Source organism: Oncorhynchus keta, chromosome 26 (genome assembly GCF_023373465.1).
Source record: "Oncorhynchus keta strain PuntledgeMale-10-30-2019 chromosome 26, Oket_V2, whole genome shotgun sequence".
NCBI classification, from domain to species: Eukaryota; Metazoa; Chordata; class Actinopteri; order Salmoniformes; family Salmonidae; genus Oncorhynchus; species Oncorhynchus keta.
This window is the reverse complement of record NC_068446.1, coordinates 9577288-9649376: the sequence shown is the minus strand read 5'-3', so window position 1 is coordinate 9649376 and position 72089 is coordinate 9577288. Positions and strand designations below refer to the sequence as shown.

Genomic DNA, 72089 nt, shown 5'->3' with positions numbered 1-72089 from the left:
TGTGAAGTGGAAACGTCTCTGAGCAAAAATGGCTCAGCCACAATGTGGTAGGCCACACAAGCTCACAGAATCGGACCGCCGAGTGCTGAAGCGTGTAGCGTGAAACAATTGTCTGTCCTTGGTTGCAACAATGACTACTGAGTTCCAAACCGTCTCTGGAAGCAAAGTCAGCATAAGAACTGTTCGTCGGGAGCTTCATGAAATGGTTTTCCATGGTCGATGAAATGGTTTTGTATTGTCGAGCAGCCGCACACAAGCCTAAGATCACCATGCGCAATGCCAAGCGTCGGCTGGAGTTGTATAAAGCTCGCAGCCATTGGACTCTGGACATTGGAAACGCGTTCTCTGGAGTGATGAATCACGCTTCACCATCTGGCAGTCCGATGGACAAATCTGTGTTTGGCGGTTGCCAGAAAAATGCTACTTCCTGAATACATAGGGAGAACTGTAAAGTTTGGTGGAGGAGGAAGAATGGTCTATGGCTGTTTTTCATGGTTTGGGCTAGGCTTCTTCGTTCCAGTGAAGGGAAATATTAATTATACAGCGTACAATTACATTTTAGACGATTCTGTGCTTCCAACTTTATATCAACAGTTTGAAGTCCCTTTCTTGTTTCAGCATGACAATGCCACCGGGCACAAAGTGATGTCAATACAGAGATGGTTTGTCGAGATCGGTGTGGAGGAATATGACTGGCTTGCACAGAGCCCTGACCTCAATCCCATCAAACACCTTTGATATGAATTGGAACGCTGACTATGAGCCAGGCCTTATCGCCCAACATCTGTGCCCGACCTTACTAATGATCTTGTGGCTGAATGGAAGCAAGTACCCGCAGAAATGTGTTAACATCTCGTGGAAAGCCTCCCCAGAGTGGAGGCTGTTATTGGAACAAAGGGGGGACCAGCTTCATATTAATGCCCATGATTTTGGAATGAGATGATCGACGAGCAGGTGTCCACAAACTCATGTAGTGTACCTCCCATTATATTCAGGCTCCAGGGGGATGGAGATCACTGTACAGATCACTGTATATACAGTACGGTACAGTGGCTGTATGTAAAGGGCCTGGGCTGCCTGGGAGGCTGGAGACAAGGGTCTCTAGGGGAGAGGGATACAGAACAAAGCAGTTTAAAATGTAACGGGGAGAATTCTCCACGCCCATCTCTTTCGATAACCAATCAATATGGGGGAATCAATCTGAAAAGTATAATCCCACCACTTCCTTCATACATGCCTGTAGGACTTCCTCTACCCCTACCAAACCCCCTCTTCTCCCTTCATCAAGTTCTTTCTTCCCTTTCCTTTTCTATCCATCCCTCCTTTATCTTCTTTATACGTTATCCATCTCTATTACAAACACCTGCTCTGGAACATATGAAAAGAGCTATCTCGTTGCCAAACCACAGTATTCCTATGTTCCCAAGGAATGTGATTCCAGTATTTGGGAATGGTGTATCCCAGGGGGAATGGTGTGGGATTTCTGAATTGGATTAGTGCTTATCCTGGTTAGCAGCTGCAGACATCCTGCTGTGCCTCGGGACGCGTTTCAGGCAAAGGGGAGAATTCTCCATTTATTTTTACTGAACTGCATGCACTGCGCACTCAATACAAATCCCATGGCCTGGTCTGGTCTTATACTCACAGCTGTTACAGCTCTGTACTGCCCTCTGGTGGCCACATTGGTACACTGCATCCACACATAGAGATAGAAATGGGGCTTATTCAAGAGTGCAATGAGTGTTGAGTGGAGTTGGAATAGAAATATGTACTTTGGACAGCAGAAATTATTTTCTATCATGTAAATTAGAATAAGTAACAGATCGATTTGTGCTATTTGCAAGACAATATGTGTACGGGTGTGTGGGGGCTCTAGAATCTGCATGCTATTAACCGTGACTAAATCGTCCCATGGTTCCTGGCTCCTGAATGAAACACATTCAGCCCAGAGGTCAGTTCAGGTCAGCACTGTAAATATAGTTTATGAGACCAACTATGACCAAGGCAGTTCTAAGATTAGACAGACAGATCGTCAAATTTAGATAGTATCAAACATTAAGACAGGCTCATGAGGTCAGGACCTTGAGTTGACAATAATGTGGTCGAGTTATTGAGAAAAATGGCAAAATGGTAACAACACAGTAATAACATCTATATTACATGCTTGCTGCTTTGGGATTCATTATAACAAGCACCACTAGGATTTGGAACCAGATAGTTACCAATGATGTTGACTCTAGTGAAACCTGCACATACCCGAAAGTATCCAATGTTACTTACTACATAATCTCAGCTAACCCATAACTCAAATGTTGCATAATTTATGTTCACGTAATCTGTCCACAATAGAGTACTTGCTACATAATTACCATATACAAAATGAAAGAACCTGAAAATAAATAATGACCTACTTTCCTCACTAGACAGCAGAAAGGAGGGGAGGGCAATTCTTCAGTTAAAAAATTGTTTTCTATGAAGATTATTTCATTAATTCATTGGATTTCAAATCACTTCCTGAATTGACTGAATTGAAAATGGAAATGTCCCAATCCTGGTGTCTGTGGCAGTGTTTTTGGCAGTGTCTCAGTGGAGAAAGTCACCCAGAGATGATGATGTAAGGCGGGATGGATAGTGAGCTAAGAGCCTCCTCCTCCACAGTAAAAGGCTCTCTGGTTCTAATAACGCTGAGATAGAGTGGCATTGTTTTCACTATGCCTTCCCCTCCTCTCTGCTCTCCGACACAAGACTGCCTCATTGTCTCTATAGGTTACGGTGTGTGTGTGTGTATGTCTGTGCATGCGTGTGTGTTTGCCTGCCTGAGGGTGTACAGTGCCAGGACGTTACGAAAACGGGTGAATAGCGCACTCTGTGGATGTGACCTAAGCGTTAAGCACTAAGAGACAGACACAGATCTTTATCTGTCCAGAGCTGAAAACATTTACCAAGCAGGGCATGGAATGCAAAACTCCTACAGTACTGACTACTCTATCACATCCCAAACAGCACAACTGGCTTGATAGATTTGTAGCATAGGCGCACACCACTAGTTTCACAGTCAAGTTTAGAGATAATCCAAATAGCAACCATGATCCCTCAGAATGTCATTACCAACGTTAGTGGTTTGCTTTGTCTGATTCATTCAAATAACCACAGTTATGGGATTGTTGTTCCAATGGCTGGCTTCGTAATGTTGACATCAATGATTTATCTAATTGTCAGCCCTGCAACCACTTTGACTACTAAATGAGTGCGGTGTAGTCTGTGTCAGAGCGAATGCCCACGCAATTAAATACAGTGCATTCTGAAATTATTCAAACCCCTTGACGTTTTCCACATTTTGTTACGTTACAGCCTTATTCTAAAATTGATTTTCTTTTTAAAGCAATAAAAAAACATACCTTTACACACAATACCCCATGATTACAAAGACAAAACAGGTTATAGACATTTTTGCAAATGTATATATATATAAAAAAGAAGGAAATATCTTATTTACTTAAGTATTCAGACCCTTTACTCAGTACTTTGTTGAAGTACCTTATAGCCTTGAGTCTTATTGGGTATGGTGCTACAAGCTTGGCACGCCTGTATTTGGGAAGATTCTCACATTCTTCTCTACAGATCCTATCAAGCTCTGTCAGGTTGGATGGGGAGCGTCGCTGCACAGCTATTTTCAGGTCTCTCCAGAGATGTTGGATCGGGTTCAAGTCCAGGCCCTGGCTGGGCCACTCAAGGACATTCAGAAACTTGTTCCAAAGCCTAGAAGGCCAGCATCCCAGAGTCACCTCTTCACTATTTATGTTGAGACTGGTGTTTTGCGGGTACTATTTAATGAAGCTGCCAATTGAGGACTTGTGAGGCGTCTGTTTCTCAAACTACACTCTAATGTACTCATCCTCTTGCTCAGTTGTGCACCAGGGCCTCCCACTCCTCATTATATTCTGGTTAGAGGCAGTTTGCACTGTTCTGTGAAGGGAGTAGTATACAGCGTTGTACGAGATCTTCAGTTTCTTGGCAACTTCTCGCATTGGAATAGCCATCATTTCTCAGAACAAAAATAGACTGACGAGTTTCAGAAGAAAGTTATTTGCTTCTGGCCATTTTGAGCCTGAAATCGAACCCACAACCCACAAATGCTAATGCTGATGCTCCAGACACTCAACTAGTCTAAAGAAGACCAGTATTATTGCTTCTTTAAACAGCATAACAGTCTTCAGCTGTGCTAACATAATTGCAAAATGGTTTTCTAATGATCAATTAGCCTTTTAAAATGTTGAACTTGGATTAGAGACTCTTACCTCCCTCACTAGCTTTAAGCACCAGCTGTCAGAGCAGCTCACAGATCACTGCACCTGTACATAGCTCATCTGTAAATAGCCCATCCAATCTACCTCATCCCCATACTGTATTTATTTATTTATCTTGCTCCTTTGCACCCCAACATCTCTAGTTGCACATTCATCTTCTGTACACCCCTCCATTCCAGTGTTTAATTCCAATATTGTAATTACTTTGCCACCATGGCCTATTTATTGCCTTGCCTCTCTTATCCTACCTCATTTGCACATGCTGTATATAGATTTTTCTACTGTATTATTGATTGTATGTTTATTTATTCCATGTGTAACTATGTGTTGAACTTCTTTGCATTATCTTGGGCAGGTCGCAGTTGCAAATGAGAACTTGTTCTCAACTAGCCTAGGTGGTTAAATAAAGGTGAAATAAATAAATAAAAAATTTGCTAACACAACATGCCATTGGAACACAGGAGTGATGGTTGCTGATAATGGGCCTCTGTACGCCTATGTAGATATTCCATTAAAAATCATCCGTTTCCAGCTACAATAGTCATTTACAAGATTAACAATGTTTACATTGTATTTCTGATCAATTTGATGTTATTTTAATGGCCATAAAAATGTGCTTTTCCTTCAAAAACAAGGTCATTTCTAAGTGACCCCAAACTTTTGAACCGTTGTGTATATTTTATCAATTTTAGAATAAGGCTGTAACGTAACAAAATGTGGAAAAAGGGAAGGGGGTCTGAATACTTTCCGAATGCACTGTATGAGTGAAAACACTGTTTGTTGCCTATGAGCCCAAGACATTGAGAAGACGTAGTTGTAGTCAGCTAATCTCTGTCCACAGTATGTATGAGACGCTAGCTAACCCACACCAGATCAGGAAGGAGTGGTCTTGGCCTGTTGCTTCAGTAGGGGAGTTTTAGGGTTGGAAGAACTGGTGCTTAGGTAGGGGAGGGTTAGGGTTGGAAGACCTGGTGCTTAGGTAGGGGAGGGTTAGGGTTGGTATATATATAAACTACATGGGGCAGTAAGTATATATAGAACACATTATTTGTCTGTTTACAGTGTGTAGTGTGTGATGTGTAGGTCAAAAATATAATACCGGAGCTGTGGAGTGTGCAAAGTATTTCATGTTTAGAACACATTGCTAGAAATAACTGAACATGTAATGTATGCATTGATATGGCAAATCCTGCTCTCTATACAATAGATTTCTATGTGACCACTATGCAATGTTGTTTCAATCTGAAACAAAGAGTGGAGACCATTCTAAAACTCTTCTCTCTTCCTAAAGTACTGCAACATAGCATCATTTAGCTACCCTGTACTTATTGTGGATTCATAATGCTGCTGTGGGCCCCAGAGAGAGAGAGAGAGAGAGAGAGAGCGAGAGAGAGGGAATGCCTAACTAAGACCAGTCTGAACATGTAGTCCTGTGGTTCAACAACAGTAGGCGGTGGTGATGTCATGTTTAATGTCTGGGACTAGAGTACACACTCAATAATGCCTTTGTGTAGGAGCTGCTGCTCACATACAAGGTATGTACACAGAGTTTACAAAACATTAGGAACACCTGCTCTTTCCATGACAGATTGACCAGGGTAATACAAGTGAAAGCTATGATCCCTTGATGATTATTTAAGGCTTGAGACAATTCTGACATGGATTGTGTATTTGTGCCTTTCAGAGGGTGAATGGGCAAGACAATGGGGCATGGTAGTAGGTGCCATGAGCACCGGTTTGAGTGTGTCAAGAATTGCAAAGCTGCTGGGGTTTTCACACACAACATTTACCTGTGTGTATTAAGAATGGTCCACCACCCAAAGGAAATCCAGCCAACTTGACACAATTGTAGGAAGCATTGGAGTCAACATAGGCCAACATCCCTGTGGAACACCTTTGACACCTTATAGTCCATGTCCTAACAAATTGAGGTTGTTCTGAATGCAAAAGGGATGCAACTCAATATTAAGAAGGTGTTCCTAATGTTTTGTACACTCGGTGTATATAGGTATATACCTACAGGCTACTATATACCTCCATACAACAGACAGATTGTAATGAGCTCTTTCCTCAGGTATATTCCGTGTCAACACTTTAGCCCTCAGAGGAACACAAGGACAGGTCTAACGTGCTTTCATCACACCATCCTTCCATTCCTCTGAACCAAAGAGAAAGAAAGAGACGGTAGGAAAAGACAGAAAAAGAGAGGGATCCCAGGTCCACCAAATTGCTGATCTGATTGGTCACTCTGCCCATCACTCAAACAAATAGCCAGTAGATTCACTGAGACCTTCACTACTGACATCAGACAGAACCACAAAAGGCCAGGGTGGATGGTCCAGATGTGTGTTTGTGTGTTTTCTTTGGCTGGTGTGGCCTGTAGAAAGGGCAGCGTGACTCTAGTTCTGAGGTAATCAGAGCAAGGGTCACTGGGAGAGAGAGAGACAGAGGTCTCTGTTTACTCTCTAGAATCAAAACATACATTTTTCCTAAAATCACAGAATTCTTTTGGGCACTGTAATTTAATTACCTCCTGCCTTAGGTAGACCCCTCCAGTTTTCAGAGATGAGTGAGTGTGTGGATGCAGGAGGTGGTTTGTAAACAAAGTTATCTAATAAATATGGCCACGGTAGGTGTGAATTAAGCTGAACCAGAGTGGCCCTTACAGAACTAGAAGGCTGGGTTTATTCTAGGTGTTCCAGACTGCTGCTGGAGGCTAGAGCTGTGAACCTGGTCCTCTGGGGGCCTCAGGTGGAGAAAAGAAGAGCTGGGAGAGCCACCATCACTGGCTATCTCACATCACACCAGCTGATAACTTCCTTCACAGTTATTGTATATTATTACTGATAAACACACTCAACTATGCTGCACTTAAAATACACGTGCACTTTTGTATGGGACAACAAAAAAAAACAAAAAAAAGAGTGCTTCCATCATAAGACATTCCTTCCCAGTGACTATCATCTATTTCACTGTGAACACCTTCAGTCTTTGCCTTTAAAACAAATTGAATGTATGTGAGAACTACTTTTTAAAAAAGCCAGAGTTATGATGCAGAATGTATGTATTATTTACTGACAACTCTAACTGTAAAAGGCATGGAACATTTCTGAAATATTAATCAATAATAAACTATCATAAGGAGTATGACGAGAGATATTAACTGTATAGTATTATATATCAGCCGAGGTGTATTTACATTGCCTTCAGAAAGTATTCACACCCCTTTACTTTTTCCACATTTTGTTGTGTTACAAAGTGTGACAAAAAATGGATTTTGTTTCTATTTTCTGTCAAAATTCCATACAAAATACGCTGGATTGTCAAAGTGGAAGAACAATTCTAACATAAAATAATTAGAAAAAATAAAACATTACTATATCTTGATTAGATAAGTATTCAACCCCCTGAGTCAACACATGTTAGAATCCCCTGTGAGTCTTTCTGGGTAAGTCTCTAAGAGCTTTGCACACCTGGACTGTACAATATTTGCACATGATTTATTTTTTAATTCTTCAAGTCCTGTCAAGTTGGATGTTGATCATGGCAATTCTTGCCATAGACAGGCAACTAGGCAACCCAGGAACATTTGATGTTGTCTTGGTAAGCATCTCCAGTGTATATTTTAGCTTGTGTTTTAGGTTCTAGCCCTGCTGAAAGGTGAATTTGTCTCCAAGTGACTGTTGGAAAGCAGACTGATCAAGGTTTCCCTATAGGATTTAGCCTGTGCTTAGCTCTATTCTGTTTCTTTATACACTGCTCAAAAAAAATAAAACACCAAAATAACACATCCTAGATCTGAATGAATGAAATATTCTTATTAAATACTTTTTCCTTAACATAGTTGAATGTGCTGACAACTAAATTGCACACAAATGATCAATGGAAATCAAATGTATCAACCCCTGGAGGTCTGGATTTGGAGTCACACTCAAAATTAAAGTGGAAAACCACACTACAGGCTGATCCAACTTTGAAGTAATGTCCTTAAAACAAGTCAAACTGAGGCTCAGTAGTGTGTGTGGTCTCCACGTGCCTGTATGACCTCCCTACAACGCCTGGGCATGCTCCTGATGAGGTGGCGGGTGGTCTCCTGAGGGATCTCCTCCCAGACCTGGACTAAAGCATCCGCCAACTCCTGGACAGTCTGTGGTGTTTGCAGCAAACACCTGCATTGCTTGCTGTTTGGGGTTTTAGGCTGGGTTTCTGTACAGCACTTTGAGATATCAGCTGATGTACGAAGGGCTATATAAATACATTTGATTTGATTTGGTGCAATGTGGCGTTGGTGGATGAAGCGAGACATGATGTCCCAGATGGGGAACAGGCGGGCCAGTCCATAGCATCAATGCCTTCCTCTTGCAGGAACTGCTGACACACTCCAGCCACATGAGGTCTAGCATTGTCTTGCATTAGGAGGAACCCAGGGCCAACCGCACCAGCATATGGTCTCACAAGGGGTCTGAGGATCTCATCTCGGTACCTAATGGCAGTCAGGCTACCTCTGGCGAGCACATGGAGGGCTGTGCGGCCCCCCAAAGAAATGCCACCCCACACCATGACTGACCCACCGCCAAACCGGTCATGCTGGAGGATGTTGCATGCAGCAGAATGTTCTCCATGGCGTCTCCAGACTCTGTCACGTCTGTCACGTGCTCAGTTTGAACCTGCTTTCATCTGTGAAGAGCACAGGGCGCCAGTGGCGAATTTGCCAATCTTGGTGTTCTCTGGCAAATGCCAAATGTCCTGCACGGTGTTGGTCTGTAAGCACAACCCTCACCTGAGGACGTTGGGCTCTCATACCACCCTCATGGAGTCTGTTTCTGACCGTTTGAGCAGACACATGCACATTTGTGGCCTGCTGGGGGTCATTTTGCGGGGCTCCGGCAGTGCTCCTCCTGCTCCTCCTTGCACAAAGGCGAAGGTAGCGGTCCTGCTGCTGGGTTGTTGCCCTCCTACGGCCTCCTCCATGTCTCCTGATGTACTGGCCTGTCTCCTGGTAGCGCCTCCATGCTCTGGACACTACGCTGACAGACACAGCAAACCTTCTTGTCACAGCTCGCATTGATGTACCATCCTGGATGAGCTGCACTACCTGAGCCACTTGTGTGGGTTGTAGACTGCGTCTCACGCTACCACTAGAGTGAAAGCACTGCCAGGATTCAAAAGTGACCAAAACATCAACCAGGAAGCATAGGAACTGAGAAGTGGTCTGTGGTCACCACCTGCAGAACCACTCCTTTATTGGGGGTGTCTTGCTAATTGCCTATAATTTCCACCTGTTGTCAATTCCATTTGCACAACAGCATGTGAAATTTATTGTCAATCAGTGTTGCCTCCTAAGTGGACAGTTTGATTTCACAGAAGTGTGATTGACTTGGAGTTACATTGTGTTATTTAAGTGTTCCCTTTATTTTTTTGAGCAGTGTATATCCTAAAAAAAACTCCCTAGTCCTTGCCGATGACAGGCATACCCATATCATGATGCCACCACCAAAAGTGGTCCTCAGTGATGTGTTGCATTGGATTTGCCCCAAACATAACTCTTTGTATTCAGGACATAAAGTACATTTCTTCGTCACATTTTTTGCAGTTTTATTTTAGTGCCTTGTTGCAAACAGGATGCACGTTTTGGAATATTTGTATTCTTGTAACAGGCTTCCTTCTTTTCACTCTGTCAATTAGGTTAGTATTGTGGAGTAAGTACAATGTTGTTGATCCATCCTCAGTTTTCTTCTATAACAGCCATTAAACTATGTAACTGTTTTAAAGTCACCATTGGCCTCATGGTGAAATCCCTGAGCGGTTTCCTTCCCCTCAGGCAACGAAGTTAGGAAGGATGCCTGTATCTTTGTAGTGACTTAATAACCATGCTCAAAGGGATATTTAATGTCTGCATTTTATTTTTACCCATCTACTGTACCAATAGGTGCCCTTCTTTACAGGGCATTGGAAAACCTCCCAGATCTTTGTGGTTGAATCTGTGTTTGAAATTCACTGCTCGACTGAGGAACCGTACAGATAATTGTATATTTGGGGTACAGAGATGAGGTAGTCATTAAAACATCTTGTTAAACACTGTTATTGCACACAGAGTCCATGCAACTTAATATGTGACTTCTTAAAGCAAATATTTACTCGTGAACTTTATTTAGGCTTGATATAACATAAATTTGTACTTTGACATTATGGTATTGGGGATTATGGGTAGGCCAGTGACCAAAAAAATCTCAATTTAATCAATTTTAAATTCAGGCTTTAACACAACAAAATGTCGAAAAAGTCAAGGGGTGTGAATACTTTCTGAAGGCACTGTAAATATTGACGTTCATCCTAAAAAAAGATGGGGCTCCCGAGTGGCACAGTGGTCTAAGGCACTGCATCTCAGTGCTAGAGACATCATTACAGACCCTGATTCGATTCCCGGCTGAATCACAACCAGCCGTGATTGGGAGTCCCGGGGTAGGCCGTCATTGTAAAAAATAATTTGTTCTTAACTGACTTGCCTAGTTAAAAAAAAATGTTTAAAGGTATGGACCCCGGGAGGGGAGAGGTCAGTCCCTACTGGGTTGTGGCTTAATACTGTGTGTGTGTGTGTGTGTGTGTGTGTGTGTGTGTGTGTGTGTGTGTGTGTGTGTGTGTGTGTGTGTGTGTGTGTGTGTGTGTGTGTGTGTGTGTGTGTGTGTGTGTGTGTGTGTGTGATCAGATGTCTCCTGAGCTGTGTCATATGTGGGTATGATGTAAAATACTTGAAAGTACTACTTAAGTTGTTTTTTGGGGGTATCTGTACTTTACTTATTCTATTTTTTCCTCTGATCTGGCGGACTCACTAAACACAAATGCTTAGTTTGTAAATGATCTAGTCTGAGTGCTATAGTGTGCTATAGCGTGTAAATCAAAAAATGCAAGAAGATTGTCCCATCTGGTTTGCTTAATATAAACACAGCCTTATTTGAAGAATATTTGAGCAATTACATTTCTTTTTTATATTTAAGTATATTTAAAAACAAATACTTTTTAACTTTTACTCAGGTAATATTTTACAGGGTGACTTTCACTTTTACTTGAGTCATTTTATATTAAGGTATCTTCACTTTTACTCAAGTATGAAAATTGGGTCGTTTTTCCAGCACTTGAGACACTTTAATCTGTCACTCTCTCTCCCTCTTTCTTAATCTATCTCCCCCTATCCCACCCCTCTCCCTGGAGAAGTATAACAGATTGGGCCCCTGCTCTAAAACACAGTCAAATAAAGTGTTTGTCTTTACTCACTTAATAAAGACTCCTGAGACCAAAACTGAGTAGCCTATATTTCCCAATGTCATTCCATTGGCTGCTTTCCAACAGTGACCAATGAGCATTTTTGTCGTTTGAGTTCTTTGTTTGTGCAACTGCAAGGTATCATGAACTCCTGTGAAAACAGACGAAACAGCAGGTGTGAAGGTTATTTGTCATGCTAGATTCTTCCTTAGTTGTTTACTGCCATCTTGTGTTGAACAGTGATGCTGTCTGCTGTTAGAGCTGGGTGAACCTAACCTCACCTCTCTAGAAATAGGTTACAGAGCCGAAAACCTTCCTTTCGGTCAAATCTATGTGTTGGATTATTTCAAATAAATAGTTTCAATATTAGATCATTTTGCTTCATTCAATTTAACTTTAAAAAAAATAAAAAAACAGAAATGTAAACAGATGTTATATACTGTTAGTATAATAATCTACAGTTATCAAGTTACCAATCCCTAGTGCAAAAACAGTACCAGAAACCCTCCCATTCAAACTGGTTTGAATCATATTGCTTTCTCGTTTAATGATAAGGCATTTTAGAATCGAGGTGTGTCCTTAGGTGACCCCTCCCCTGAGCTGACCTTGAACTCCTCATGACTGTTTGCTTTGCTGAAGGGGAATGAGGTGGAATGGGACTCACAGTTTAACAGTAGGCTCGGTTTACAGTAGACAAAAAAAAACTAAGCTGCACGAGGCCAAAAATATATAGGTAAGAAATTAAATGTTGCTATAATTCTTCTATAATTAAGAAAATATGAGAATTGATTGATTATGAATGTGAATATCAAGACCTATAAAGAATAATAACTTTATTTGTATTTAATGTAACTCCCACAGTATGGGTTTTCCTTGGCTCCTGTGGGAGTTACAGTGAACACAAATAAAGCCTAATCCTTGTGTGTCGACACAGTTGAAGAAAATCAAGGATTTGTGGAGATTAGGAAACGTGTGCTCAAAATGACCATGCAGTCAGATTTTGTCTGTTCCAATAGGAAACTTCCTAAGTTTCCTGCCCCTTAACCCACAGAGTGATGGAGTACTTTTCCATTTCGCCTGTTTCAAGTGACAGCCTGTATAAATAAATGTTTTCTCATTGAGGAAGCCATTCAAGTTTAACCGTCTATAATGTACACTGAGTGTAAAAAACATTAAGGACAACTGCTCTTTCCATGACAGGCTGACCAAGTGAAAGCTATGATTGCTTATTGATGTGACTTGTAAAATCCAATTCAATCAGTGTAGATGAAGGGGAGGAGACAGGTTAAAGAATGATTTTTAAGCCTTGAGACAATTGAGACATGGATTGTGTATGTGTGCCATTCAGAGGGTGAAAGATTTAAGTGCCTTTGAATGGGGCATGGTAGTAGGTTTGTGTCAAGAACTGCAATGCTGCTCGGTTTTTCACACTCAGCAGCGTGTATCAAGAATGGTCCACCACCCAAAGGAAATCCAGCCAACATGACACAACTGTGGGAAACATTGGAGACAACATGGGCCAGCATCCCTGTGGAGGGGGGGCATGGTAGTTTTGATTTTGACTTGATTTCCTGGAATATTCCTATTTCAAGAGGACCTTGAACTGAATGTTTTGATCTGTAGCCCGCAGTCAGTTATCCTTGAACCATTGCCAAATGACAGGATGCTGAACCTCAAGACAGCTGCTCAGTTCACCCCATGGACTCCTTGCTCATACAACTGTGACTGTTCACTCTTGAACTTTGACAGTGGAACAACCAACCAGCATCCCTAAAGAGCTGTTGAGGTGTGGAATTATATTTCTTCATATTCATTCATTTTTAATTTAGTCAGCATAGCCCACTCAGTAGCCTAACAATTGCCACTGCTTCCCTTGGAGTCCTTTTAATCCATCAATATCCACATATACGCTATGCACATCACCTTCTTTTACATTGAGTGGAGAATAGATATCATAGGTGAGGCTACTGATGTCACAACTGAACTCCCAGACCATACACTGTAAAACGTTCCCCTGTACATTCACAGCATTATACTGGTAGCAGTATACTGTACTCTGACTCTTACTGTAATCTTTTTTGGTATTGTAATGAATGAATAAATGGCTGAATAAATTACATTAATTGAGAAGAGGCAGGGTATGTGTTTTACAGTATTTTACTGTGAAAGCAGGTTAGCAGCTAGGTAATCACTGTCAGATTTCAATACTGTCCAATGTCATAACGCGGTTGTCTTCTTTCAAATGAGCCATTTGTCATATTTTTGCAATATCCTACCTCAAGAAATGTGTACGGTCCACCACATTTCTCCATTTGTCTGCTTCTTCAGTCCAGGGTGCATTGCATGGTGCTGTTCCATGGCAGTTGCCGATGTCTATGCAAGGCACCTTCCATCTGCAGGTGGAATATGGTGGGATTGTAGACTCCTAAATTGAGAGTGCATTTTTTTTTTTTTTACAGCTAACTAGCAATGTCACATGCTTTGGTATTATTGTGTGTAGCTACGTTTCCTTGCTTGCTAACTAGCAAGCTACCTAGCTAGCAAGCCAACTAGCCCATAGAGAGAGCATTACATTGTGGGATTTGTAGTCAGATTTGTAACAGAAATCCACAACGATTTTCACATTGCTACCAACCCTTATTAAAACAATAAAATTCAACATTTGTTCACAAACAATACTATTCTCACATATTTGGTGTTATTTAACACTGTAAATGATAGGAATTAGTGCTTTGGCTGGATGTTTCCTTAAATAACAGTATTTTTCAGTATTTTACCCAAACAGTACTTTCCATATTTTACCCATAGTGCAATGCAATCTACAGCATGAATTATGCAAAACACATTTCAGGTATTTTACTGTGCATTCAACAATGTTTTACTGTTAAAATTACTTTACTTTCTTTATTTATAGTGAGTAGAGAATAGAGATCATATCAAAGGCGAGGCTGCTAATGTTACAACTCCCAGACCACATCAGACAACAGTTGGGTTTATTTCATCCATCAGTAGGCCTATGGGTGCAATAAAGACAGCTACTGTCTGTGTTATGGCCCACAACTCTCTCCCACACTAGCCGGGCTGTTTATGTTTTTTCTGGGAAGACCTCTGCAGTGTGCTGAACCCCGACTGTCTTTGTCCTGAAGGCCTTCCACTGTGTTTTGAACCGTTACGCACAGCTAGGCTATTTAAGGGAGAATGGCCGGTAGGTAGGACATTTACATTTTTACATTTAAGTCATTTAGCAGACGCTCTTATCCAGAGCGACTTACAAATTGGTGCATACACCTTATGACATCCAGTGGAACAGCCACTTTACAATAGTGCATCTAAATCTTTTTAGGGGGGGGGGGGTGAGAAGGATTACTTACCCTATCCTAGGTATTAGGACTAGGACTAGGCTAGATTAACTGTAGGCTAACTAGCCTATCTTTAATCAGCGACAGACTCAGAGGCGATGTGTCAGAGGCAGAGCCCCACCAATATCCAGGAGATTTTCATGCAACAATATGTGACAGACCTGCTCGTTTCGGTCTTATGTAGCAAAATTTGAAAGGGTGTTTTTTCTATTGGATAAAAGTAGACTCAGACCTAGAAAATGGTATATCATATACTACAGCTGAGAAACAATGGGAATCTAATTCTGATTTGAAAGTTGATAGACTTGTAACCTAACTTTTGATAAAATGGCCTTTGAATGTTTTTGGTACACCTACTGGAGAGCTTTTCTTTGTCTACACCCATTCAGCATCGTTCACACCCTCTTAAGCTTTAGCTCCATTCGTCTCTTTAAGGATTCGCATGTGAGGACATATTGGGACCCGTTTCAGGAAACCAGGCATATGTCGCATGTCACGAATTCACAAGAGAGCATTTTAAAGTTTTCTTTAATGTGCTTTTTATCAAAATGCAGAAATGACTTCTGGAACATCTGAACTTTCATGTGCCTTAATAACAAACTTGTATGCCATCTGTAAATATGAATACAATTGTTTAATTACAAGTCTTGTTGGATAAGCCACAGAAAAAGTGAGCAACCTTCCCACTAGCCATGATTGGCTGAGATAATGAGTGGGCTGGACATACCATTCAGATTGGTCTGCCATATAGAGAGGGCTTCTGTCTATTTGAGCTGGTCAGTCTGTGTTGGTAATCCTGTTGAACACAGCTTTTTATGTATTGTGTAGTGGAGCTGCATAGCTAAGTGTTGCTCTCCACATTCTGGAGGATCACATTTGAAATCAGTGGAACTAGACTATAATAGCTAAAGAGATGGAGAAAACAGCTGTCTCTGGATTACATCTTCAAACTAAGGGCAACAGTGGCATGGCATCCATGACAGGGAGACGCGTCCATCGTGCATGATGATATACAGGTAAGATAGTCTAGCATTAGCTAGCTACATTTTCAGATATTGCACATTTCTAATTTTGACAGAAAGTGGTTTCATTTCAAGCTAAAGTGTACTGTTAGCTAGCTAACGTTAGCCGGCTGGGGCCCTAGCTCACATTATTATTCGTATCCCAGAGATGTTTGCTTTGCTAGTTAGAGCCTAATGTTAGCTAGCTAACATTGAACCTGGTTGGTTAGCTCCCAGCATATTCATTCAGTGTCTTAACGACATGATTTGGCACTATGTTCGTTGTTGTTTAACTAGCTAACGTTAGTTTGCTGGCTCATTAGCTAATGTTACTTGACGTGTGTGATCTTACATGTTGTTTACCTTGCTAGGTTCATTGTTTACCTAGCTAGCTTGCTACATGTCTTAAGGTAAAGTATACAACATGCGTTAAATATGGCCGGTGTTAGTAAACGTTCGCAAAAAAAGTGTCATGAAATGGTCAGTTTTCATGTTATCCATAGGTAAACAAATCATCGGCCAGAGCGTCAAGTGTGCGCGTTCCGAAGGTGAAACAAGATGGGTGGAGCTAAAGCTTAAGAGGGTGTGAAAGATGCTGAATGGGTGTCGACAAAGAAGAGCTCTTCACTAGATAATAAAACATTCAAAGCCATTTTCTCAAAAGTGATTTTACAAGTTTATCAACTTTCAAAGCAGAATTACTTTCCTATTGTTCCTCAACAATGAGGTGTGTGATTTACCATTTTGTAGCTCTGAAACTCTACTTTTATCCAAAGTAAAAAACACAATTTCAAAATTTGCTACATAAGAATCCAGGTGGTGAGTCACATGTACTAAACAACCAAACATTTCAAGACTAAAGGCTGGTTTACACTACGGCTGTGTTCGTAAACTTAATATGGAGTGATATAGTGTGCTTAAGGGCGTTCGTGAACTCAGAGTGTTGTCAGATTGTCCATTGTTCGTCAATTCAGAGCGTTTCGCTCTCCTCGGACCGTTCAGAAAGCACACTGGACGCTCTGGCCAAGGAGTAGGGTTGATCCGAGTGTTCTAACCTAACAGCAGTCAAGCACCCAAGCTAACTGGCAAACGTTGGATAGCTTGTTAGCTACTTTCAGACACAAATGAGAGAACAGATCACTCTGACAATTTAACACACCCTAGCAGAGCTGGTTAGGCTGTATGTTAACTTGCAACTGTGCTGCTGGCAACAATTTAATTACGTTTTTTTGCCGATGTTTACTGACACCGGCCATACTCAACGGGTGTTGAGCGTTCATAAATTCATCAGTTATTCTGCGCTCTAGTACACTGAGACAAGAGTACTCTGAAATAGGAGTAGATAGCCAGAGCGAATTTACCAGCTACGTCTATCAACAGTTGTCGCAGGGATATCATGAAAATTCCATTGAAATGGTGACTTGCATAGTGGAGTCTTTTGTTAAGACGTGTAGCTATGAAGCTAGCTAGCTAACCATAATCCCAACTCATGAACTCTTGCTAACAGTACACTTTAACCTGAAAATAAAAATGAGTTTCTGACGAAATTAGAAACGTGTAATATCTGACAATGTATAATTACTGTAGCTAACGCACTTTTGTACATTGCGCTGTAACATACAATTTACCTTATTTTAGTGTCCAAAAGACGTAATACTTCCAGGTCAACTGTAATAGGAATACCATTGTAAAGCACAATTTCTCCCCTTTCTGTCACGCCTTGGTCTTAGTATTTTGTGTTTTCTTTAATTATTTGTTCAGGCCAAGTGATGGAGAGAATGGGGGAAAAGATGGGAGAGGAGTGGTCTCCTCTCTCCCACCTTCGGCACCCACGGTCCGGACTCCCCATCTACTCCAGCAGGGTGTGACATGGGTTTATTGTATAGTCGTATTGGGGGTTTTGTAGGCATTGAGATTGTGGTTGATTAGGGGTGTGTCTAGTATAGGCTTGGCTGCCTGAGGCGGTTCTCAATCAGAGTCAGGTGATTCTTGTTGTCTCTGATGGGGAACCGTATTTAGGTAGCCTGGGTTTCACTTTGTATTTCATGGGTGATTGTTCCTGTCTCTGTGTAGTTTCACCAGATAGGCTGTAATTAGGTTTCACGTTCCGTTTGTTGTTTTTGTATCTATTTAGTTATTTCATGTATCGTCATTTTCTTCATTAAAGACATGAGTAACCACCACGCTGCATTTCGGTCCGACTCTCTTTCAACAAAAGAAGAACGCCGTTACAGAATCACCCACCTCACACGGACCGAGTGGCGTGGTAACAGGCAGCAGGAGCTGCGAAGGGAGGACGTTATGGACAGCAGAAGCTTGGAGTATACGACGTGGGAAGAAATAGACAGGTGGGCGGTCGACCCAGAGAGAGTGCCGGAGCCCGCCTGGGATTCGCTGGAAGAGGGCTATAGGAGAATGGAGTCGAAGAGAAAGACACGGCGGCGCAGAAAGAAACCCAGGAGCGCGTATAGTCTGGTGCGTATATTCGGAAAGTCACCCCCAAAAATGTATTGGGGGAGGGCTCAGGGAAGGAGTGGCAGAGTCAGGAGTCAGACCTGAGCCAACTCTTCCTGTTAATCATGAGGAGCAGCGATCAAAGGACTTCTGGACTTGGGAGGAGATATTAGACGGAAAAGGACCCTGGGTTCAGCCTGGAGAATATCGCCGTCCCAAGGAAGAACTGGAGGCGGCTAAAGCGGAGAGGCGCTGGTATGAGGAGGCAGCACGGCGATGCGGATGGAAGCCCGAAAAGCAGCCCAAAAAAATTATTGGGGGGGGCTTACAGGGAGTATGGCTACGCCAGGTAGGAGACCTGCGCAAACTGCATCCAGTTTGCTGAGTAGAGTGTTGGAGGCTATTTTGTAAATTACATTGCCGAAGTGGAGGATCGGTAGGATAGTCAATTTGGGTCTAGAGTGTCACCCCCTTTGAAGAGGGGGATGACCGCGGCAGCTTTCCAATCTTTAGGGATCTCGGAAAATACGAAAGAGAGTTTGAACAGACGGTAATAGAGATTACAACAATAGCGGCGGACAATTTTAGAAAGAGAGGGTCCAGATTGTCTAGCCCAGCTGATTTGTAGGTGTCCAGTTTTTGCAGCACTTTCAGAACATCTGCTATCTGGATTAGGGTGAAGGAGAAGCTGGGGGGGTTGCGGAGCTGTTGGCCGGTGTTGGGGTAGCCAGAAGGAAAGCATGGCCAGCCGTAGAGAAATGCTTATTGAAATTCTCAATTATCGTGGATTTATCGGTGGTGACAGTGTTTCCTAGCCTCAGTGCAGTGGGAAGCTGGGAGGAGGTGCTCTTATTCTCCATGGACTTTACAGTGTCCCAAAACATTTTAGGAGTTAGAGCTACAGGATGCAAATTTCTGCTTGAAAAAGCTAGTCTTTGCTTTCCTAACTGACTGCGTGTATTGGTTCCTGACTTCCCTGAAAAGTCGCGGGGGCTATTCGATGCTAGTGCAGTCTGCAACAAAATGTTTTTGTGCTGGTCGAGGGCAGTCAGGTCTGGAGTGAACCAAGGGCTATATCTGTTCTTAGTTCTACATTTTTTGAAATGGGCATGCTTATTTAAGATGGTGAGGAAATTACTTTTAAAGAATGACCAGGCATCCTCTACTGATGGGATGAGGTCAATATCCTTCCAGGATACCCAGTCCCAGGTCGATTAGAAAGGCCTGCTCGCAGAAGTGTTTTAGGGAGCGTTTGACAGTGGCGAGGGGTGGTCGTTTGACAGCGGACCCATAGCGGATGCAGGCAATGAGGCAGTGATCGCTGAGATCCTGAATGAAAACAGCAGAGGTGTATTTGGAGGGCAAGTTGGTCAGGATAATATCTATGAGGGTGCCCATGTTTACGGATTTAGGCAACAGTGAGAGACTTATTTCTGGAGAGATACATTTTTTAAATTAGAATCTCGAACTGTTTGGGCATAGAAAGTATTACAGAACTTTGCAGGCTATCTCTGCAGTAGATTGCAACTCCTCCCCCTTTGGCAGTTCTATCTTGATGGAAAATGTTGTTGTTGGGGATGGAAATCTCCAAATTTCTGGTGGCCTTCCTAAGCCAGGATTCAGACACGGCAAGGACATTAGGGTTGGCGGAGCTGCTAAAGCAGTGAGTAAAACAAACTGAGGGGGGAGGCTTCTGATGTTAACATGCATTGTCTTTGACAATTTTTAGGGTCTTTCTCTGACACCGCCTGGTATAGAGGTCCTGGATTGCAGAAAGCTTGGCCCCAGTGATGTACTGGGCCATTCGCACTACCCTCTGTAGTGCCTTGCGGTCGGAGGTCGAGCAGGTCGAGCAGTTGCCATACCAGGTAGTGATGCAACCATGCTGTCGATGGTGCAGCTGTAGAGCCTTTTGAGGATCTAAGTACCCATGCCAAATCTTTTCAGTCTCCTGAGGGGGAATAGGTTTTGTCATGCCCTCTTCAAGACTGTCTTGGTGTGCTTGGACCATGTTAGTTTATTGGTGATGTGGACACCAAGGATCTTGAAGCTCCCAACCTGCTTCACTGCAGCCCCGTCCATGAGAATGGGGGCGTGGTGCTCCGTCCTCTTTTTCCTGCCGTCCACAATCATCTCCTTTGTCTTGATCACGTTGAGGGAGAGGTTGTTGTCCTGGCACCACACGGTCACGTCTCTGACCTCCTCCCTATAGGCTGTCTCATTGTTGTCGGTGATCAGGCCTACCACTGTTGTGTCATCGGGGGCGGCAGGGTAGCCTAGTGGTTAGAGAGTTGGACTAGGAACCGGAAGGTTGCAAGTTCAAACCCCCGAGCTGACATGGTACTAATCTGTCGTTCTGCCCCTGAACAGGTAGTTAACCCACTGTTCCTAGGCCGTCATTGAAAATAAGAATTTGTTCTTAACTGACTTGCCTGGTTAAATAAAGGTCAAATAAAAAAATTAAAATAAAAATCGGCAAACTTAATGATGGTGTTGGAGTTGTGCCTGACCATGCAGTCATGAGTAAACAGGGAGTACAGGAGGGGACTGAGCACACACCCCTGAGGGTGTGTTGAGAATCAGCGTGGCGGGTGTGTTGCTACCTACCCTCACCACCTGGGGGCAGCCTGTCAGGAAGTCCAGGATCCAGTTGCAGAGGGAGGTGTTTAGTCCCAGGGTAAGTTCAATCTCTCACAAGGACCCTGGGACATGCTTTATGAAGTATGCCCTTCCCAGGCGTATTAATAGTCCTGCTAAGTAAAACTATCAAGGTGCTACAGTTGTGTTAAAAATACTCTATGCACTGTCAGGGGTTGAAACCCCATCAGTAGTCATGACAAAGGTGACCTTTACAACTTTATCAACTCTACTGAACAAGAAGGGCAGCTGTTTCACTTGCACACTTACACAAAGAATGTTACAGTTCAGCCTAAAAACCCAGTACTGGGCAGAGAAAGAGATAGACAGAGAGAGAAAGGGAGGGAGATGAAGAGAGAGAGAGAGAGAGAGAGGTAGACAGAGAAAGAGAGAGAGAGAGTGTGTGAGTGACAGAAAGAAAGCGAGAGGGAGTGGGGTGGGAGTGAGAGGAATATGTGCTGTAGTTTCACTCATGTCCAAACAAGTCTTGTTTTCCTGATAAGAGTAAAACCATGACACTGCTGATTTCCTGTGAAAATGAGCTTACTCTAACATAGAGCGGGGAGAAAGAAGGCTTTCTAAATGGAGAACTGTGCCTTATCGACCCGGGGACCGGACAGGGCACAATGAAAGAAAGCATGTGTGTATGTGTGTAGGTTTACTGTATTGTTATGTGATGGTAGCCTATTGTTTACTCACTTCAGCACAGTTGGTCAACAATAGTTTTATAGTAAGGTAACCCTATTCAACTGAATGCATCCTACTGTACACACATGTATAGACATTGTTGTGATGTGACGTGAATCTCACGAGGACAGATGTAGCTTGTCTATCTCTGTCTCTCATCTACAGTACACTCCTTCATCTTTTGCCTTCCTCACTCCTCCTTTGAGTAAATACTTGTTCTAAAGTTAATTTGGTCACAGGGGCCTACTCCGATACAGCTAGCCTTCTTTTCCTCCCCTCCTCCTCCCATCCAGCCTGTATAAGTACTTGACCATACATGGGCCTTTTTTGAGAGAGAGAGAGAGAGAGAGAGAGAGAGAGAGAGAAGAAACTCCACGAGGAAGTGAGAAGGAGAGAGAGAGAGAGAGAGAGAGAGAGAGAGAGAGAGAGAGGAAACTCCACAAGGAAGTGAGAATGAGAGAGAGAGAGAGAGAGAGAGAGAGAGAGAGAGAGAGAGAGAGAGGGGGAGAGAGAGAGAGAGAGAGAGAGAGAGAGAGAGAGAGAGAATAGGAAGGAAGGAAAGAGATTGGAGAGAGGGAGGGACTGGGAGACAGATAGGGCTTCTCAGGGTGAGGCCTGTAGGACTGTGTCACCAACACAGAAATTCAGTTTTGTCACAGAGAGAGAAAGTGTCGGGAAAAGCTTTTTTGTGAGCAGTAAGGAAAGGGCTGCACAAACCCAAGACGGATGAATAAGTCATTATTGCACTGTACTATAGCAATAAGAAGTAGACTTCCTGATAATGGCTCAGCTCAGCAATAAAGTGCCAATATCTACTAAATTACACTGTGGCAACACCTGTAGTGAAACAATGACAGATAACAACTGAGGAAAATTGGTGGGAAAAGGTTATTTGTGGGAGGGCTCTGCAGCTATACCAATTTTCTAAATGTTCCAATGTGAAAGGTTGAACACTGAACAATAGATTGTGACAGCAACCGTTTGTTGCTAAAGACTCTCTAAATCTGTAAGTGGTTTAAGGTTTAGGGAAATCATACAGTGCATCTAGCCTTAACTTCCTTTTGTAAATAAAAGAAAAGGTCTTTGACCTATGCAGTCATTTTTCACACCCATCCTTCATTGTTTTCATCAATTGAATGGAGATAATACAAAACATCAACACTTGTTTTTCCTTTGCAATATGACAGACATTGAGGCCATTTTTGTATTTTGCTACCTGCTGTATGCCTCCATTGTGATGGACACATGCTCAAAGTTTATCCACATGGACTGTTTGTAAAGCAAAACAACATAGTTGGGTAAAGGTGACATCAAAGGTTATTTTATTTTCCAACTATATTTTCTCAGGCAGCTGATTAGCTGATGAATCATGTTTGTTTCCACCACCCTGTAAAGATAAAACCTCAGGAGATAAACGTAACTGACATTTACAAATGGGGTGTAGGGGAGAGGCAAGTACGGTTGAGCCAAAGGGGTAAGTTGAGCCAGCCTTGTTTCTAGGAAACCATAGACATAGTGTATGATTGTAATATATATTTAATACGAGTCTGTGAAGAAACCACATGGAAAAAAGTGGTAAGCAAGTCAGGTAAAGAAACAAACAGATCAAGTCAAATACATTTATTTTGTTAGAAGTTTCATGATTCTTGTATTAAAACCAAAGTAGATCATTTTAAGATTGTTATATACATCAGTTGTGGTCTCTATACACTGTAAGCTTTTATTGAGGTCCTAAACCTAGCATGAAACTGCGTCCTCGTAGCTGTATGGGCTAATATGGTCTAAATGTTTTTTGGGGGGGTAAGTTGAGCTAATTGCCATGGGGTAAAGTTCGGTCAATGGTTGAGCCATTGACAAGAGCAAATTGAAGTGTTTTCTTCCCAGGCGTACTTGGATATGAGGTAAAAGTGATTGTGTTGAGTTGTGTTTGGGAAATAAAGATAAACATGGTTTGAAAAAAGTAGTGGTCATATTTCAGTCAGTACAGAAATGTGTAGGCTGCTTAACTTACCCTATCCCGCGGCTCAATTTATTTTAAGTTATGCCAAGAGACCACTTGTTTTTGGACAAGCTATCTTTTCAAAACTGTATTGTTTACATCAATTCCGATTATCTCCAGGGATACATAACATTCTGAAATATACAGTGTGTATCTTTGTTAGAAAAAAATATATTATATTTCCCTTGACGGAGCGATGCTGAATGTAAAAAATGGCTCGACTTACCCCATTCTCCTCTAAAATTAAAACATACAAAACAATTTTACAATTAACAGTTTAAAATGTATATTACTTGATGCCCCAATTTTCTTTTTTTTTGTTGGGCCATTTAATATCACTCAAATGGTAATGAAGGGAGTAAAGCTATTGGAGCAGCACACATAGGGCTGCACAGTACAATTAAAGAGGAATGTCAAGGTCTTTCAAAGCCCCCAACCTGAAAACTTCTAATAAAACTATCACTACTCTGGACAGGTCTGCCCTCAGTTCAAGCTCAAAACAAGCGCTTGATGCAGTGAACCATGATGCAGTGAACCATGATGCAGTGAACCATGATGCAGTGAACAGGATGGCATAAGGAGGAGAAAGAAATGCAGCCGAGAGGTTTTGTCAGCTCATCTAATGCTCCTTTTAGCCTGTCTAATTGACCGGCATTGCCCTTGGCTATTCTCCCTGCGAGGAATAAGGTACTGTAGCTACAGTAGCTATACTACTATATGGCAGCAACCAGGGAAAAGTATTGTAACCTTTACTGGGGGCTATTGTGATGGGTGGTGCTTATAGCTTATTGGCTGGCTCTGTGATAAATTAATTTAGTCCTGATATGAGGAATCACCTCTCGGATACGCCTCTCTTCCTCCCCTTCTCTCTTTCTCCACCCCTCTCTTCTTTTTGTATGTTTTTTTTGCTTTTTCTTTCACATATGCATACATTACAGTATGTGCAGATGACATTGGATGTATATAAACCTACTGTGACCGACTGTACAGTACCAGCAATTAAATTCCAGCCTTATCAACATGATTTCTCTCCGTTACTCCTTCTGTATTAGTATGATGACCCACATCCACTCTCATTAATATGTGTCACACAGGGTGTACATGTGTGTGTCTGTGTGTGTGTGTGTGTGTGTGTGTGTGTGTGTGTGTGTGTGTGTGTGTGTGTGTGTGTGTGTGTGTGTGTGTGTGTGTGTGTGTGTGTGTGTGTGCGTGCGTGCGTGCGTGCGTGCGTGCGTGCGTGCGTGCCTGCGTGCGTGCGTGTGTGTGACAGAGAGAGAGAGAGAGAGAGAGAGAGAGAGAGGGAGAGAGAGGCATGCATTATGCGTATTACGACAACGCAAAGTGTATATGGTATAACCTGCCATCTCAGATTAGTGCTACAGTGAAATTGGACATTTTTACAAGTAAATAAACAATGAAAAGCTGAAATGTCTTGAGTCAATAAGTATTCAACCCCTTTGTTACAGCAAGCCTAAATAAATTCAGGAGTAAAAATTGGCTTAACAAGTCACATAATAAGTAGCTTGGACTCACTGTGTGCAATAATAGTGTTTAACCAGATTTTTTAATGGCTAACTCATCTCTGTACCCAACACATACAATTATCTTTAAGGTCCCTCAGTTGATCAGTACATTTTAAACACTGATTCAACCACAAAGACCAGGGAGGTTTTCCAATGCCTTGCAAAGAAGGGCACCTATTGGTAGATCAGTAGAAGCAAAAGCAGACATTGAATATCCCTTTCAGCATGGTGTAGTTTTTAGTTTAGTTTAGTTTATTTTATTTTTACAGGGACAGTGCACATTAATCAACGTTTCAGTAAAAGTGCCGGTTTTAGCCAGCCGGCTAATTTTCAACCGCAGTCCCTGGGCAGGTTATTAAAAACAATTACAATATAGACAATAGCACCATAGACATAGCAACATAGCAACATAGGACAAGCAAGACATAGCATACAGACAGAGCAACATAGAACAAAAAGCAGCAAGACATTGTGTAGTTATTAAGTGTAGTTATTAATTACACTTTGGATGGTGTATCAATACACCCAGTCACAACAAAGGTACAGGCATCCTTTGTAACTCAGTTGCTGGAGAGGAAGGAAACCGCTCAGGGATTTTACCATGAGGCCAATGGTGACTTTAAAATAGTTACAGTGTATAATTGCAGTGATAGGAGAAAACTCCACAATACTAACCTAATTGACAGAGTGAAAAGAAGCAAGCCTGTACAGACTGAAATTATTCCAAAACTTGCATCCTGTTTGCAACGAGGCACTAAAGTAATACTGAAACAAATGTGGCAAAGCAATTAACTTTTTGTCCTGAATACAATGTGTTATGTTTGGGACAAATCCAATAAAACACATTACTGAGTATCACTCTCCATATTTTCAGTTATAATGGTGGTTGTATCATGTCATGGGTATGCTTGTAATCATTAAGGACTAGGGAGGTTTTCAGGATAAAAAACAAATGGAATGGAGCCAAGCACAGGCAAAATCCTAGAGGAAAACCTGGTTCAGTCTGCTTTCCACAAGACACTGGGAAAGCAATTCATATTACAGTATGAATATAACCTAAAACAAGAAGCCAAATCTACACTGAAGTTGCTTACCAAGAAGACAGTGAATGCTCGAGTTACAGTTTTGACTTAAATCTATTTGAAAATCTATGGCAAAACCTGAAAATAGTTGTCTAGCAATAATTAACAAAAAATTGGACAGAGCTTGAAGAATTTGTTAAATAATAATGGGCAAATGTTGCACAATCCAGGTGTGGAAAGCTCTTCAAGACTTACCCAGAAAGACTCAGCTGTAATTGCTGCCAAAGGTGCATCTACAAAGTAATGACGCAGGGGTTTGAATACATGCATAAATTAGATGTTTCTGTATTTAATTTTCAATAAATTAGCAACAAAATATAAAAACATGTTTTCACTTTGTCATTGTGGGGTATCGTATGTAGATTGGTGAGAGAAAATGTTTTTTGTTAAGAAGGCCGGGGGAGTATGTTTCATGATTAACGACTCATTGAGTAACTGTAACAACATACATGAACTCAAGTCCTTTTGTTCACCTGCCCTAGAATTCCTCACAATCAAATGCCGACCGTATTATCTCCCAAGAGAACGCTCCTCGGGTATCGTCATAGCCGTGTCTATACCCCCGCAAGCGGATACCAAGACAGCCCTCAAGGAACTTCACTGGACTTCAAACTGGAAAACATATATCCTGGGGCTGCATTTACTGTTGCTGGGGATTTTAACAAAGCAAATTTGAGAACAAGGCTCCCTAAATTCTATCAGCATATCAATTGCTGTACACGAGCGAGTAACAGGCTCGATCATTGCTATTCTAACTTCCCGGATGCATACAAGGCCCTCCTCCGCCCTCCTTTTGGCAAGTATGACCATGACTCCATCTTGTTGCTCCCCTCCTATGGGCAGAAACTTAAACTGGAGGTTCCCATGCTTAGATCTATCCAACGCTGGTCTGACCAATCAGATTCCACGCTTCAAGATTGCTTCGATCACGTGGACTGGGATATGTTCCAGGTAGCCTCAGATAATAACATTGACGTATACGCTGACTCAGTGAGTGAGTTTATAAGGAAGTGTTTCGGAGATGTTGTACTCACTGTGACTATTAAAACCTTCCCTAACCAGAAACCATGGATTGATGGCAGCATTCGCGCAAAACTGAAAGCACGTACCACCGCATTTAATCATGGCAAGGCGACTGGAAATATGGCCGAATACAAACCGTCTCGTTATTAAGGCAATCAAACAAGCAAAGTGTCAGTATAGAGGCAAAGTGGAGTCGCAATTCAACGGCTCAAAAACTAAATGTATGTGGCAGGGTCTACAGACAATCACGGATTACAAAAAGAAAACCAGACCCGTCGCAGATATCAACGTCTTGCTTCCAGACAAATTAAACAACTTCTTTGCGCGCTTTGAGGACAATACAGTGCCACCGAACACTAGTCACTTTAATAATGCCACTTTAAGAATGTTTATAAATCTTGCATTTACTCATCTCATATGTATATAATGTGTATCCTTCACTATTTATTATTTATTATCTATTGCATCTTAGCCGCTATGTCACTGCTCATCCATATATTTTATACTTATATATTCTTATCCCATTCCTTTACTAGATTGTGTGTATTAGGTTTTGTTGTGGAATTGTTAGATATTACCTGTTAGATACTGCTGCACTGTCGGATCTAGAAGCATAAGCATTTCAAGTCGCTCGCAATATCATCTGCTAACCATGTATATGTGACCAATATCATTTGATTTGATTAAACTCTGTTTTAAAGGCACCATTGGCCTAAAGGTGAATTACCTGAGTGGTTTCCTTCCTTTCCGGCAACTTAGTTAGGAAGGACGGCAGTATCTTTGTAGTGACTGGGTGTATTGATACACCATCCAAAGTAATTAATTACTACACCATGCTTAAAGGGATATTCAATGTCTACTTTTAAAACATTTACCCATCTAGCAATAGGTGCCTTTCTTTGCGAGATATTGGATAACCTCCCTGGTCTTTATGAGTGATTCTGTGTTTGAAATTCATTGTTCGCCTGAGGGACCTTACAGATAATTGTATGTGTGGGGTACAAGGATAAGGTAGTTATTAAAAAATCATGTTAAATGCTATTATTGCACGTACTGTAGAGTGACTCGTTCCCCAAGTGGAGTCCAACAGATTTGGTATACCAGTTTTCACCCATCAACATGGCCAGATTAAGAAATCATAGGCTTTATTTTTGTTATAGCCCAGATAACATATTATCTGACTTGTTAAGCACATTTTTCTCCTGAACATATTTAGTCTTGCCATAACAAAGTGGTTGAATACTTGTTGACTCAAGACATTTCAGCTTTTCATTTTGAATTAATTTGTAAAAATGTAAATTGTTCAAAAATAACTCCAATTTGACATTATGAGGTAGTTTGCAGGCCAGTGAAAAAAAACCTACTTAATCCATGTTAAATGCAGGCTATAACACAACAAAATGTGGAAAAAGTCAAGGGGTGTGAATACTTACTGTTATTGTATGAATATAAAGCACTGTATGCATATAAAATATTGTTGATACAATTGAGTTTCAGGACAAACTTAAAATGTATGATCAAGTAAAACAAAACAAAACGTATTATATTTCATCAATGTCTAAAAATGTGTTCAACATGGGGAAAATACAACAGTTCCCATAATGTGTTCGTTTAACAATGAAATTGACCCTGAGGGCTTAAAAAGAAGTCAAACAAATGAAACGGTTGGTGGAAATAAGATTGGCTTTTCTAAGCATTAAGGTTAAAAGAGTATATGAACATTGTTTCCAGAGAAAACATTTCAACTCAGTTTTTCACAATTCCTGAAATGTAATCCTTGTAAAAAAATCCCTGTCTTAGGTCAGTTAGGATCACCAGTTTATTTTAAGAATGTGAAATGTCAGAATAATAGAGAGATTGATTTATTTCAAGCTTTTATTTCTTCAATTACATTCCCAGTGGGTCAGAAGTGCGCATACACTCAATTAGTATTTGGTAGCATAGCCTTTGAATTGTTTAACTTGGATCAAATGTTTCGGGTAGCCTTCCACAAGCTTCCCACAATTATTTGGGTGAATTCTGGCCCATTCTGGGCCAGCTGGTGTAACTCCAATACTTTGACTTTGATGTCCTTACCGTACGTCATTTTGACACAACTTTGGAAGTATGCTTGGGGTCATTGTTCATTTGGAACCAAGCTTTAACTTCCTGACTGATGTCTTGAGATGTTGCTACAATATATCCACGTAATTTTCCTTCTTCATGAAGTCATCTAATTTGTGCACCGCCACAGCATGATGCTGCCACTCCGTGGGATGGTTTTCTTCGGCTTGCAAAACTCCCCATTTTTCCTCAGAACATAACAATGGTCATTTTTGTTTCATCAGACCAGAGGACATTTCTCCAAAAACTACAATCTTTGTCCCCATGTGCAGTAGCATACCATAGTCTGGCTTTTTTATGGCGGTTCTGGAGCAGTGGCTTCTTCCTTGCTGAGCGGCCTTTCAGGTTATGTCGATATTGGACTCGTTTTACTGTGGATGTAGATACTTTTGTACCTGTTTCCTCCAGCATCTTCACAAGGTCCTTTGCTGTTGTTCTGGGATTGATTTGCACTTTTCGCACCAAAGTACGTTCATCTCTAGGAGAGAGAACGCATCTCCTTCCTCGGCGGTATGACGACTGCGTGGTCCATTATGTTTATACTGGCGTACTATTATTTGTACAGATAAACATGGTACATTCAGGCGTTTGCTCCCAAGGATGAACCAGACTTGCCTCCCGAATGACGCAGTGGTCTAAGGCACTGCATTGCAGTGCAGACTTGTCTACAAAAACATTTCTGGAGGTCTTGGCTGATTTTTTATGATTTTCCCATGATGTCAAGCAAAGAGGCACTGAGTTTGAAGGTAGGCCTTGAAATACATCCACAGGTAAACCTCCAATTGACTCAAATTATGTAAATTAGCCTATCAGAAGCGTCTTAAGCCATGACATATTTTTTCTTGAAATTTCCAAGCTGTTTAAAGGCCCAGTCAACTTAGTGTATGTAAACTTCTGACCCACTGGAATTGTGATACAGTGAATTATAAGTGAAATAATCTGTCTGTAAACAATTGTTGGTAAAAAATACTTGTGTCATGCACAAAGTAGATGTTCTAACTGACTTGCCAAAAGTATCGTTTTTTTAACAAGAAATTTGTGGTGTGGTTGAAAAACGGGTTTTAATGACTCCAACCTAAGTGTATGTAAACTTACGACTTCAACTGTATATATTGGGGCGGCAGGGTAGGCTAGTGGTTAGAGTGTTGGACTAGTAACCGAAAGGTTGCAAGTTCAAATCCCCGACCTGACAAGGTACAAATCGTTCTGCCCCTGAATAGGCAGTTAACCCACTGTTCCTAGGCCATCATTGAAAATAAGAATTTGTTCTTAACTGACTTGCCTAGTAAAATAAAGGTAATAAAAAATGAGTATGATGGGCAGAATTCTTTGGACTATATTCCACGTTTTGCTATGCCTTATTCTACAATGGATTTAATTGTTTTTTTTTTCTCATCAATACAACACAATACACCATAATGACAAAGCAAAATAAAACATTTGTCATGTGTGCAAAATGTATATATATAAATATATGTATATATATATATATATATGCAATATCACATTTACATAGGTATTCAGACCCTTTACTCAGTACTTTTGTTGAAGCACCTTTGGCAGCAATTACAGCTTTGAGTCTTCTTGGGTATGACGCTACAAGCTTGGAACACCTGTGTTTTGGGAGTTTCTCCCATTCTCCTCTGCAGATCCTCTCAAGCTCTGTCAGGTTGGGTGGTGAGTGTCACTGAACAGCTATTTTCAGGTCTCTCCAGAGATCGATCGGGTTTAAATGCCACTCAATGACATTCAGAGAATTGTCCCAAAGCAACTCCTGCATTGTCATTGCTGAGTGCTTAGGGTCGTTGTCCTGTTGGAAGGTGAACCTTCACGCCAGTCTGAGGTCCTGAGCGCTATTCTTGTTCTGAGAAATGAAGGCTATTCCATGCGAGAAATTGTTAAGAAACTGAAGATCTCGTACGACGCTGTGTACTACTCCCTTCACAGAACAGCACAAACTGGCTCTAACCAGAATAGAAAGAGGAGTGAGAAGCCCTGGTGCACAACTGAGCAAGAGTACAAGTACCTTAGTGTGTTTAGTTTGAGAAACAGACACCTCACAAGTCCTCAACTGGCAGCTTCATTAAATAGTACCCGCAAAGCACCAGTCTCAACATCAACAGTGAAGAGGTGACTCCGGGATGCTGGCCTTCTAGGCAGCATCCCGGAGGGAACTTGCTTCCATTCAGCCACAAGTGCACTAGTAAGGTCGGGCACTGATGTTGGGCGATTAGGCCTGGGAGAGAGAGAGACCTGAAAGAATTCAGAGGAATGGGAATGGAAAATGAAGCTCGAGAACATGAGTGACAGAAAAGATGGAGAGAGGGAGTGTGCTATATTTACAAGTTCAGCCTGAACGCAATGCAAGCGGGAGAAACCATTGTGGATGGAATAGAGAGGGCAGGAAGGCTTAGGAATGTGAACCCATTGACCTATAGGGGTGACCTTAGAAGGCCTTGCATTGCAGAATAATATAACAGAGTGCCCTCGAATTCAGATCTGGACCTTGAAGCCAGTTCCACTGCTTTTTAAATAATTTCCCTCTTATCAGGGCCTGATTTAGACCTGGGACACCAAGTGGGTGCAATTCATAATCTGGTAGAACAGAAAACCAGCAGTGCTCCGGACCTCGTAGGGTAAGATTTGAATACCCCTGACATGGTGGTTCTCTATTGGCGTATCAGGATCCACTGGTTGGTTAGGACCAGTCCCTCTTGGGTCACGGCTAAAGAAACATGGCTTAGTTTATCCAATGGGTAATTTAATCCTGTTCATCTTTAGTTGGGTCACACACAATCCAAAAACTCTAGGCAGCTGCCAATGATTTGTCCAACATTAGCATAGATCCTTATTACTAAATATGTCCAGACACTCATTCCTTTATTCCTTCATGATCAGTAGGTTGATATGCCATAAGGTCAGCTCTCTCACCCCATATTCTGCAGACATCATCTCTTTCAGGATGACTGTTCTCTGTGACAGATATTTTCCGTGTTAGGTACACTGAAGCTCTGTTGTGACTTACCAGGGACAGAAACATACGGCTGCAGGTGATTCATTCACTCCAGGAATTCAGATTCCATCATTCACAGTAAGCTCTGGATGGAGCAAGACCAATATGATACTGAGGTCATGTCTATATAGGATGCAAAGCCTTGTAACCACTACAGAATGGACAGAGAAAAGGGACCAGACAATCTTTAGTTGGATCTACACATATCAGCCAACATGATAGTAGTTGTGCTGTACATTTTTGTGCTGCAATTCTATTTTCAAATGGCCTGAGACATAATTAAGAATAATACTATACAATAGAATATAGCATCCACAAAATGCCTGTTCTGTATCTGCTTGTTGTGACTGCAGTAGATAGCTATTTGAAAGAGCACTCTCCAAGTCTTCTATCCCTCTTATAGTTTCCAGTTAAATGATAGAACGAGGAACAATTGTACCCTACGGCCCTCTTCAGTTGAAACTGCATGCTACAACCTCACGACCAAGATATTCACTCCCGCTAAGAGCGGTACACCAGCTAGCAGTTGCCCTTCGGCACAGAACTCGGATCAGCTTATCCTCTCCAAATCCCTAACCTTAACTATAAGGGTGAACAAAGAAACATTGACCTTAGATCAATGTCTAGGGGTAACTTCACCACACAGGGAATATTATCCACGGCCTGTTAGCATTCCTAGTCAGGACCATAACAGTGTTTGTGGCGAACAAAGAGAGATTAAAAGGGTACAGCACATCAACAGCCATATTTCTCTCCACCAGCGGTTTGCCTCATCCTCCCTGCTGGATTTATTTCAGATTCGCATAGAACATCAAGAGTAACTTTCCGGGAAATAATCCCAGGGCACATTGTTCAGCAGTGATGAAAGAACAACAACGACGACAACAACAAAGTACCTTGAATGCGGCTCATAATTGAAGTCTGTATTAACAGACTCTTGGCAGACAGTTGGTTTGATGAGGTACACTGTGTGCCCATCGAACAGCGAGAACTCAAGCTAAAAATGGTGGTCTAAGCCCTTGAAATGGGGGTGAAAGCAGAGGCCACTGGGTGGTCCTCTACAAGCACAGACTGGTGAGGTATAGACATTTAGGCCGGGATTCAATCCGATCGCGGGTTATAGGCAATTTTCGATTGAGACGGCATATGCAGCGTTTACCGTGAACGGGATCTCCACGAACATTGCCTTTAAAAGCTGCAATGCCTGTAACCCACGATTGGATAGAATCCCGGCCCTAGTATATCTATGCCCAGTCTGAAGTCAACCCCTGGACCCCACATCCAGCTTAAAATTGCTCTCCTACAGAGTTCTCTGCCCCTCACTGGGAGGGCATTACCTGGAGCACACTTCCTCTATCTCAGCACAGGATGTGGAGTAACATCAAAACAGGAAGAAAAGAACAGAGGCCAGAGAGGAGCTCTGAGGTGGGCTTCTCACACACAGAGCTCTAAACACGCAACTTTGAGAATGTTGCTAGATCATTTATATCAGAACTCAGGATAAGACCCAGATGCAGATAGAGTTGAAGTCGGAAGTTTACATACACTTAGCTTGGAGTCCTTAAAACTCCACAAATGTCTTGTGTCAGTTAGGACATCTACTTTGTGCATGACACAAGTCATTTTTCCAACAATTGTTTACAGAAAGATTGTTTAAGTTATAATTCACTGTATAACAATTCCAGTGGGTCAGAAGTTTACATACACTAAGTTGACTGTGCCTTTAAACAGCTTGGAAAATTCCAGAAAATTATGTGATGGCTTTAGAATCTTCTGATAGACTAATTGACATAATTTGAGTCAATTGGAGGTGTACCTGTGGATGTATTTCAAGGCCTTCCTTCAAACTCAGTGCCTCTTTGCTTGATATCATGGGAAAATCAAAAGAAATCAGCCAAGACCTCAGAAAAAAATTGTATATCCACAGTAAAAGGAGTCCTATATCGACATAACCTGAAAGGCCACTCAGCAAGGAAGAAGCCACTGCTCCAAAACCGCCATATAAAAAAACAGACTACGGTTTGCAACTGCACATGGAGACAAAGATCGTGCTTTTTGGAGAACTGTCCTCTGGTCTGATGAAACAAAAATAGAACTGTTTGGCCATAATGACCATCATAATGTTAGGAGGGAAAAGGGGGAGGCTTGCATGCCGAAGAACACCATCCCACGGGGGTGGCAGCATCATGTTGTGGGGGTGCTTTGCTGTAGGAGGGACTGGTGCACTTCACAAAATAAATGGCATCACGAGGAAGGCAAATTATGTGACTATATTGAGGCAACATCTCAAGACATCAGTCAGGAAGTTAAAGCTTGGTCGCAAATGGGTTTTCCAAATGGACAATGACCCCCATGCATTCTTCCAAAGTTGTGGCAAAATGGCTTAAGGACAACAAAGGTATTGGAGAGGCCGAAAAAGCCCTGACCTCCTTCCTATAGAACATTTGTGGGCAGAACTGAAAAAGCATGTGCGAGCAAGGAGGCCTACAAACCTGACTCAGTTACACCAGCTCTGTCAGGAGGAATGGGCCAAAATTCACCCAACTTATTGTGGGAAACTTGTGGAAGGCAACTCAAAACGTTTGACCCAAGTTAAACAATTTAAAGGCAATGCTACCAAATACCAATTGAGTCTATGTAAACTTCTGACCCACTGGGAATGTGATGAAAGAAATAAAAGCTGAAATAAATCATTCTCTCTACTATTATTCTGACATTTCACATTCTTAAAATAAAGTGGTGATCCTAACTGACCTAAGACAGGGAGTTTTTACTAGGATTAAATGTCAGGAATTGTGAAAAACTGAGTTTAAATGTATTTGGTTAAGGTGTATGTCGACTTCCGACTTCAACTGTAGCTAGTCACAGATGTTTTTTGACCCAAACAGGGGGTAGGCAAAAGACAGGTCAAAGGCGGGCAGAGGTCCGTAATCCAGGGCAGAGTCAATAAGATACAGAACAGCAGGGAGAGTCAGGACAGGCAGAGGTTCGTAAACAGATCAGAGTCAGGCAGGTACAGAACGGCAGGCAGGCTCGGGGTCAGGGCAGGCAGAATGGTCAGAACTGGGGAAAAAGAACTTGAGAATGCAGGGAGATGAGAAACATGCAGGTAAGACCTGACAAGACAAGACTGGGGTTAATGAGGAAGATGGCCGACACCTGGAGGGGGGTGGAGACAAGCACAAAGACAGGTGAAACAGATCAGGGTGTGACAGTTTACTGTCAATTGATCTAAATAAATCTACTCAAATCTATCACATACTAGACTAGATGTTTGGCACCATATTCCAGAACAACCCTAATTGTCTTTCTCAGTTATCAGATCCATGAGGGAGAAGCAGGTTGAACCTGGATGCTGTGAAGTGAGGTGGGATGCTAGAACGGACCATGTGAGTGAGTAATAAACTGAACAAACCCACCAGTCAGCAAAGCAGGGCACCACCATACAGTACATAATGAAACCTAATTTACCATCCTAATGACCTGCACGCCCAGAAAGCAGGGTAATCTAGCCACAATACTCCTGACTGTCTGCCTGCCTGGGTTCTCCTCTCTCCTCTTAGTACACCATGCAGAAATACTACCCTGATTGTTCTATCTAACTGGAGGCTGATACTGAGAGGGAGAGAGATGAAGAACAGATGTGCAGCATGAGTGATGACAGTCAGAGAGGTTGGCTGCTCCTGAGGTGATTACTGTGCTCTGTGGAGACTGCAAAAACACACAAACAACAGTCATGAACACAATACACCACACAAGTTAAGAACACATTTTTTGTACACACTCATACACACTCAGGAGAACACAGGTGCACACACACACACACACACACACACACACACACACACACACACACACACACACACACACACACACACACACACACACACACACACACACACACACACACACACACACACACACACATAATGCCATTAAAACAGGTCCATGGATACCCACCACATGCTTTTTAATGAGCAATTTCTAAATGTAGGGCTTCTAATTATAGAAACACTCAGGATCAAATGGGCCACATGATAGGGAAGCCATGTCTTTAATGGCCCTACCTACAGTACCTGCTGTGGGTCTAGTAAATAAAACACAGATCTGTTCATCCAGAGGAACATAGTCTGCATTGTAAAACTGACCAGAGAGCAGCGGAGCTATGATGTGTTTGTTGAAGGGCAGTATGGGGACGGAAGCATGTGCGAGAGCTCGTACCATCTCTGGATAACCATCCCAGAGCTGATTATCCTGCATATGTCCTTGCAGCCCTGTGCAGCTCCCATCTCAATGACACTGCACACGGATGCAATGTGAGCACATTTTGATTTAGCCATAGACAACCAGATGCTAAGCCACACAAACAAACACACAAACAGCGCAAATGTACCCTCATTTGCTCGTCCAGACACCCAGACGGTCTAGCAGCGACTGATGTAATGAGGATACAGTCCAGACAGTGATCATATAATCCCATTACATCTACATTACTGAGGTCGTACGTAGTAAGTACTCCTATAAATGAGAGACAAGCCACCACAGTCATAACACAGCTCTTTGCCTGCATGTAGACAACTACAGCCTACTGAACATGAAGAGATGGAAAGAATGAGAACACAATATGGCGTTGTGTAAAAACTGGAACATTGTAACTTTGGCTCAAAGCGGAGCACTGAAATAGCTGCTGCTGAGCCAGTAGGTGTGGTACCATGGCAACAAGAGGCTCAAGTTTGATGTCACAGCAGATCCCCATGGCAACCGGCCCAGATCGCCTGTCACAGCGTGAGGTCAGTGTTGCTATGGAAACACAGACTTTTTTTTTTTGCCTAGTGAGCAACTGAACAGTAAAGGGGAGGGGGAGAGAGAATGAAAGAGGTATGAGGGGGGGGAGAAAGAGAAGAAGGGGGTGGAGAGATGGGGAGAGAGATAGGGAGGGAGTGAATATGGGGAGCAAGAGTAAAGAGTGAAATGGGGGAGTGTCAGTGAGAAAAATATGCATATTCAGAACTGCACCAAAGACCTGCCTGTAGTAGTACTTCTGCTTGCTTACAGGAACAGGCAACCAGCACACAGAAACAGGTGCTGCCTTTGGTTAAAAGAAACCAATTAAACAATTTTCAAGAGATTATGCTGCTACTGAACCCCTTCTCCATGCAGTCATTCTACAAGCACAAACACAACCATCCAAGCGAACACACGCCACACACACACACACACACACACACACACACACACACACACACACACACACACACACACACACACAACCTTCATTGCACACAGACTGCACACACCATAATCATTCACAATACATGCTTTGCAGCAGCATGTCTGTGATAAATGAATAAGTTGCTAAAATGTTAAAACTTAAAAACGGGCATTGCATTCCTGCATTATTCAATTATAGCATAGGATTCCATGAAGTCAGAAAATGATCACAGTATTAGATTAGATAACCCCCTAGAATATATCAGGGCTCTAAGAGTTCCATAGTTATGCAAGGGGCGCCATCAGGTGGGGAAAGGGTGGAACTACCTGGTCACATTGAAACTGCGTCAAGTAATTGAGTACCACAGTATGAGTCATAATACCCATAAAACCCAGTAGTAAACCCAGAAATGGTTCCAATCAGTTTTTCCCCATTCGGTCTTTTTACGTCAGAGAATTTAGAACGACTTCATTTAAGGTCTGTGTTTCGTGGAGGCTTACCCTGGCGTGATGTTTTGATAACCGCGCAAATCTCTCTTGGGCAAGGTCACTTCTTTCAATATATGTGCCTGTAATTACCCCCCCCCCCAAAAAAAAAAAAAAAAAAAAAAAAAAATTAAATGCTAATAAGCCACAAATGTGGCTACACATCCTGTCTCACACTTTGACATCATCCCTCTGTTTTTTTTTTGTGAACTAGCTAATCTTACATCTCTCGATCTGAAGCAAGGATGGTTCTGTGCCGGATTGTAGCCACCACTCCGATAAGAATTTGTGCATTTTATTTTTTTCCGACCTAAACAAGAGATGTTTTCCGATGTGAACAAGAGACATCGCTGGAGCTGTGTGATAAGACAAGCCCTGTTTGCTAGCTGCTTTCAAGCTATTATGATTAGTTCAAAGATCTGTGGTTAACTAGGTGATTGTAAAAAAATTAGATAGCTAGATAACCACTGACTGTAGTTACATGTAGAACGCAGGTCAACTTCCTTTACAAGTAAAAATAAAACCAGCATAATGATATTTATGGGGGGGGTAATTCAGGCCAGAATTAAGCCTCCTGAAGCTACTGATACCTCTCACCAAGTCACCTAATGTCTTACTAGTGCCATAAAATACCACCATGAATTAACATAAACTTGTCTCCATTGACAGTCTTTTTCTAACGCATCAAACTGCCGACGCATTCAGGTCACGTTCATGTCAGTTTGCTTGTAAGTTTATTATTAAAGATCTCACCATGAACACCTTAAACGTCTAAAAAATTCAGTGCCAGAGTAATCTAATCAATTTCATTTGTCGATTTAGCTAAAATAGGCATATCACCTCCAATACAAAAAATATTAGGCTAGTTGATTTGCAGTCAGCCACAATTACTGTGTAGATATGCCTATTTCTCAAATCAAAACGGACACAAGGGCTTCTTTGTTGGAGGTAGCCCTATTCAGAAAATAGGAGGTTGCCTAGTGGTCTCTAGTGACGCATTCAAAACAACTTTGAACTCGGCAATCTCTGACTTCCAACTTCACTGCCTTCAAAACAACTTGGGACAAAAATGAGCTAAGACTGGGAAAAGTCGTTTTGAACGGTCATCCAACTCGGAATTCAAATTAAGAAACTCAGGCATCTTTCTGTGACTTGAAAATCACTGATGTCATGATTTGACCACAAGTTCCCAGTTTACCACAAGTGTACCATTGCGATTAATGGTATTTACTATCTTCTGCTTTTTATGAATAAACAGGCATCTGAAGAAAAAAAAAAAGTTTAGATGCCCCCCCCCCCCACACACACACACAATGTTACTTATCTTACAGATAACAACGTCAGCTCATTTACACTCCATTCATATGCAAATACATTTTTAATCATACATTGGCTTGTCTGGTTGGTATGTTTTCATTTTAAGCTGGCCTTCCCTTATCTACCCTGAAATAATATTATTTCAGTAGTCCTCTTTATGATGACAAAAAAATCACAACTCATTAGTACACCCTTGTGGTTGAAAATATATCTGTTGTAGGTTCTAGGATGTAACAATGAATAATATTGACCTTACAAATACCATTAAGGGATATGTTACAATTTACAATAATGAACACCTTATGAAACAGCTCTGAAAACCAACCTGGCAATATTTAAGATTTAAATATATAAACATTTATCTTTTTTTGGTACATTGCCTAGAGAGTTTTCAGCTATACTTTTCGTGGCTGTTTATTTACCACCACAGACAGATGCTGGCACTAAGACCACACTCAGTCAGCTGTATAAGGAAATAAGCAAACAGGAAACCACTCACCCAGAGGCGGTGCTCCTAGTGGCCCGAGACTTTAATACAGGGAAACTTAAATTAGTTCTACCAAATTTCTACTTGCAACCAGAGAGAAATAATTCTAGATCACCTGTACTCCACACACAGAGAAGCGTACAAAGCTCGCCTTCCATTTGGTAAATCCGACCACAACTCTATCCTCCTGATTCCTGCTTACAAGCAAAGATGAAAGCAGGAAGCACCAGTAACTCGGTCTATAAAAAAGTGGTCAGATGAAGCAGATGCTAAACTACAGGACTGTTTTGCTATCACAGACTGGAACATGTTCCAGGATTCTTCCGATGGCATTGAGGAGTACACCACATTAGTCACTGGCTTTATCAATAAGTGCATCGAGGACGTTGTCCCCACAGTGACTGTACGTACATACCCCAACCAGAAGCCATGGATTACAGGCAACATTCGCACTGAGCTAAAGGGTAGAGCTGCCACTTTCAAGGTGCGGGACTCTAACCCAGAAGCTTACAAGAAATGCTGCTATGCCCTGCGATGAACCATCAAACAGGCAAAGCGTCAATACAGGACTAAGATTGAATCATACTACGCCGGCTCAGACGCTCTTCTTATGTGGCAGGGCTTGCAAACTATTACAGACTACAAAGGGAAGCACAGCCGCGAGCTGCCCAGTGACACGAGCCTACCAGACGAGTTAAATCCCTTCTATGCTCGCTTTGAGGCAAGCAGCACTGAGGCATGCATGAGAGCATCAGCTGTTTCGGACGACTGTGTGATCACGACCTCCGTAGCCGACGTGAGTAAGACCTTTAAACAGGCCAACATACACAAGGCTGCTGTTGGGCCAGACGGATTACCAGGAAGTGTGCTCCGTGCACTTGACACAATTATGAAATTGCCTATCCCAGTTACTAATAAGCATAAACCAATTAAGAATATGACTGTAAAAACGGTTTAAAAAAGAGATGGCAAATAGGTCTGGCTGTACAACTGATTGGCAAACATAAAGCAAATTGAGAAAGTATGTGAATAAAAAGAAGAAGACGCATATAATTCACTGGCTTGTTTGCGAAGCAGTAATTGTTTCAAAACATATCCTGTCATGTCTCTGATGCGTCGTGAAACAGTGTTGTTTGATGGAGTAAATGTCTGTATAGTTTTTTTGGCCTTTTCCCCCAGCATTGTCCGTGGCAGCAGGAAGAATTAAGTCCTCCACAATAGTATGGGGCTTACCTGTCCTAGCCACTCGGTAGCTCACCATATAAGACGATTCTAGCCCCTTCTTATTAATAGTATCTGTTGCTTTTATACATCTCTTACTACGCAAAAGTTGTCTTTATTCTCGCTCAAAAAACTCCTGTCTTATTTTTCAAATTGTCATGTTTTGTTTCTAAATGTCTGCGCAAGAGTGAAGGTTTCCCACGAGTGAGTAACGGTTAATTTATTTGGATGTTAATTATTTGACAAGGCTACCTGTATTTGACATCGTGTTGTTATTTCGCTGAACACTAGATGGTTAAAAAAAGAAATTGCCAGTTTTCCGTTAGAAAACAGTCCAAGGCACTGCATCGCAGCGCTAGCTGTGCCACCAGAGACTCTGGGTTCGCGCCCAGGCTCTGTCGATGCCGGCCGTGACTGGGAGGTCCGTGGGTCGACGCACAATTGGCCTAGCGTCGTCCGGGTTAGGGAGGGTTTGGCCGGTAGGGATGTCCTTGTCTTATCGCGCACCAGTGACTCCTGTGGCGGGCCAGGCACAGTGTGTGCTAACCAAGGTTGCCAGGTGCACGGTGTTTCCTCCGACACATTGGTGCGGCTGGCTTCCGGATTGGATGAGCACTGTGTTAAGAAGCAGTGTAGCTTGGTTGGGTTGTGTTTCGGAGGACGCATGACTTTCGACCTTCGTCTCTCCCGAGCCTGTACGGGAGTTGTAGCGATGAGACAAGATAGTAACTACTAATATTTGGGGAGAAAAGGGGGGCATTGTGCGTACCCATGGGAATACCTGCTCTATGGCAAGGGAGTCAAACTAACTTTGCCCCAGGGGCTGCATGCGGTCTTCAATGCGGTCTGGAGGGCCGCACTGAAAATGTATTATATTCCTCTATCAATCGTTTTTGGAATTTTTGATGGTCTCTGATTTTCTAGCTTTAATTTCAGTGATTATTAGCGAGCTGGACACAGTCAGCATGAATGTAGGTCCATTATTATTTCAACAAAGTTTCTATTTTAGGTTTTAGTAATTTTAAAGTATATTAAGTTCGTTCCCCCTCCCCAAAATATCATGACCATTTGAATTTCTTACTCAAACCATCCGTGGGCCCCCTCGCGAGCCATAAGTTTGACATATATAAATGCAACATGCAACAATTACATGTTCATATAAGGAAATCAGTAAATTTAAATAAATTCATTAGGCCCTAATCTATGGATTTAACATGATTTCCTTGATTAGTCCCAGTTCCAGCCAATCAGAATGAGTTTTTCCCCACAAAAGGACATTATTACAGACAGAAATACTCCTCAGTTTCATCAGATGTCTGGGAGGCGGGTCTCAGACGATCCCACAGGTGAAGAAGCCGGATGTGGAAGTCCTAGACTGGCTAAAATTACATTGGATGCGGATTATGGTAAAGAAATTAACATTACATTCTCTGGCAACAGCTCTGGTGGATGATCCTGCAGTCAGCATGCCAATTGCACACTCCCTCAAAACTTGAGACATCTGTGACAAAATTGCTAATTTTTTAGTGGGCTTTTACTGTCCCCAGCACAAGGTGCACCTGTGTAATGACCATGCTGTTTAATCAGCTTCTTGCTATGCCACACCTGGCAGGTGGATGGATTATTTTGGCAAAAGAGATGCTCAGTAATAGTGATGTAAACAAATTTGTGAGAAATAAGCTTTTTGCGCATATGAAATATTTCAGCTCATGAAACATGGGATCAACACTTTACATGTCGCAATTATATAATATTTTTCAGTATAGTTCTGTGCCTAAGGGCAACTTCTTCAGTGGTGGAAAACTACTCAATTCTCATACTTGAGTAAAAGTAAAGGCACCTTTATAGAAAATGACTGAAGTAAAAGTGAAAGTCACCCAGTAAAATGCTACTTGAGTAAAAGTCTACAAGTATTTGGTTTTAAATATACTTAAGTATCACAAGTAAATGTAGTTGCTAAAATGTACTTAAGTATCAAAAGTACAAATAATTTAAAATTCTGTATATTAAGCAAACCAGGGTCACACTCCAACACTCAGACATCATTTAAAAACATAGCATTTGTGTTTAGTGAGTCTGCCAGATCAGATGCAGTAGGGATGACCAGGGATGTTCTCTTGATAAATGTGCGAATTGGACCATTTTCCTGTCCTGATAAGCATTCAAAATGTAACGAGTACTTTTGGGTGTCAGGGAAAATGCATGGAGTAAAAAGTACATAACTTTCTTTAGGAATGTATTGAAGTAAAAGTTGTCAAAAATATAAATAGTAAAGTACAGATAAAAGTACTTCAAAGTATTTTTACTTAAGCACCTCACACCACTAATCTTCTTACTGGAACATAAAAGCTTCAGGAGGACTTGTAGTCCAACAAAATAAATATAGATGAGTTCTCTCCCTGTGGGGGCACATAAGCACAACCAGATGCTTGAGGCCGATTCTATGCAGCCCATAGAAGGGGAGCAGTGGGGTCCAGATTCAGAAGCAGAAAGAAAATGTTTAAGTGAAAGAAAAATAATCTACATGTACAGTGCATTCGGAAAGTATTCAGACCCCTGGACTTTTTCCACATTTTGTTATGTCAGAACTTAATTCTAGAATGGATTAAATAATTTCCCCCTCCTCATCAATCAACACACAATACTCCATGACAAAGCAAAAACAGGTTTTATACATTTTTGCAAATATATATATATATATATATAAAAACAGTAATATCACATTTACATAAGTATTCAGACCCTTTACTCAGTACTTTGTTGAAGCACCTTTGGCAGCTATTACAGCCTTCAGTCTTCTTGGGTATGACGCCACAAGGTTGGCACACCTATATATGAGGAGTTCCCTCCCATTCTTCTCTGAAGATCCTATCAAGCTCGGTCAGGTTGGATAGGGAGCGTTGCTGCACAACTTTTTTCAGGTCTCTCCAGAGAGGTTTGATCGGGTTCAAGTCCGGGCCACTCAAGGACATTGATACTACACTCCTGCGTTGTCTTGGCTGTGTGCTTAGGGTTGTTATCCTGTTGGAAAGTGAACCTTTGCCCCAGTCTGAGGCAGTGAGCGCTCTGGAGCAGGTTATCAAGGATCTCTATACTTTTCTCCGTTCATCTTTCCCTCGATCCTGACTAGTCTCCCAATCCCTGTCGCTGAAAAAAATCCCTAAAGCAATTAAAATTTCTAGTCTCATGGTAAAGGGTCTGAATACTTATTTATATAGGACATTTGTTTTAAACCCGTTTTCACTTTGTCATTATGGGGTATTGTGTATAGAATGAGGGGGAAAACAAATTGAATCAATTTTAGAATAAGGCTGTAACGTAAGACAATGTGGAGAAAGTGAAGAGGTGTGAATACTTTCCGAATGCACTCTGTTCGATTCCCATCTCATAGATCACCAGGGAAGCATACGGCAGTAACACATTCAATCCAGATGAGCAGTCATGTAGACTGTCATTGTAAATGTATAGCTAAAGATCTCTAGTACAATAACAGGCTGTACTGTTATCTAAGATGTCTTAAGTCACGGGAACATTTCATTTCTCAGAAACTGGAGAGAAAAAAACTAGACATTTTGTATGAGTACTTTCCTTACATAGGCCTAATGTGTTTTTCAACAACAAATGTACCTGCATGCACCCACACATTAGGTCATGTGAAAAGGCATTATGAAATAAAATCAAGACATTTGTGCTGTCCCTTTATTTTTCAGTCATGTCTCAATCTGCTGCTTTCCTTTCCACTTCAAACTAGTAAACCATAAACAGTGCAGTTGCATAAAAAAATAAGACTAAGTCATCATTTCACCTTCATTTTACAAGCACATCTTCAAAAAGTATTTATTTTTTGAATACACCATTCCAGTACAGCATTTGTCCAATCAAACTGATGCATTTGATTCCCCAAGAGTCCTGCTGTCCTCAAAACACATGTACAGATCCAGGGCCAGACATAACAAGTAGAGTTCCTTATCTATATCATTATAGCATCATCTGCACAACTTATTAATAACAAAGCAGCTGATTATGTCTTATAGGCTAGTGCTATTTGGTTTGAATCCACAAACATTGATTTCAGATAGTTTCTGGAGTTGACCATGAAGATATTATATCGCTGCAGGTTCAGCCTGGCCCTAGCCATGTCATGCATACAGCACAAGCCCCATAGGTCAACTTTACAGAGCAATCCGATGCTTTAGAGTCTTCTCCAGTGAGTTGGTAAGCCACTTGGTTATACAATCAGAGATTTAGGCAGTTGGACAGACAGAAACTGGTCTTCGCTGTGGATGGAGCCTCAGACAGGTGGAATGCTAGAGCCTACTTCTTTCCCAGTGATAGACTGAAACGCAAGCAAAAGGAGGTTGTAGGTGTTAATGATACTGTAAAAAATAAAAATGTATATAATATTCAAAGTGCTCTAAAAAGTACAGGGATGACAACGAGAGATGATAGCGTCAGAGGAAAAAATAAGTACGATTGAATGTTTTTTCCAAGGCTCTGACAAGACTGATTTCAGTAAAAAGTGCATCAATATGCACGGGGTGGATTGGTTGCTTTGCTGAACATATGGTACTCCCAGGTTTTTTTCCCATCTTATTCTCAACTGTATAATATAACATGTATGAGGAATGAATGACAGGTTGTTTGGCACCAGGTCCTGTCTCAGTTTCTGTGAACAGTTACATATGGACATTGAAGATCCTTGGCAGCGTTAACATAAGTCAGGAACTATTTCAGTGTGATACAGTCTGACTAGTCATATCCACTCCAGTGACCAGGCAAAAGCAGTGAGATGCAGAGAAAACCAGGGTCGTGTTTATTAGTGCAACATAACAAAATGTTTAAAAATGTTTTAAGAACAAGTAGCATTTACTTATAGATAGTGGCTTTCGGTTTATGGTCTTCCATTTGGTGCTTAATGAACACCCCTGGTGGCCATAGGCCTATGCTGTGAAAATGACATAGCATGCACACTGGAGGCAATGTGAGAAGAGCAGTCATTAGACATGGTTTTGCTAAAAAAAAAATCATGTTCTCTTCAAGCTACCATTAATGCCAATATGGAGCTGCTTCAAAAAACTTAGGGCATCTTTAGGGATTTTGGTGGAATTCCTACTTTTCCATGGGAAATGTGATAATGCATTCCTGCACTTTTTCAATAATGCCATTGATTTGTCCCAGCACCTGTACTGCACTACACAGTGTTCAAAACTGTGGATGTGAACATTCAACATTTCTAACCTTGCTTGAGGCAACTGAAACAAACCATCTGGGCAGTGTAGAGCCATGCAAGAGAGGACAGAGCCAGACTAGGGCATGATGATATGAGAAAGTGAAGCTAAGAGAAACATACTTGTTAAAAGAGTCATCCTGAAGGTTAAGGACCAGGTTGTCTGCGGAAAGGTACACTTTGTTCTGGGACGTTGCCACCTGAAAGACAATAGAGACACAAAACACACAGTTGAAAACAAAGCGTCACAGAACTAGTCTTGTAGCAGCTCGTAGCATAAGGGAAATAGCCATCCTTCAGCCCTAATGATACTGATATAACCAGCTAACTGCACCGTGGGTTACCATTGCAATGAGAACCAAACAGCCACAACAAACATAGGCTGCTAAAATGACTGACCCCATTCTTGCTAAAATGACTGACCCCATTCTTACTGAAACAATGTCTGATTAGGACAATAACATCAGAGTCTCTGGGGATGAGTAACTATCCCCTGAATACATAATTAATAAAGTATTTCTGTACAATTATCAAGACAGTCACTGATATCCAGTCCTTTATAAAATAACTCACCGTCTTAGCAATGGCCTGGGCAGCTCTAATTCGTCGAAGCTTCAGGTATCCAGGATTCTTAGTCACTGCTTGTCCCAACTACAACAAACACAAGAGCCAGAATCATATAACATGCTAAAGTAAATAAAAAACTATTGTTGAATAGAATAATCAGCCTGGTGTTTGAGTTCGTGCAAGGTCATGTGAAGACGAGGGGACAGGTCGTCCAAAAGGTTATGTTCAGGTTAATGTTTTACCATCTTGGCAGCCTCTGCCTCTCCCTCCGCCTGGATAATCTTATGTCTCTGGTCTTGTTTGGCTTTCTCCACGTAGAACTGGGCTCTCTGTGCCTCCTGCTGGGCTGCGGAGAGACACAAGCTTTGTTTAAACTCCACGCGTGCACACACAAGTGTATTAACTAACCCACACACAGAAAAAAATATAAAAACAGGCAAGTATGCATCCACAGACAGTCGTATACACCCCAACACATGCACACACAATATGTGGCAGATACATACCAACTTGTTTGGCCTCTACGGCAGCTGTGTACTCTCTGCTGAAGCTCAGCTCTGTGATGGCTACGTCATCCAGGATAATGTTGAAGTCTTTGGCTCTCTCAAACAGCTCTCGGCGAATCAACAATGACACCTACACAGCACACATACATTTAGACAAGAAAAAGTTGGTTCACGTTTCAGTCTATTTTAAAGGGGACTGAACTTCCTGAGTTGGCCTCGGTTTTCCAGCTTGGTCATTATGAAATGCAGCGTCCATGACTGAAGCCAAACAATAGTTGTTTTGGGGGATAATGTGAGTGTCCCTTCTAGACAACTTGAAACAGTCGAAACAGGTCGTGTCAAAGTCCCCTATGCTAGCTAGCTTGCGCTAACCAACTTCTTTCGCCAATTAGCTTCAGCTGGCTGGTGTGCGACAATGGCAAAGTTAGTTTGACATTTTATAGCCCATCTTTGGGGATTGTTAGGGACTGTCAATAAATTACACAATGTGAAATGGGAAAGAAAAAAATCATATTGCACATATTTTACAGGGATGCAAACTGTAGAGTAGAGGTCGACCGATTATGATTTTTTGATACCGATACAGAATATTGGAGGACAAAAAAAAGCCAATACCGATTTTTTTTTTTTAAATCGCCAGATTTAAATAAAAAGTTATTTGTAATAATGACAATTACACTTGTATTTGAAGTTAATATAATACATCAATCAAATCAATTTAGCCTCAAATAAATAATGAAACATGCTCAATGTGGTTTAAATAATAAAAAAAAACTAGTGTTGGAGAAGTAAAAATGCAATATGTGCCATGTAAAAAAGACAACCTTTAAGTTCGTTGCTCAGAACATGAGAACATATGAAAGTTGGTGGTTCCTTTTAACATGAGACTTCAATATTCCAAGGTAAGAAGTTTTAGGTTGAGGTTATTATAGGAATTTCTCTATAACATTTGTATTTCATATACCTTTGACTATTGGATGTTCTTATAGGCACTTAGTATAGTATTGCCAGTGTAACAGTATAGCTTCCATCCCTCTCCTCTCCTCGCCCCGAACCAGAAACACATCGACAACAGCCACCCTCGAAGCATCGTTACCCATCGCTCCACAAAAGCAGCGGCACTTGCAGAGCAAGAGGAACAACTACTCCAAGTCTCAGAATGAGTGACGTTTGAAACGCTATTAGCACACACTCCGCTAACTAGCTAGCCATTTCACATAGTTTACACCAGCCTAATCTTGGGAGTTGATAGGCTTGAAGTCAAACAACGAAGAGCTGCTGGCAAACGCACGGAAGTGCTGTTTGAATGAATGCTTACGAGCCTGCTGCTGCCTACCACCGCCCAGTCAGACTGCTTTATCAAATCATAGACTTAATTATAACACACAGAAATACGAGCCTTAGGTCATTAATATGGTCAAATCCGGAAACTATCATTTCGAAAATAAAACGTTTATTCTTTCAGTGAAATACAGAACCGTTCCGTATTTTATCTAACGGGTGGCATCCATAAGTCTACATATTCCTGTTACATTGCACAACCTTCAATGTTATGTCATAATTACGTAAAATTCTGGCATATTAGTTCGCAACGAGCCAGGCGGCCCAAACTGTTGCATATACCCTGACTGTGGCAATGAACGCAAGAGAAGTGACAATTTCCCTAGTTTAACATTGCATGCTAACATGTATTTCTTAACTAAATATGCAGGTTTAAAAATATACGATTATGCTTTTTTCGCAAATGCGCTTTTGTTAAATCATCCCCCGTTTGGTGAAGTTGGCTGTCTTTGTTAGAAGGAAATAGTCTTCACAGTTCGCAACGAGTCAGGCGGGCCAAACTGCAGTATATACCCTGACTCCGTTGGACAGAACTCAAGAGAAGTGACAATTTTCCTAGTTAAAAGAAATTCACGTTTGCAGGCAATATTAACTAAATATGCAGGTTTAAAAATCTATACTTCTGTATTGATTTTAAGAAAGGCGTTGATGTTTATGGTTAGGTACACATTGGTGCAACGATAGTGCTTTTTTCACGAATGCACTTGTTAAATCACCCGTTCGGCGAAGTAGGCTATGATTCAACGATAAATTAACAGGCACCGCTTCGATTACATGCAATGCAGGACAAGCTAGATGAACTAGTAATATCAACCATGTGTAATTAACTAGTGATTATGTTAAGATTGTTTTTTTATAATGCTTTTTTAAATGCTAGCTAGCACCTTACCTTGGCTCCTTGCTGCACTCACATAACAGGTAGTCAGCCTGCCACGCAGTCTCCTCGTGGAGTGCAATGTAATCGGCCATGATCGGTGTCCAAAAACGGCAATTACCGATTATGAAAACTTGAAATTGGCCCTAATTAAAATCGGCCATTCCAATAAAAAAATATAATAATAAAAAATAAAATTAAAAAAATTCAAATTAAAATAAAAATTGGTCGACCTCTACTGTAGAGGGCTCAAAACGGCACTGAAACATGCAAAAAAAAATCCCTTATGGGAAATACAGGTTTTAATCTCTCTAGGGTACGTGGGACGCTAACGTCCCACCTGACCAACATCCAGTGAAAGTGCAGGGCACCAAATTCAAACAGGAATCTCATAATTAAAATTCCTTCAACATACATGTATTATACACCATTTTAAAGATAAACTTGTTAATCCCACCACAGTGTCCAATTTCAAAAAGGCTTTATAACAAAAGCATACCATGCGATGATGTTAGGTCAGTACCTAGTCACAAAGCAATTTTTCCAGCCAAAGAGAGGAGTCACAAAAAGCAGAAATAGAGATAAAATGAATCACTAACACTAACCTTTGATGATCTTCATCAGATGGCACTCATAAGACTTCACATTACATGTATTGTGTAGGTTTTGTTTGATAAAGTTCATATTTATATCCAAAAATCTCTGTTTTCATTGACGTGTTATGTTTTGCCTCCAAAACATCCGGTGAAAGTGCAGAGAGCCACGTCAATTTACAGAAATACTCAACATAAATGTTGATGACAATACAAGTGTTATGCATGGAATTAAAGATACAATTCTCCTTAATATAGATAGTGTGTGTCAGATTTCAAAAAAGCACACCATGGAATAATCTGAGTACAGCAGTCAGAGACCAAAACAAGCAATACAGATACCCGCCATGTTATGGAGTCAACAAAAGTCAGAAATAGCATTATAAATATTCACTTACCTTTGATGATCTTCATCAGAATGCACTCCAAGGAATCCCAGTTCCACAATAAATGTTAGTTTTGTTCGATAAAGTCCATCATTTATGTCCAAATACCTCCTTTTTGTTAGCGCATTTAGTACAGTAATCCAAATGCGCAGACACTAGGTCCAGACAAAGTCAAAAACTTTATATTACAGTTCGTAGAAACATGTCAAACGATGAATATAATCAATCTTCAGGATGTTTTTATCATAAATCTTTAATAAGGATAATTATTTTGTCTTTAGAAATGAAAGGGAACGGAGTTAACTCACGGGCGTGCGCCTGACTGACATGGCCTTCTGGCAGACCCATGACTCAGTCAGCTCTCATTCTCTCCCACTTCAGGGTTGAAGCCTGAAACAAGGTTCTAAAGACTGTTGACATCTAGTAGAAGCCTTAGGAAGTGCAATATGACCCCACAGACACTGTATATTGGATAGCCTAAGACTTAAACTAACTCAGATTTCCCACTTCCTGGTTGGATTTTTTTCTCAGGTTTTTGCCTGCCATATGAGTTCTGTTATACTTACAGACATCATTCAAACAGTTTTAGGAACTTCAGAGTGTTTTCTATCTAATATAATATGCATATCCTAGAATCTGGGCCTGAGTAAGCAGGCAGTTTACTCTGGGCACGCTTTTCATCCGGACGTGAAAATACTGCCCCCTACCCCAAAGAAGTTAACTAATTAAACAAAGAATATGATCTACATGATCAGTCTCTGTGTGTAAAACAAATGAAAGTGGTTAATGTGAACCTAACTCACAGCTAAAAAAAAAATGTAAAGAAAGCAATCCAATGTTATTTGTTGCCTTGAGTGCCTGCAAATGACAATCAAGTCTTGAGAAAAAAAACTATTTAATATTGCAGTTAGCCATGAAAGCCTTTATAAGCCTTTATAATAGAAATATTGCACTTGGGGGGAAAATATCTTAAGTAGAAATAGAATAAAACAGGAATTCTATTTTTGCTCTATTATAGTGGCCACTATAGTAGACATAGCTCAAGAGCACAAGGCTACATGTGTGAAAAAATAACATTCACTAAGTTAAAAAAAAGAAAGTATAATCTCCCTCACTCACAAGTGTTACTGTCAAATTCAACACAACAAAAGCAATATCTTTAGACTACACATTCTGCCTGTGGACATCTGTTCTACAATGTGCCAGCAGCGTATGATACCCTTTGCTGGCATAATTGATCTCTTTCAGGCAGAGAGCCTGGCACACCCCTTTTAATCCACTGTATTGAAAAAGTGAGAAAGCAGGAAAGTGTGTGGTGTTCCTTTCACCTCTATAGTGGCATCCAGCTTAAGCCAGGCCCAGCTCCAGCTACACTTCATCCATGAATCCACTTGTTTAACAAGCAACGTCTTATTTTCACCTAATTCTCTCATTCTGAAAATGAACCACATACTGTAGAGGGAAAACATCAGTTCACAGATAACTAGCTAACTAGCTAACATTTCACACAGATTGCCAGGGTCCAATAAGCAACTAAGGCTTTATAACTTGAGGAACGGCAAAGAGTCAGTTAATACTTTAGCGAATTGGTTAGGTTACTAATGTTAGCGCATCTGACTTTATTAGCAATCTAATTTTCACACCATAAAGTCAATTATTCGATCAGTTAAGTTGGCTAATGTTGCTCAACATTTCTCTGGCTAGCTAACGGAGAATTCGATCCAGCAAGCAAGATAATTAACAATGCTAACAATACTTGTTCCACCACCTCAAACTTTCCAAATGCCAATGTTTTTTTTGGTTACAGCTCATGAAGTACTCTTCATCACCCTCTTGCCCTCGTCTCAGTGGTCAGGCTTCTCACCTACCTCTTCGTTATCGTTCAGGGGACGCGCTGATTGTTGACGCACACATTGTTCTGAACTCACTTCACTCGTGCTAAAGAGGGAGGCTCGCTCAGCTGGTGCTAACACATGAGCAGATCAAATACATCCCGCTGGAACGCAGATAAAGGTGTTTACATGTCCGAATAATTCAAAAGATTGCTCAGAAAATAAGGTGTTTTAATCAGCGTATGCTTACTTCGATTTTGACCTCACGCCGATGAAGTTAAGCAGAGCAAGGTGTTTACATGAATATCGCATAATCTGCCTACTGCCATAATCAGTTTAATATCAAATTATTAGTAAACCTACTCATTGAAATTTAGAGCTATTGACATTTGAAAATATTGTCCCATGTACATTGTGTAATTCACTGATGGTACCCAACCTCACCCCATAGGGATATCAAATGTCAAACCAAATTGACCATGGGCATTTACGATCAGGTTATGTGCAGATGCGCTCTGAATCCTCTGTCGGTAGGATTGAAATAAACACAACCCAAGAAATACTGTAACAGTACCCTTCAATCCATGACATACAAGTTCTCCTATCTCCCAAATCTCAGTTTTGGACAAGACTGAATTTATGACCAAAATCATCCTACTTACACCACGTCGTCAATTTTGACACTAGAAAAATAAATATCTGACTCATATCGACGCCACATAGGCCATTTTCAAAACGAGAAGTTGCTTTTTAGGGACAGTCACTTTTAAAGCAGAGACTGGTTTAGTACACAACCTTTGTACCATATAATCCTGAGACTGTGGCAGTACCGGTACTCTGATGAGATTTAGGCTACCTGTGCGAGTCACTCTGCCATACCTGTGCTCTCTGAGTGATGAGCTGCGAGGCATTGAACTTGGCCACCACACTCTTCAGCACCTCGTTGACGATTGAGGGTAGTACTCTCTCGTCATAGTCCTTCCCCAGCTGCTGGTACATGGCAGGCAGGTTGGCGGCCACAGGACGGGACAGCACACGCAGTCCAATGTTAATCATCTGCAGATCTACAGAGAGACAGGGGGAAAGAAGTGTGGGCTACATCTTCCTTTACCTCATCTTCCATCTTTACTGATCTGAAAGCTTCACATCTTTACTGATCTGCTAATGTATTGGTAATGTATTGGTCTACATGTATCCATACTGGATTCAAATGAATCCCCCTATTTCAGCAATCATGTACCTTTGCTTCCAGTTAGTGAAGCAATCTTCCTGGGCCTGGCTCTGATGTCATAGATTATGGGGTACTGGATCCATGGTACCCTGAAGAACAACAAAAACAGTTCAGTTAAATATGGTCATGTGAATTTAGCTTTGCATTGCGTTGAGCCAACTGATCATGACAACCCTGGCTTCATTATAAACCCCTGGACAGAGTCAGAGTGTAGGCCTACCTGAAGTGCAGTCCTTCAGCCAGCACCGTGTCCATCTGCATACCCCCAATTCTGTTGAAGATGATTGCTCTCTGACCTCCATCCACTGGGAACAAACCATTCCACACAACGTTAGAGGGGTGCACTCATTATCGTGATAATAGTGTTACCCATTTCACTACCAGACGCTAAGTTAGGCCTACCTGTGAATGTAGCTTCTTTGACCCCATAGGCCAGAGCTCCAGCCCCAATGAGCAGCTTGAGGCCTATTCCTGCTCCCTTGCCCCCCGCACCAGACATACGACTGGCTAGGTCCCTCAGGTTTGTCAGGAGCCGCTGGGAAGACGGGGGGAAATGTGTTGTTGCTATTGGACAGAGCTTATGTTTTCACAAAATATTAAAAGGCTTCTTTTACCACTGTTTATTTATCATCAGGTCAGTAATACACTGCACATTAAGTGTTTGAGGGCTTGTTGTGATGTCCAGCTAATTGATCACCATTATCCCATCTAGTGGTCTTAAGGGGTACTGTGGCCTAGACCTGTCAGTGTCATTGTCTCCATCTCAAATATTCTTGACCATTTATAGTTAGTGATGCACTGATATGACATTTTTGGCCGATACAATATCCAATATTTTTCTTGCCCCCCTCACACAAAACAATACCAATATTTAAAATGTTAGCGGTCTTTTAAGCATTCTAGTACAGTTATAGTTAACACACACATGAACGCAGCGGTCTAAGGTAGAGCATCTCAGTGCAAGAGGCATCACTACAGTCCCTGGTTCGAATCCAGGCTGTTTCACATCCGGGCGTGATTGGGAGTCCCATAGGGTGGCGCACAATTGGCCCGGACCACGCTGGGCTGTCACTGTAAATAAGAATTTGTTCTCAATTCGGCTTTTTTGTTGTCTCGCTGAAATTCTTACTCTTTCAAATGACTGCTCGACTTGTTGACTGCTCGATCCACACAGCATACATTGTGGGCTAGGTTAGGAATGCTGTGTTGCACGTGTGGCGCAAAATTTTACGTGGCGTCTTTACGTCATGTACCTGCGTTATAAAAGGTATGCACGGTAGCTTTGAAATCGGTTTTCAACGTCGGTGTTAAACTAGACGTCGGGCCGATACTGATGTTGGCATTTTTAGCGAATATCGTCCGATTATGATATGTTCACCGATATATTGTGCATCCCTATTTATAGTATTATGAAACTGTGGATTGGGCAGGTCTTTGAGTAATGAATGGGCAGGTCTTTGAGTAATGAATGAGCATGTAAACTAATCAAGTTTACGCAGCACTTAAACCAATGTTTTCCACATAAACTGATATGCAAGTAACTTGCATGTTAGCTGATGAACACGCAACTCCATTTTCTTATATGGAGGCAGAGTTGAGCTTTCTCAGCTACCTGCATGTTTTATGATAACAGGGTTACCATGGCCAAATTGGTCTACTTCGAAAACGATGTCACGGGTCAGAATGTATTGGTCGTGGGTTTTTGGTCAACTTCTAAGTTGCACCGCGGCCGCAATGGCATTCTTTAAAAAGTGTATGTATTAATATAATCAGTACCAGTCAAAAGTTTGGACACACCTACTCCTTCAACATTTCTTTGACTATTTTATACATTTTTGAATAATAGTGAAGACATCAAAACTATGAAATAACACATATAGAATCATGTTGTTACCAAAAAAAAGTGTTAAATCAAAATATATTTTATATTTGAGATGCTTCAAAGTAGCCACCCTTTGCCTTGACAGCTTTGCACACACTTGGCATTCTTTCAACCAGCTTCATCTGGAATGCTTCTCCAATGGAGGTGAAACTGGTTGAGAAAATTCCAAGTGTGCGAAACTGTCGTCAAGGTAAAAGGGTGGCTACCTTGATCACTCTCAAATTTATTTTGATATGTTTAACACTTATCTTGGTTACTACATGATTCCATGTGTTATTTCAAAGCGTTGATGTCTTCACTATTATTCTACAATTTAGAAAATAAAGAAAGGTCAGGGCAGAGAAACACACATTATTCCAAACGACAATATTTAACCATAATTCATCAAGAAACTAGTTAGCTAAACATTTGACTAGTTATTATCAGTCATCCAAGCTTGCAACATGAGAACTGGCCTTTTTCTAGTTGGTTAGGGAGCGGTTTACCTAAATTGCCATTGGCAAACCTACACTTCCATATGAAATCGAAAAAAGACCTAGCTATAGTTTGAAAGCTGGCATAGTTAAGCGTTGCTGAGTGAGGATAGGCAAGTCAGAATAACGACCTGCGTAGCTAACGTCGTTAGCTTGCTAGCCAAGCTAGCTACCTCGATCTCCTCTTAAAATCATAGTCTAACGTTATAAGGCAATAACACACGTTTGTGTAGAATACAAAACTCATTTCACAATAATAAGGTATGTCTTGACTTTGTCTTTAGTAAGTGTGGTTGCTATTTGAAATACTCACGTTCGGCTCTTTATTTGCCATGCTTGCAGTAGATATCCAAGGTCGTGACCAATGAACGCGTCATCACCATAGAGAATGATAGAGCCTTCTAGTGGCCAAATGGACGTTTTAGCATTGGCAACGCCAGTGAGGGCTTACACAATTTTAATGTAGTCAACTAGACGGGACTTCCAACTCCATTGGCTGATCCCTCCTGGTGACCCTGTCAGAGTCATGTCCAACCGGGTCATGAGGGATCAGCCAATGAGAACATTGACTACTTCAAAATGCAGATAGCCTCAATGGCGCTGCCCATGCTGTCACAGACGCTATAATGACACGGCTACAAAGAGCCCACTCTCTCTCTATGGTCATCAGAGACAACTTTGTCTTTGCATATTCAGGTGAAAGGCTTTCAGGGATTTGGAGTTCAATGCAGCTAGAACTTATATAGCTGCCCTAGTGGGTATTTTATGAAACTGGCTTGTGTTCAATGGAGTACATTTAAAGTTAAAGGTAGACTTAAGTAATATGACGTTTTAACACTGCTACTACTCACTGTTTATCTATGCAGTCACTTTACCCCAACCTATAGGTATAAATTACCTCACTAACTTGTACCCCGCACATTGACTCGGTACCCGCGTATTTTGCCTAATTGTGTTACTATTTAGTAAATATTTTCTTTTCTTGAACTGCATTGTTGGCTAAGGGCTTGTAAGTATGCATTTCACTGTAAGGTCTACTACCGGTTGTGTTCGGCGCATGCAAATTTAATTTGATATTACTGAACAAAATTATAAACGCAAATTGGTGGTCACGTTTCATGAGCTGAAATATTCCAGAAATGTTCCATATGTAGTAAGTGTATTTCTTTTGTGTACAATTATTATTATTTTTATCCCTGTTAGTGAGCGTTTTTATTTTCGCAAGATAATCCATCTACCTGACAAGAAACAGCATGATCATGACACAGGTGCACCTTGTGCTGGGGACAAAGGCTACTAAAATATGAAGTTATCACGCAACACAATGTCACAGGTGTTTGAAGTTGAGGGACTGTGCAATTGGCATGCCAATTGCAGGAATGGCCACCAGAGAATTAATCTCTCTGTCCTAAACCAGTCATTTTAGAGAATTTGGCAGTACCGCCAAATGGCTTCACAACTGCAGACCACATGTAACCACGCCAGCCCAGGACCTCCACCTGCAGGATTGTCTGAGACAAGCCACCTGGGCAGTATTGGTCTGCAATTAAGCCCTTGTGGGGAAGGGGAAAAAATGCTTTATGGTTAGGCCCATGTCCTCTTACAGATATTGATCTGCAGTGTTGCTGAGACTACCTTCAACAGCCCACAGGTTTATCAGTGTTGAGTGTCTGTAGTTAAAATATGAACAGATTAATTCTGTTTTCACACAGGTACCTTGTGCCTCACTTGGCAAGTATGTACTCCCAGGAGACAAAAATATCTTATGACGAAGTTCATGCATTCGGTGATAGTTAAGTCAACTACTAAAAAAAGCTATGGCTTTGTCTTTCTGACATATTTTAATCCATAATTCATGTAGTAAACAGTCTATATTACATAGTTACATCTAAAAAAAAAAAAAAAAATCCAAACAATGAGAACATCAGCAACCACATCAACAGAGCAAAAATTACAAATGCAAGGTGACGAGCAGTGTACATATTAGGCTTACATTTCTGGAATGACAAGGGAAAAAAATGTACAAATAAAATAATTTACATGGTTGTCTGTCATGAGCATTGTCATTGCCCATATATATATATATATAGATATTTACATACAAAAAGTCTTGTCTGACAAGAAGCCAGTGTGACCTTGGTTGGATTTTGGTTTCTCTGTGCTGCTGTCACTGTGGATTGCAAATGCACTCCTTCAAACATGGCCTCCTGTGACCACTGAAAAACAACAATCAGCAGTGTATGCCTGGTCCTCCCCACTTCAAGGGTTGAAAAAATAAATAGTGTTCCTCTTCAGACGTAGAAAAGTCGTACCCGGGAGGTGCTGACGTGAAGGTCGTCATCAAAGAACTTGGTCTCTATAACAACATTCCCACTGCAAGGGTGAGAAAAATAAATGTTACAAATCAGCAAACACTGACCATGAGCTGCAAAGTACAAGGCAAAACAGTCCCATGAAGGAAATGACAGTTCCCTGCAAGTTTAGCATACAAAAGTGAGGTTAAGGAATATTTAAGTGTAGCCTAATTACTTACTCAAGCTGTAGCCTAGTGCATGCATATTGTATACTACTGACAAACAATTGCACAACCCAACTGTAGGAGAATGACCAAAAGGCCCAACATGTATTATTTGTTGCTTATCCTTACGTTAAAACATTTGCGGGCATCATCTGAGACTCTGGCGCTGCCTCTATCAAAGACTGCCATGTGTTTGTGGAGTTGGGAATCACAAAGCCAAACTCAAAGAACCATTCTGCAGGTAGAGGAGAGACACAAAATACATGTAATGAGTGCATTCACTATGCACAGACATTGCATTCTTATTGAGTATATTTATAATAACAAGATTGATATAGATTGAAATAGACTACTACCTTCTAAGCATTGGCCTTTGAAGAAAACCTTCTGTTCAAGATGGAACTTTTCCAGTTTTTCTGACGAAGAGAAATTTAGCTCTCTGGACACAGCTTTGCACTTGAGGATTTTCTTGGGGACTCGAGCTGCAAGGAAATGAATGGGACAGTCAAACTACTAAATGCATAGCTGGAACCCTGAGCTGGATATTAACACATTTGACATTAATGTTATACTCAACTTATAGTTAGTTATAAGCGGAGTTGCACTAACTCCTTTTTCCCCCCTACGGTATTGAAAAATCATTCTGTTGGTATTTCTAAATATACCGTATACCGGGGTATCACACAAGCCTAATTTTGACATTGGTTAGGGTTCAAATTCTTGAGGACAAACTGGCAGACTGCTGAGATGGTTAGAATGGCGTGGTCAACAAAGCAGGACTGACGCCATGGACAGTCATTAATGAAGTGGTCAGTTGCTGTGAATGCCTTGCTTCTTTAAAATTAAGATTTATTTTGTCTACAATCTGCTCACATTTCCAATTTGATGTCTGTAAAGCATATTGTATGTATCAATCCCAGTATTTATTTATGTTTAATAAAATAAATCAAATACAGAGGTTATCTTGGTAGTGGTCGGAAGATATGGCCTAATAATAATAATACATTTTCTACACCAGGAGGAAAGCAGACAGTAACCTCAGGAGGATCCAGTACCTTCATGTTCAACCCCAGGAAGAGACAGGTCCTCTGTTCCCTGCCACAGCACCTTCCCAGTCTCAGCATCACGCAGGTTCATCCAGTTTCTGGGAGACCAGGAGTCAAGGAATACTACACAGTCATAGGTTTGACAGCAGTAACCTTGTCCAAGTTACTTCTATATATGTTGTCTTTGTCTATAGCAAGTGGCAAATTTCCCTCAGTGCATCAATGAAGTAACGTCAGTATTTCTCAAGGTGGCACACAAGGTAACAGGAAACCCTGACCCATCAAGCTATGATTGTGGCAGCCAACTGAAAAACAATAGGGTGATTTTTAGTTCTCAAAGATGATATTTTCTACATACTGGTTTTAGTAATTTAAGTTTACTGAGTATTTTTTGGGGTACAGGGGAACTGGCATGTGTTAAAGCCAAAATTGGAAGCCAGGTATACCCATTTGCATTCTTCCAAAAATCTTCAAGAGCCGCCACCGTGTGTGGCCCTAGTCATTTACACCAGCTCTCACGCCATGTTCTTTTATTGGAGTGGCCTATTTTAGTGGCTTAAAGCCACCCATTATTTAGCTACTACTAGATAACCTATTCTAATAGGCGGGTACAAGCCAAGGCAAGTGGGTAACAGTACTCCAGCTGGTGCAAGTGCTAACAGACAGAACAAAGGATTTCGAACTCAGCTCTGGGAATAAAAAGCCAAATGGAAGACATAGCTGTTGTGTGTCAACTAGAGGGTACCATGTCAGAAGCACCTGAACCCCCCGCTGTCTCAAAACCATATGTGCTGCTATTCATCCTCTCGCCCAACACACACGGCGCAAAAGGGTGTCAAGCACAAGTGTCAGTCAAGTCATTCCCCACATGGGATAAACTCTTTCAAACGAATAGGGGCCTTGACTGAATGATGGTCAAATGTTAAAACAGCAGGTGGTGGGGGTTGCCACGCAAACAACCTCAGCACTGAGCTTGGCTAGCAAGCTACTGTAGAGCAGGGCTGTCTTAGTGAGATGAAACTTGTGGCGCTTTGAACCACTTAAGCCTTTCAAATCTGACTGCAGCCCAGTGGGCCCACCAACAGCTCAGTTGCCTCCCTCCAAGCAGCTTCCACATCCTTCTAGAATGATCATCAGAGTCCACAGTAAGCAGCTTTCTCATCTTAATAGAAACTTCCTTAGAAAACATAGGCCTGGAAAGGCACCCTCTTTCAAACTAAATGACGAGGCTGCTTTGTGTGAAGTGGCTGTTGGCCGTTACCTAGACAAATTAACTGAACAGTTGTCAGCCCTGCTGGACAATGACTGTTTGGGAGACAAAGCAGTGTCTACCCAGCTTACCGTTTATGAATTAACTGTAATACAAGCTGCTGCTGCTACTTTTTCAATGTGAATTATAAAAGTGGCCTCCTTGCATTAACTGGCTGCAAAAAAACAATGAAGCCAAATGTTTCCAGTACATTCCAAGGTCAGACTAGGGCCTAGACAATTCATAATAGGCCTGGATAGGGTAGTCAAGTTTAAATTTATTCTGCAGCCAACTACAATTAGGCCCCGGTGGCAGAAAAGGTGACATGTCTCCTGGATCACACATACAGACATCCCTGGTGCTAAGCAGGGGAGACCTGCAGGGGGGGTGGGGGGCAAGGCCCTGGTCTCACAACACTCACAGGCTTCTTAATTAGCCCTTATGGGCATGCTAGCCTCCCTAAAGCCCCATCCATTTTTAAAGAGTAGCTCCTTGATGCAAAACACACGTGAATGCATGACCAATACACATGCAATAGACACGAGAAATGAAAATGAATAGGCTAGATCTCACCAAGTAAGCAGTGTAGCTAAAATGGTTTAACATGGTTTATTCAACTCAGTGAAAAACTTCTAAAGTAGCAAATAGCAGAGCCCAGCGTCAACTCAGACTACCACTGTTTGGTTAGCTAGTCCCGTGTGTTCATAGTTCTGTGGATTAGTTTGTTCCAGGGACAGATTACATGCAAGTCATGTCCACTCAGGGGAAGCAGAAGGTGGCTGCAGCACACACTGCATTCTCCTCAGAGGCCAGCCTCTGCCTGTCTTAGGTATATATAACAGAGGCCATGTTGAAGCACCGTGTTCCTGTACAGGCCTGGAAGCCCGATGTAGCATCATACCAAGAAACGGAATGCAATGGAGTCATGTATGGACTTTGTCAGATGCATGTCTAATTAACCTAGCTACTTGTGTTCATGTGCAGTTTTTTTTTCTCTCCATACAATGACCTATTGTAGGACAATGAAGGGACTACTGATGTTATCCTATAAAATACATTAGCGTACTATGGACGCAAGGAGGTTCCCAGGAATCAAAGTTTGGAATCTGATTAAGCACACTTTCAGGTTATACTTAGAAGGAACATGACTATTATGCTAGCCTTAGAACCTGTACTAACTGAAAGCAACTATGATACCCTTATCAGTATCCAAACAAGCAAATGGGTGCTGAAGCTGAGTTGTAGCAGGACCTGTGCTTTCTTTGAATACTCCCCACTGTGAAGCAACTTCTTGAACTTTCTATAATGATCTTTATTGCATTAGACATACAGGTCAAAAAGCTGGTCATGCCAAGGAAGAGTTCCTGTAAACTCAACCAAATAGTCACTATATGGCACACAGTGATTGACAACTTTGATCAGCCCACCACTGATCAACACAGTTCAAATAAATACACAACTTCTAGATTAATTTGCTGAAAAACCTTAGAAATGGCAGCATCCAGATTTCCATCGTGACATTATAGTCACAATTAACCTGATGCTGGTTACCCAACTATCGTTTTTGTTTTTAGTTCAAAGACTGACAATTCCTCAGAATACAATTGATTGCTTGGTCTCAGGAGGATCAACTTAAACAAAACAGCTTGAATGCCCTCTACAACCCACAACGTGTTTTTTTTTATTTAACCAGGCAAGTCAGTTAAGAACAAATTCTTATTTACAATGATGGCCTAGGAACAGTGAGTTAACTGCCTTGTACAGGGGCAGAACATGTTTTTACCTTGACAGCTCGGGGATTCAAACTAGCAACCTTTCAATCACTGGCCCAACGATCTAACCACTAGGCTACCCGCCACCCGTAACATAGGCCTAACTTCTTCACAAAGGTCCTGAAATGAGTATGTGTATGTTGCCAGGGCTCCAAGCAGAGGTAACACGCTACCCTCAGTCACCAGACCTGTTAGGAGGAGGACTATAAGGCAGCAAATCCCCATCCTTGCAAATCAAGGATTTACGAATTACCAGCCTAGAAAATGAAGCCTGCCCAAGGAAGGTCACACAGATCCACAGCCTGTCACAACAGTCAGGATTCTTACCTATTCAACTGAATATACCCTTAGTACTACCAAAAAATGTGTAAAGTACAGAGCAGATTTAAATAATGGGCCTTCAGTCCATGTTAAGCCGGTGGAGGCAACGCAGGTGTGATTATTCTAGTCCGCATTACTGTGCCTATTTTGGGACCAGTGGCTTGTGTTATGTAAACCAGAGGGCTTCCACCCGAGCTAGGAGATGAAAATAAATTACCCATAGAAGGTACTTCAAACAAGCTCCACTATGGTCTAACTATATGGTATGATTAAAAATGCATGTTGAGCTAAAATGGTGATTGCAGGAGGTAAACTGTCAGATTTCCCACTCTGCCCTGCCAACATGTCCAACAGGTTCAGTATAGATCATCCTTCCAGTCAGAGACTTATTTTCAATAATATTTTGGGGATTTTAGCCACTGTACAGGCTGTTTAAATATATTAAAGCATTCTCCTGTACAAGTAATAGGCAAAGTAAGACAATTAGCAATACTGTTCTGTATGCATGGACAGATACAGGGAGCATCAGCAAACGGCTACCCAAGTTAAATTCAAGTCAGAATCAGCCAGCTAACTAGATACACCACCCATTTAGCTAACACCTAACCTGTGTGCATGTTCCACTACCTCCTTGTCCAATTTGACTAACTAGCGAAGTAAGTCAATTTATCCAAAGTGATGTACCACTTAACGTTACAGCTGCAGTGTCTAGCTAGCTAGGCTGGTTATCTAGCTAGGTAACTTGCCAGAAAACCAGCTAACGTTAGAAGCAGGATGGCCCGGAAAGACACTAGCAACCCCGCTAACGTCAGACTGACAATATTAGTTAGCTAGGTTCACTAACTAGTTTGACGTGTGACAAGCAGCAAGCGCCAGCAAGCAACACCACCTGGCTAGCTAGCTACGGCAGCTAACTTAGATTGGTGAGCAACCAGGCAAACCATTAATTGAAAAGGATACAGTTTAAAACCCTTCAAAATCTCCTTGGCTCTGTCTTCAGTTGAAGACATTATGTCGGAGTCAGACATCTTCCGTTTCTTGAGTGGCTGATAGTCTAGCTAGCTACCAAACTAACGTAAATGCACCTAAAAATGGCATGAAGTCCGAGGACTCTGGCGATATTGCATTAATTTGCCGTAGATCCCAGTTTAATCTCACTGGTAACTCCTACTGATCCCTTAATCAACCTACCATACGTGGAGTTTGGTCGGAGATTGACAGCAAATTCGTCCGAACACTTTACGCGGTAGCAGAGCACCACACAAAACAACAAATGAAATGAGGCTTCTAGGGAGGGAGTTGGCTGAGGGGACACGCCTCAACTCTCCTCCACCAGTAACCTCACAGATAGAACAATGAGACAGATCTTTCACCGTACGTATAAATCTGAAGCATCCGGTAGGCAATTCCACTCACCACCAAATATGGTTATGAAAGGAAAACCAGTGGCAAGGCAGTGGGAGAAGATAGAGGAAGACGGATTTTGGCCGACATTCTGCTCATTTTCGATTCGATTAAACATTTATCACAATCATGTTTTCTGTTCCCATTTCTAGAATATGTAACGAACAGAGTGGACTGTTTTGTAGACTTTACCCTTTGCCAAAGTAAAAAAAAATGCGTTGTTTTGGAGTGGAAGGTGCGAATGTAGTTATGCAAATACATTCTACAACGTGCCAATAGGATTTCGCTAGCTCGTGCTAGGCTCTGCCCAACCCCTTGTATGTTCTGTCCACTATGAGGCTGTGGTCTATCTTGGATTAGATATATAAACATCTTTGGTAACCTTCTTCTTCTGTGGATTTTATATGGCGTCTGGCAACCAACTTTAAGGTGCCTTACAGCCACTAACTGGACTGGAGAATGAGCCAGAGAAGGTCCCTTGGAGATCGACAAGTCAATCGCGATCAATGGGTTGCTGACCACTGCATTAGACCATTTTCCTTGTATGACTGGTGGAGGAGAGTCAGGCATGTTCTACTGATGCTGAAAGACAAATTCCAGATGCAAATATTTTAGCATTCGTAGTTGAGGCTTACTCAGACACACTTCTCTAAATTGATGGGTGTAGTGAAAGAGAGGCTATAAACACCCCCCAGCCACATCTAGCTAAGTGGATGGGTCTCTATTGTCTAGACCTATTCACATGTTCAAGAAATACAGTATTCAGAGTCTATATATTACATGTTGAGTTTATATTGAATCTTATTGTTGTGCTTCAGGTATTACATCTGATTAGCCTTCCCTCACACCAGCCCTCCCAGGGGGAAAGTTTCAGCCCCTCTGAGGAGGCGGGGGGGGGGTAAATAAGCCCCTCAGCCAACAGCGGGAAGTCACAGTACGAGACAGAGTATACCACGGGGGGAGAGACTGGCAACGAACTGGACTCAGAGCAATGGGAGAGATGACACACATGCAGGAAGGAAGTCAGGCAGGCACACACACACATGCACGCGGGCACACATGCACACCAGGGTTTCCGTTAGCCGGCAGTTGCCGTTTGAAAAGATTATAAATAAAACTGTTGACGCCAAAATGAACGGGAGAAAAAACATCCCATTGCAAAATAATGCTAATTGATGGAAATACCAGTGGATGTAAATACATTTGACCATCATGCTTAACGATCTATAAATTCGTTTGAATACACTACCATTCAAAAGTTTGGGGGCACTTAGAAATGTCCTTGTTTTTGAAAGAAAAGCACATTTTTTAGTCCATTAAAATAACATCAAATTGGTCAGAAAAACAGTATAGACATGGTTAATATTGTAAATGACTATTATAGCTGGAAACGGCAGATTTTGTATGGAATATCTACAGAGGCCCATTATCAGCAACCATCCCTCCTGTGTTCCAATGAAACGCTGTGTTAGCTAATCCAAGTTTATAATTTTAAAAGGCTAATTGATCATTGGAAAACCCTTTTGTCCTTCTTTAGACTAGCTGACTATCTGAAGCATCATCATTTGTGGGTTCGATTACAGGCTCAAAATGGGCAGAAACAAAGTACATTCTTCTGAAACGTGTCAGTCTATTCTTGTTCTGAGAAATGCCAAGAAACTGAAGATCTCGTACAATTCTGTGTACTACTCCCTTCACAGAACAGTGCAAACTGGCTCTAACCAGAATAGAAAGAGTGGGAGACTCCGGTGCACAACTGAGCAAGAGGACAAGTACATTAGAGTGTCTAGTTTGAGAAACAGACGCTTCACAAGTCCTCAACTGGCAGCTTCATTTAATAGTACCCGCAAAACACCAGTCTCAACGTCAACAGTGAAGAGGCGACTCCGGGATGCTGGCCTTCTAGACAGAGTTCCTCTGTCCAGTGTCTGTGTTCTGTTTCCCATCTTAAACTTTTCTTCTATTGGCCAGTCTGAGATATGTTTTTTTCTTTGCAACTCTGCCTAGAAGGCCAGCATCCTGGAGTCACCTTTTCACTGTTGACGTTAAAGACTGGTGTTTTGCATGGATTATTTAATGAAGATGCCATATTTGTGAAAATATTAGATGTCATGTTTGCCTCCTAAATACGATAATTGTTTCATAGTAAAACGTAGGCCGACTCAGTGGCCACGCCCAAGTGAACAGACATTGGTTGAGAACTATGAAATACGCCCTTCTCTCCCCCAGTACAAAAACCCGTTGACGGAAGTCAAATTCAGTTCCCAACGACGTGAGGTCTGGTGTCCATACTCTGTTTATAAGGGTGAATTTCAACGTGGAGGTGATGATCACCTGGCTGGAATGGTGAATATCAACTAGACCAGACAATACAACACGAGCTTGCAACTTGGTATGAACTTTGAACGATTATTCACTAAAGAAGTGATACATCCTAGACATCGAGTTATCAGCTGCAGCTGTAAATGTACGTGGCCTAGGAAAGAACAGAATCTCTGAAGAACAACATGGTACTTATACGTATCTGCTCTACAACACTATGACCAGAAAGTTTCTTCAAAGGACAATGGCGATCTCTGCTGGGTAAACCAGTCTTCCATCTTCGACCCATCTATCGAAGTGCAGCTCAGAGTAAATATATATATCTTGCATTTTCCTTTTACAAATGTGCGGTTATTGGAATGCATAAGATTCTGTATTTACGGTTGCATAGCTTCTCAAGGTCCAATAGACCCAATCCCTTTGTCTCTTAGTCTTCACGCTCTTTCATTCAAACCCAACCCCTTCCTTTGCGTAACCAGCGGTCATACCGGGTTAGCCCACTAGGGCTTTTCATGACATGATTAGTAATCGATGTGTGATCTATCCTGTGTGTGTGTGTGTGTGTGTGTGTGTGTGTGTGTGTGTGTGTGTGTGTGTATATATATATATATATATATATATATATAGAATTACACACATATATATATATTACACGGGGCCCCAGCAACCTTTCAACGGCTCATGGACAAAGTCCTAAAACCGCACAAGGCATACGCCGCAGCTTATTTAGATGACGTGGGGATCTACAGCCCAGATTGGGAATCCCACTTACCCGGGTACAGGCAGTGTTAGATGCCCTTAGAAAGGCAGGGCTCACGGCAAACCCTGCCAAGTGTTATGTGGGGTTAGAGGAAACAGAGTATCTGGGATACACTGTGGGAAGAGGGTTAATCAAACCCCAACATAAGAAGGTGAAGGCAATTAGAGAATGGCGAAACCAGTAAATAAGAAGCAGGTCCGAGCCTTCCTAGGGCTGACCGGTTACTACCGGAAGTTCATCCCAAGTTATGCCACAGTGGCCGCCCCACTTACCGACATGACTAGAGCCAGAGGGCCAAACATGGTCAAATGGGATGAAAGGGCCACCAAAGCATTTAGGACATTACAGGAGGCTCTCTGTTGTAACCCAGTGCTGGTGGTACCAGACTTTGAGAAAGAGTTTGTGGTTCAGACGGATGCCTCAGAGGTCGGCTTGGGAGCAGTGCTATCCCAAGAGGTAGAAGGGTGGAACACCCCATCCTGTTTTTAAGCAGGAAGCTGGAACCACGGGAAACCAACTACTCAGTCGTTGAGAAAGAGGCGCTGGCAGTAAAGTGGGCTCTAGAAAGCCTGAAGTACTACCTGCTGGGGCGCCACTTCACCCTCATCAGTGACCATGCCCCACTCACCTGGATGCATAGGGCTAAAGAGAAGAACGCTCGGGTGATGCGGTGGTTTTGAGTCTCCAACCGTTTCATTTTGACTTGAAACACAGAGCAGGGAAGGAAATGGGAAACGCGGATGGGTTATCCCGCATGCATGCATATTTTGCTGCGGTAGCCCGACCTAGGGGTCGGATCTAGGGGAGAGATATGTGGCAAAGAAGGGGGTCGAGTGATAAGTGGCAGATATGTGAGAGCAGAGCTAATAAACGGGCTCTGCCCGATCACTAAAATGGCCACCCCTGTCAGAACTACAGATCACAAAATGGCCGACCGCCAAAACTACAAGTCCCAGAAGCAAGGGAACCCTCAGAAGGTGGAGCCGACTCACAGATAAAGGGTCAAGAAAAACCAGGAAGAGAGAGAGTTCTGGAAGGAGCTATGAACAATAGAGAAAGAGACTATAGAGATTGGCTGGATTTACCGTGTATGAGCTGGATTGTTTGGACTTACCTGTTGGCGTTTGGACCTGGACCTACCGAGAACCCGATTCGTGTACCGAACCCTGCTATCCTTGACCTCGCCTACGGCCTGGGTGGACCAGGACGGAGAAACAAACACACAGGTACTGACTGTCCTGTTCGAAAGAACTCTCATTCTTGGGTGATTTGGTGACAGTTTACCACTAAGTTTGTGACAAACGCTCCTAACCTTGAAGAGGTTTGCCACACGTGGTGGAGGATGCAGGCATGGACTAACATACCACTGGTTAGGTAGAAGGAAAAATTAAATAAATGTTCAGTTAGCACTCCAAAGGGGAGTCAGGTTTTTTTTTGTTTTGGCTTTGTTTGGTTAGGACAGTTTTTCACGAAAATGAGTATGGAGGGAGCCATACAGGCCCTGTTACAAGCGGCGGCCGCCCAACAAGAGGCAACTAGAGCTCAACAAATAGTTCATCAGGATGCAATGCGAATGTATCAGGACACGTTACAGATCCAGCACCGCACCAACCAGCTGCTCAGAGAAGAGCAAGAGAGAAACACCCGGGAGTTAAGAGAAGGCCTAAAGGGGCGAGCGGACCAAATTGGGGCTCAATTACCAGCTGCAAATTCCCAGAGGAGGGCCAATCATTTTCTTCAAAAAATGACAGCGCAGGATGATGTGGAAGCATATCTTACCACCTTCGAAAGGACGGCAGAGAGGGAAAAGTGGCCGAAAGAAGAATGGGCAGGGCTTCTGGCACCATACCTGGCAGGGGACGCTCAAAAAGCGTATTTCGACCTGGAGTTGAAAGAAGCACAGGATTACGATAAACTAAAGGGGGAGATCCTGACTAGACTGGGAGTGACCGATACCGTGAGGGCACACCGCTTCCACCAGTGGTCTTACCGACCGGGACAACCCCACGAACACAGATGTTCGACTTGATTCACCTGGCACGGAAATGGTTGCGACCAGAGACCCGGTTATCCGCCGAGATTGTCGAGACCATCGTACTCAACCAGTTTCAGCGAGGTCTACCCCAAGAAGTGAGACGATGGGTTGGCCAGAACGAGGTATTTTCCGCCGACCATCTCGTGGGCCTGGTTGAACGGTATTGTACGGCAAGAACAGCTGAGCAGGCACAGGAGGAAAGATTCCCGTTCCCCAGGCATGGGCGAACCAGCGGACAGGGTAAGGCTGTCCCAACATATAGAGGGGGAAGAGAGCAGCGTGGGGCCATGAGGAAAGAATCAGAATCAGGCCAAGACACTAAGGGAAAAAACGGAAACCGGGACTGGGTGTCGAGGGGGTCTCCCCCCGAACCCCTATTATCTGTTACAATTGTAATCAACCAGGACATATTGCAGCCTATTGCCCTATTAAAGAAGAGCCAATGCAATGTAACCTCGGTGAAAATGAAGATGATATACGGTATGCATGTCCTGTTGTAACCACTGTACTTGAAAGATCAAGAAACAACCATATGTGCAGGGTGAAGATTGAAGGGAAAGAGGTTGAAGCACTGCTGGATTCCGGCAGTATGCTAACCCTGGTCGTTGCAGGCCTAGTGCCGAATCATAAACTGGATACAAGACAGGATATCAGTGTTACATGCATTCATGGGGATACCCGTCTGTACCCCACGGCCTTAGTGAGCATACAAACAGAGGACGGTCTGCTGGATTATGAGGTCGGCGTGGTCCCAAAGATGCCATATGATGTAATATTGGGTAGAGACTTTCCTAACTGCGAAGTTAGGCCACAAGAATGGCATATTTGAGAATCCAACAACCCTGACCAAGCAGGAAGAAGCATGGGGCCTTCAACCAAAGCCAAGAAAAGAGGTCTCCCAGGGGACAACATCACAGGTGCTAGTAGGGGAGGAGGAGGATGAAGTGGCAAACCTCGCTGATGACGAACAGCCCGGTACTAGTGGGGCTGGGGTCGATCTGAATCCAGAGGACGACGATATAGAACCAGCAGACCTGGCAGAGTCCTTGACTAATTTTGGGACGGCCCAAAACCAGGATCCAACCCTGCAACAAGCCAGAGCAGATGTGCAGGTCGTAGATGGTACTCCCATAAATGGTGGGATGATGCCTAACAGTTTTCCACACTTCATCCTGAAAAAGGGTTTGGTGTACAGAGTCTCGAAAATAGGGGTTGATGTGGTGGAACAGTTGTTGGTTCCCACTCGGTACCGGAGGACAGTACTGGATCTAGCTCATGGGCACATTCTGGGTGGACACCTTGGTATCGATAAAACCAGAGACCGGATTGTAAGGAGGTTTTACTGGCCAGGAATTCAAGCTGAAGTGGCTCGGCATTGTGGAGAGTGCCGGAGTGCCAGTTAACAGCTCCCCGACCAGCTTTTAGAAGCCCATTAGTGCCACTCCCCATAATCGAAACGCCATTTGAGAGGATAGCGATGGATTTAGTGGGCCCACTACCCAAATCCGCCAGAGGGCACCAATACATTCTGGTCATTCTAGATTATGCCACTCGCTACCCAGAAGCCATTCCCTTCGAACGATGACTTCCAAAAATATCGCAAAGGAATTAGTGCTCTTGTTCACCAGGGTAGGGGTTCCAAAGGAGATCCTTACCGACCAGGGGACCCCCTTTATGTCCCGCCTTATGGCGGACCTTTGTAAACTGTGGCAGGTGAAACAGTTGAGGACATCGGTTTACCATCCTCAGACGGACGGGCTGGTTGAGAGATTCAACCGAACCCTGAAGTCAATGCTCAGGAAGGTAATCGATAAGGATGGGAAAAACTGGGATTGCATGTTGCCGTATCTGATGTTTGCCATTAGAGAGGTTCCTCAAGCCTCGCTGGGGTTTTCTCCCTTTGAGCTGGTATATGGGAGGCATCCCCGGGGAATCTTAGACATCGCCCGGGAAACCTGGGAGCACCAATCCACCCCGTATACTAGTGTCATAGAGCACGTCACGGCAATGCAAGACAGGATAGCCACAGTCATGCCCATCGTCAGAGAGCACATGAGACAAACACAAGAACACCAGCGGCACACTTATAACCGGCAGGCTACCCTGAGGGAATTTCAACCGGGAGATAAGGTGTTAGTGCTGATCCCCACAGTAGAGTGTAAACTACTAGCCACATGGAAAGGGCCATATGAAGTACTGGAGAGAATAGGAGAAGTCAATTATCGGATCCGACAGCCAGGTCGACGGCCCCAGGAACAGATTTATCACATAAACCTGTTAAAAGCATGGAGAGAGAGAAACACTAATGGTCACACCCCCCACACATTCAGGAGACAGCCGAAGTAAATATTTCACCCACTCTGTCCCCAGCGCAAGTACAGGAAGTAAAGGCCCTGATCCAGAAAAACAGAGATGTGTTTTCAGAGGTACCTGGCCGAACTGAAGTTACGGCTCATGATATCGTTTCCCTACCAGGGAGAAAAGTGAGTATGAGGCCATATCGGGTACCCGAGGCTCGACGGGCCGCGATTAGAGCAGAGACTGAGAAAATGTTGACAGCTGGAGTGGTTGAAGAGTCAC

General features: G+C 42.1%; 2 protein-coding genes across 3 annotated transcripts; both read right to left on the bottom strand.

The window, feature by feature from the left end:
- Positions 1–44855: 44855 nt before the first annotated feature.
- Positions 44856–56564, bottom strand: LOC118358899 (prohibitin-2-like). Its single transcript, XM_035736897.2, has 10 exons — positions 56396–56564; positions 54130–54262; positions 53948–54032; positions 53737–53816; positions 53376–53560; positions 47471–47600; positions 47207–47310; positions 46971–47048; positions 46521–46597; positions 44856–45506 (listed from the first exon to the last, which is right to left on the bottom strand). Exons 1-10 carry the CDS (start codon positions 56414–56416, stop codon positions 45485–45487), a joined length of 915 nt encoding a protein of 304 aa, XP_035592790.1. The 5' UTR covers positions 56417–56564; the 3' UTR covers positions 44856–45484.
- Positions 56565–57898: 1334 nt separating this feature from the next.
- LOC118358898 (retinal rod rhodopsin-sensitive cGMP 3',5'-cyclic phosphodiesterase subunit delta) lies at positions 57899–64320 on the bottom strand. 2 transcript variants are annotated; one of them, XM_035736895.2, is made up of 5 exons: positions 64180–64320; positions 59656–59744; positions 58957–59082; positions 58730–58835; positions 57899–58455 (listed from the first exon to the last, which is right to left on the bottom strand). In XM_035736895.2, exons 2-5 carry the CDS (start codon positions 59735–59737, stop codon positions 58374–58376), a joined length of 396 nt encoding a protein of 131 aa, XP_035592788.1. In that variant the 5' UTR covers positions 59738–59744; positions 64180–64320; the 3' UTR covers positions 57899–58373. The 2 variants fall into 2 exon arrangements, with proteins under 2 accessions (XP_035592788.1, XP_035592787.1); XM_035736894.2 differs by having other exon boundaries at positions 63949–64243.
- Between the last annotated feature and the right edge of the window lie 7769 nt (positions 64321–72089).

Excerpts from the sequence above, each read along its gene's own strand:
- LOC118358899 (XM_035736897.2), bottom strand. The coding sequence starts at position 56,416 with ATGGCAAATAAAGAGCCGAAC. Across the intron at positions 54,033-54,129 it reads CAAAGAAGCTACATTCACAG|TGGATGGAGGTCAGAGAGCA; the intron begins GTAGGCCTAACT and ends GTTTGTTCCCAG. Across the intron at positions 47,601-53,375 it reads TCATCACTCAGAGAGCACAG|GTGTCATTGTTGATTCGCCG; the intron begins GTATGGCAGAGT and ends TGTGCTGTGTAG.
- LOC118358898 (XM_035736894.2), bottom strand. The coding sequence starts at position 64,016 with ATGTCTGACTCCGACATAATGTCTTCAACTGAAGACAGAGCCAAGGAG. Across the intron at positions 59,083-59,655 it reads TCCTGGGGTTGAACATGAAG|CTCGAGTCCCCAAGAAAATC; the intron begins GTACTGGATCCT and ends ATTTCCTTGCAG. Across the intron at positions 58,456-58,729 it reads ATGCCCGCAAATGTTTTAAC|TGGGAATGTTGTTATAGAGA; the intron begins GTAAGGATAAGC and ends TCACCCTTGCAG.